General features: G+C 46.9%; 4 protein-coding genes across 6 annotated transcripts in view; 2 read left to right on the forward strand and 2 right to left on the reverse strand.

Annotated features, from left to right (window-relative positions):
* Nucleotides 1-427: 427 nt before the first annotated feature.
* On the forward strand, nt 428-22322 carry LOC121543243 (cadherin-17). 2 transcript variants are annotated; one of them, XM_045226017.1, is made up of 19 exons: nt 428-447; nt 10396-10468; nt 11015-11104; nt 11171-11308; nt 13722-13857; nt 13984-14142; nt 14449-14601; nt 15512-15711; nt 16189-16320; nt 16432-16582; nt 17550-17750; nt 17872-17948; nt 18528-18716; nt 19495-19739; nt 19827-19963; nt 20079-20303; nt 20405-20515; nt 20636-20752; nt 21018-22322. In XM_045226017.1, exons 2-19 carry the CDS (start codon nt 10418-10420, stop codon nt 21101-21103), a joined length of 2598 nt encoding a protein of 865 aa, XP_045081952.1. In that variant the 5' UTR covers nt 428-447; nt 10396-10417; the 3' UTR covers nt 21104-22322. The 2 variants fall into 2 exon arrangements, with proteins under 2 accessions (XP_045081952.1, XP_045081951.1); XM_045226016.1 differs by lacking the exon at nt 428-447 and adding an exon at nt 7629-7701.
* Nucleotides 3045-5708, forward strand: LOC121543245 (GTP-binding protein GEM-like). The gene is made up of 4 exons (XM_041853001.1): nt 3045-4116; nt 4376-4452; nt 4607-4811; nt 4966-5708. The coding sequence occupies exons 1-4, from the start codon at nt 3762-3764 to the stop codon at nt 5247-5249; spliced, it is 921 nt and encodes a 306-aa protein (XP_041708935.1). The 5' UTR covers nt 3045-3761; the 3' UTR covers nt 5250-5708.
* Nucleotides 22323-53010: 30688 nt separating the features above from the next.
* LOC121565440 (pyruvate dehydrogenase [acetyl-transferring]-phosphatase 1, mitochondrial-like) lies at nt 53011-68615 on the reverse strand. Its single transcript, XM_041854026.2, has 9 exons — nt 68529-68615; nt 57686-57972; nt 57436-57603; nt 57141-57352; nt 56934-57015; nt 56718-56812; nt 56436-56604; nt 56144-56362; nt 53011-54297 (listed from the first exon to the last, which is right to left on the reverse strand). The coding sequence occupies exons 2-9, from the start codon at nt 57917-57919 to the stop codon at nt 53917-53919; spliced, it is 1560 nt and encodes a 519-aa protein (XP_041709960.2). The 5' UTR covers nt 57920-57972; nt 68529-68615; the 3' UTR covers nt 53011-53916.
* A 502-nt stretch (nt 68616-69117) lies between these two features.
* LOC121543892 (meckelin) overlaps nt 69118-71230 on the reverse strand; it is a 10072-nt gene continuing 7959 nt past the window's right edge. For both annotated transcript variants that reach the window (XM_045226613.1, XM_045226612.1), the window contains 8 exons: nt 71103-71230; nt 70926-71006; nt 70660-70776; nt 70440-70556; nt 70165-70272; nt 69943-70045; nt 69560-69702; nt 69118-69471 (listed from right to left, as the gene is read on the reverse strand). The exon at nt 71103-71230 is cut by the window's right edge and continues 13 nt beyond it. In XM_045226613.1, coding sequence (XP_045082548.1) covers nt 69391-69471; nt 69560-69702; nt 69943-70045; nt 70165-70272; nt 70440-70556; nt 70660-70776; nt 70926-71006; nt 71103-71230 — 878 coding nt within the window. In that variant the 3' untranslated portion in view covers nt 69118-69390. The remainder of the gene's footprint in view (nt 69472-69559; nt 69703-69942; nt 70046-70164; nt 70273-70439; nt 70557-70659; nt 70777-70925; nt 71007-71102) is intronic.

The following is a 71230-nucleotide window of genomic DNA, read 5'->3' on the forward strand; positions in this document are numbered from 1 at the left end:
ATATATATATATAAAGTAGGGGTGTAACGATCCATCTACTACATCGATGTATCGATTTATATTCCTATGATCCAACTACATCGATCTGTGCTCGGCGAGTTGGCCTTTTGGACAACATATATCAATCTAACATCGTTTTAAAATGTAATAAATCGATTGTATCGATACTAGGAAATAACCCATTGGATTTAAGCACGTCAGACTTTATATGGATGTTTTTTCTTAGCACTTTTAATGATAAAGGCTTTAAACATTACTCGATTCAGTCTGCCTATCCGTGACGTCATCGCCCCGCGCCAGCAGCAGCGCAAAGGCGCAAAGACAACAAAACATAGCATGGCGGACGACAGAGGAGAAGCCGACGAGCGAGAAATTATCAAGCCACCATTGCGGTCCTTACAAGAAACAGGAATCTAGGAAACTTCACCTGCACTGTCCAGTATCCAGGTATTTATTTCAGTCACACTGGTTGAATTTTTGGCTAAAAGGTTACTGAATCGATTTCAAGTCACTGAATCGTTTCGGATCGTATCGTTCTAAATGAACCAATATCGTCCTTGAATCGTATCGACAACCACGAATCGTGATACAAATCGAATCGTTGTTAAAACGAATCGTTACACCCCTAATATAAAGTATTCAGACCCTTTGCTATGAGAATCGAAATTGAGCTCATGTGCATCCTTTTTCCATTGATCATCCTTGAGATATTTCTACAACTTGACTGGAGTCCACCTGTGGTAAATTCAATTGATTGGACATGATTTGGAAAGGCACCCACCTGTCTATATAAGGTCCCACAGTTGACAGTGCATGTCAGAGCAAAAACCAAGCCATGAGGTCGAAGGAATTCTCCGTAGAGCTCAGAGACAGCATTGAAGGTCCCCAAGAACACAGTGGCCATCATTCTTAAATGGAAGAAGTTTGGAACCACCAAGACTCATCCTAGAGCTGGCTGCTTGGCCAAACTAAGCAATCGGGGGAGAAGGGCCTTGGTCAGGGAGGTGACCAAGAACCCGATGGTCACTCTGACAGAGCTCCAGAGTTCCTCTGTGGAGATGGGAGAACCTTCCAGAAGGACAACCATCTCTGCAGCACTCCACCAATCAGGCCTTTATGGTAGAATGGCCAGACAGAAGCCACTCCTCAGTAAAAGACACAAGACAGCCCGCTTGAAGTTTGCCAAAAGGCACCTAAAGGACTCTCAGACCATGAGAAACAAGATTCTCTGGTCTGATGAAACCAAGATTGAACTCTTTGGCCTGAATGCCAAGGGTCACGTCTGGAGGAAACCTGGCACCATCCCTACGGTGAAGGATGGTAGTGGCAGCATCATGCTGGGGGGATGTTTTTCAGGGGCAGGGACTGGGAGACTAGTCAGGTTTGAGGGAAGATGAACGGTGCAAAGTACCGAGAGATCCTTGATGAAAACTTGCTCCAGGGCGCTCAGGACCTCAGACTGGGGTGAAGGTTCACCTTCCAACAAGACAACGACCCTAAGCACACAGCCAAGACAACGCAGGAGTGGCTTCGGGACAAGTCTCTGAATGTCCTTGAGTGGCCCAGCCAGAGCCCGGACTTGAACCCGATCGAACATCTCTGGAGAGACCTGAAAATAGCTGTGCAGCGACACTCCCCATCCAACCCGACAGAGCTTGAGATGATCTGCAGAGAAGAATGAGAGAAACTCCCCAAATACAGGTGTGCCAAGCTTGTAGCGTCATACCCAATAAGACTCAAGGCTGTAATCACTGCCAAAAGTAAATAAACATGTTTGCTTTGTTATTATGGGGTATCGTGTGTAGATTGGTGAGAGAAAAAAACAATTTCATCCATTTTAGAATAAGGCTGTAACGTAACAAAATGTGGAAAAGTCAAGGGGTCTGAATACTTTCCAAATGCACTACTCTTACTTGACAGCCTGAAATGGCTATTGGTAGCTAGCTATGAGGCTAGCTAAAGCCAACTTCATAAAATTGCTATGTGGCTAGTAGTATTACAGAGAAACAACAACATATCCTTTTATTTTAATTTAAATTTTTTTAAACAGGACAAATCTGAGGGGGCACGTGCCCTTGTGGTCCTTATGGGCATGACGCCTCTGCCCAGAGGAATAAGGACTGGGGCCTTCTGTCACTCAAATGCATCGCTTTTTATTACCTTTTCCATGCAGCACCAGAGTGTAACCAGTGATTATGTTAATGTAAGCTCTACTGTTCTTTTTTGGGAAGTGTGTTTCCATCACCCAGGGTGACACTAGAGACTTGTGAAGCGGAGAATCAACAACTTCTGCATAGTCAAAACAGTTGCATTGTGAGAAAGTGTTAACCCTGGATGTTAATGCATGTTCACAGTTAGCCATTGTTATGTAAAAGAAACCCCGAAAAGACCCCAGCGGCCTCGCCTTGGCCCCAAGTCAGAGCAGGTCCGCTGAGGCCATAGCCCAGTGAGTTACTGGAGGCGGCCGTGGAGGTGGAAACACAAATGTCTGTCCGGAAAAATCCTTCATAAATCTACAGGTAACTAACAAAATAATGGAAACACTTGAGTAAATGAGGGATACAAAGTATATTGAAAACAGGTGCTTCCACACAGGTGTGGTTTCTGAGTTAATTAAGCAATTAACACCCCATCATGCTTAGGGACATGTAGAAAAATGCCCAGTTGCCCATTATTTTGGCTACCATAGCTACCCATCCACAGGGCATGAGTGGTCACTGAATGGTTTGATGAGCATGAAAACGATGTAAACCATATTCCATGGCCGTCTCAGTCACCAGGTCTCTTTTACTTTCGGTTTTGTACACCAGCTTCAAACACCTGAAAATGAAATATTTTTGGTTGCGGAAAATATATTTCACAGCGGTTTAGATTGTACAATGATTCTTTACACTATATGTGCTTGTTTTGTCACATAAACTGAAATTATGCGAACTGTTAGAATTTTTGCAACCAGGTAATGGCGGACCGATTTCTGCATAGTGCATCTTTATAACCTTCTGTCTTATGTAACCATACCAAACATAACATATCATACTACTACTATACTAATTTGGTTGTCCCGGATTTACGTTTACTATGTTATGTCTAGTCTATGAGACCAGGCTGTTATGATATGTCCCTGCTCAGCCTCTATAGTATCAGGAACATATAGGCAGGCATACAGTACACATGTGGAGACACACATCTCCACTTATCCACTGCTGCCTCTGGGTGGGAGGGCCAGACCCCCTCAACACCACTGGCCCGAGCCGTGAGAATGCACACGGGTAAGGGAGGGGACACAGACTTGACGTCAAGGAAACCCTCTCTCGCGCTGAGCCCTCCTTTATATAAATCTCGCCGCGGATGAAATCCCATAATAACATTAGAGAGAGACCGATTTACGGGATTACTCGCGCTCACAGTGGTCAGAGACCTCAACAACCAAACAGCCTCTTCTTCTCTCTCCCCTCTCGAGGATTTAACTGTCTACCGGCACTAATGCGTGACTTCCACCGATGTGGGACAACTTCTGACATTTGCTCGTAGCATTTGATGAACTCTTATTCATGAGTTTGGACATTTGGTTGTATCCAGTCTTCATCCATTTCATTTAATTATGGACTTGTAGGATTTATTTAACTTTCTGAGAATACTGTGGAGATTCACATCTATTCCATTATTTGTCGTATAGTCCAGTCCAAGGGTGTTTTTTCAGCGCACCTTTATTTTTAAAGGCCGAGTTTTATTAGTTAGATTTATTTTATTATCTTATCATCATGCTGTTGAGCATGCGACGACACAGTCTGCGGCTGCAGCACCAACTCCACCGGTGGAGCATCAGTGATACCGGGAGCCACCTCTCAGACAGCCTCGCGCCTCCAGCCTGCTTGTCCCGCTCCAAATCCTGTACGAACTCCGCCGGGGAATCGGATGGGAGCCGCTACAGCTGGGCCTCTTCAGACTCCACAGACTCCTTCATCTCCACTGAATCTACCGGGAATACCGGGGGTAGCTCGAGACCGTTTCGCGTGGTGCTGCTGGGCGCCAGAGGGGTCGGTAAATCCGCGATTGCCAGCATCTTCGCTGGAGCGATGGACAGCATGGACAGTGACGAGGTCGAGCTCTATGGAGGTGAATGAATTACAATGTGCTTGATAGTAAGGAAAATATGTTTTATAGGGTAGGCCAATATTATAAATTAGGGATGGATGTATTTAATGTTTTTGTGTGTAATGAGCACATAGGGAAACATCCACTTGGGCTCCTTTTTACGCATCCATCTTACATCAATATAAAAGTACGGTGCTTTAACAATTATATTTGTATGAATCTAAATGTCGATGTTGGTTGTGAAAGTGCTTCTTAACACAGTGATTGGTTTGTGCTTTAGATGAGGTGTGTGAGCAGACAATCACAGTGGATGGAGAGAAAGCCACAGTCACTCTAGTGGACAACTGGGACTCAGAGGTAAAGAGAGAAGCTTCTTATGGTTACTTGATTAAACTCTAGTCTGTAGGCCTAGTCTCAACTCTGTCTTGCTGTGTGTGTGTTTTTGCCATACTCTAACAGTGTGTTTACATATCACAGCTCTAACCTAGTCTCTATTTTGTGTTCCCTTCAGGATGAGGGAGGGTCGTCTCAGGACCAGTGTATCCAGACAGGTGATGCGTACCTGCTGGTCTACTCTATAACTGACCGGTCCTCCTTCCTGCAAGCCTCAGAGCTGCGTATATCCCTCCGCCAACACCGCCCCGCCCACCACACGCCAATCATCCTGGTGGGAAACAAGTGTGACCTGGTCCGCCGCAGAGAGGTGTCAATTACCGGTGAGATTAGAGGCACAGGCTTGGTGTGTGTGTGCATGCATGCACATGTGTATGTGTTACAGAGGGCTGTGGGTGAGCTATGGTGTTTGATAGTGAGTGTGTTTCTGAGTTTCTCGGCAGCTGTCTGACTGTGTGGGACTGTTTTTGTCTCCAGAGGGTCGTGCGTGTGCCGCAGTGTTTGACTGTAAGTTCATCGAGACGTCAGCAGCGATGCAACACAACGTCTGGCCAGCCTTCCATGGCATCGTACAGCAGCTACGACTACGCAGAGACACCAAGGAGAACAACGACCGCCGCAGACACACATACTCACACACACGCTGCGACAGCATACCCAAGAAGGCCAAACGCCTCCTGGACAAGATGGTGGCCAAGAACAATGCCAACGCCGCGTTCCGTCTGAAGTCCAAATCCTGCCATGACCTTTCAGTGCTCTGAGACCCAGGACACACGCACACACATACAGCCCCGCCCCTACTGCAGTCTACATTAGACTGACCCCTCAAAACTTTCACCCCATTCGCCAGCCTCTGTGACGGTCTGGAGAATCAACCAATGGACATGCAGTGTTCTGACACTGAAAAAGGAAAAGAGAGAGAGGTGCCAGATCATTAGTGAGCTCTAATCCTTTTAGGGTCATGAGATATGTTAATTCCTGTCCTTTATTCATCTCTCACTCTCTCCTCTCTCTCTCTCTGCTTTAACTAGGTTACCAGGGCAGTTTTCAGTCTGACAACAAGGTGTTTGTATGTCTGTGGTTTTGTACATAGTCATATCTTTCCAATTGAGAACTGACAATCTGCACTGCTTATATTGTGTATGTTTTGCTACGTGTGGATATTTTCCATTGGTTTTGTTTAGCTGTGGAATAAAATCCATATTTTCTTTAAAATGTCATTTTGTTCACTTGTTGTCTTTGTCCTGCTAGACTCCAATAACATCACACACACAAACATGCTATTGGAACATGACTCAGCAGGTGACACAGAGCAGTTATCCTCCCCTCAGAGATAACTCCACAGTGTGTGTGTTTCCACCAGGATGATTGGCACTGACCCCCTAGAGACCTGGGATTGGTGCCAGGGCAGTAGCGTGTGTGAGAGAGGGATAATTAGGCTACCTTCAGCCAGTGTGTGTTTGGGGTCCAGCTAAATCTGTCACGAGATTGAAGCCAGCAGGGAAAGAGAGAGCCATGTCTGTATGAATGACTGCCTGGAGAGGGCTGCCTTTAGAAACAGTCCTTCAATTGATGAAGAGAAACTGGACACAGACACGTCTTGTACAGTGGCATCTCAGATTGTGAGAAGTAAGTGAGTTGCCAAGGTAACATCCTGGAGGAGGAGTCAAGAACTAGGAAGTGGTTAAATAGCAGCCTGACAAAATTTTCATTTGTCTGTCTATGTTTGTGTCAGGGGCGTAGGCATGGGTGGGCCGGGGTGGACACAGGCCCACCCACTGGGGAGCCAGGCCCTGCCAGGACCACCCACTGGGGAAGCAAGGAACTGCCAGGCCCACCCACTGGGGAACCAGGCCCTGCCAGGCCCACCCACTGGGGAACCAGGCCCTGCCAGGCCCACCCACTGGGGAACCAGGCCCTGCCAGGCCCACCCACTGGGGATCCAGGTCCTGCCAGGCCCACCCACTGGGTAGCCAGGCCTACTAGGCCCACCCACTGGGTAGCCAGGCCCTGCCAGGCCCACCTACTGGGGAACCAGGCCCTGCCAGGCCCACCCACTGGGGAGCCAGGCCCTGCCAGGCCCACCCACTGGGGAGCCAGGCCCTGCCAGGCCCACCCAATGGGGAGCCAGGCCCTGCCAGGCCCACCCAATCAGATTGAGCAAAAACAATAAAATGCAGGCCTACCCACCAACTAATTTCTGGCTACGCCCCTAGTGTATGTGTGTGTGCATGCGTGTGTATTTGTGTTCCTTATCTCAGAGGCAAGGTAAATTAGGTTGATATCCGAAGCTTGTTTCAGTACTTTACCACTCTGATTGATCAAAGTAGACAATTATCGATTATCGATCACCTACTGAACGAGTCATCAGGGAGATGAATACCTTCATCCTCATCATCCTCATCATCATTGGCAGCACTATTACTGATGCCAAGTACACAACACCAAGTCAGCAACTGTAAATACAACCTAGTCTTTAGAGGTGACTCAAGATGAACTGGCCTGTCTGACTATTTAGGAAACAGTTCCTCATTCCACCAATCAGCACACTGTATCAGTTCATTATTACAGGGGACCTGTCAGAGGTGTGTCACTCTGTGTGAGAAGCAGTCATATCTGTGTCTGAGCTAAGCTCCTCTAAACAGCTTACTACTAGACATTCTCAGACAGGAAGCAGTTCATAAAGTCAAAGGTTAAAGTCCGTTGTGAGTGAGAAACTTTTCCAGTCCTTTGTAATCCCCACCTCCACCTCCACCCTTACAGATTGTTCAGTCTGCCTGCTGGTTCTGTGTGGTGATGAGTCCAGTAGCCAGTTGTATGGTTCTACAGAGATGAGCCTAAGGCCTGTAGTAACAGGAGGAACTCTAATAGGGGCTTAGCACTGAATATTCATACATTAATTTCAAAGTACAGTCCAGTACAGTACAGTACTTTTGTTCCTGTGTCCTGTTCATGGTTGACATTCTGTGATGTTCATGTTATACTATATTATATTAATGTTATATTAATTTATTACATCCCTTAGTTACACTCACTTCTCCTGTCCCCCTGCTTCTCTATTGGCTGGGCCTGCTGTCGGGGCGGGGAGATTAGACAATGATTAGGTTCAATAAAGTGTTGCATGTTAATGTTGAGTTAACGTTTGACCAGGCTGGATGGGGCTGTAGCGATCACACTACAGTCCAAGGAGTGACCCTGGAACTCTTAAGCAAGGTATGTCTCTCCCTCTTCTTCGCTCCCTCTTTCATTCCCTCTCTCTCTCTGTCTTTTTCTGTGTCATCAATGTTGAGTTGAAGCCTGTATCTGTTGGTTACTTCTGTTTTGTATATGTGTGTTTAATATTGAGCATTTTCCGTTAGGGGATTTCTGTTGGGTGTGTGTAGTGATCTTGACTTGACTTTTCCAGGGCCTGTGTGTGTGTGGGGTGTTGGCCAGTGTGTGTGTTTGTGTGTGAGTTTGTGTGTATATATGGCAGCTTGAAGTCTGTGTTATTGAACACCACTGTCCTGGGGCCTCTGGAGCCTCTGGGGTCTGGTTTCTGGGTCAGACACAGGGGCCTGGCTTTGATCAGTCTGGTCTGGTCTTGTCTTGAGGGCAGAAAGACACCAAAGGTCACTCAGTGTTGGCCTTCTAGAGAGGCCTAGAGCAGGCCTCACACAAAGTTTGAAAAATGCATTCTAAGGGTTGAGATGAATCTGTTTTACAACGGAGACATGTCGCAACATCTCAGAGTAGTGTGTTTCCTTTAGTCCTCCATCTTGTGCTTGTCTGGGAGTGCTGGTTTGCTGTGTTCTGATCCCCATGTGTTGTGCATGATTAGTAATGGCAATGCTGGCCTGTGTCAGTCAGTCAGTCAGTCAGCAGGGACAGAACTCCTGGAGACATAGAGAGTGCAGAGAGCCAGCGGGAGAGAGATGTAACAGGTGACTAACAGAAGAGAGTTTGTGTTTTAGGAGAAGGTAGTAGATAAGATTCGAGCAGTAGCTAGATAGTGAGACAGGTAATGGGAGTTCTATGTAGGGACCACAGGCGACCGATGGCACCTTAATTGGGGAGGACATGGAATAAATGGAATGTTATCGAACACATCAAACACATGGTTTCTATGTGTTTGATACCATTCACTCCATTCCAGCCATTATTATGAGCAATCCTCCCCTCAGCAGCCCCCTGTGGTAGGGAAAATTAAATGCATTGTCAGGTAGAGCGTATCGTGCTGCGAGCGAAGCAAAGGTCATCTGCAGCGGCAAGCCTCAAAGTCACCTTCACACTCTTAATATACACCTATCACCTCTCTCTGCCCTCTACAAGACTGGGTCATACACATAGACTCACATGTACTGGACACGCTATAGACTCACACGTACTGGACACACTGACACAGTTAGAAAAACAGGTAAAACACAAACACACACTGTACAGATGCACTTCCTGTTGAGGTGTGTTATATCCACTCTGTTCTCGTTGTACATAACAGAATGTCCTTTCCTTGTTAGTGTCCTTTAGCCTGTCATGGAGACGTGTACATCAGAAGGCTGAGGTTATGGTTGTGTCTGTTCTGGCTCATAATAATGACCGGAACGGAGCAAATGGAATGGCATCAAACACCTGGAAACAATGAGTTTAACGTATTTCATACCATTCCACTGACTCCGCTCCAGTCATTACCATGAGCCCGTCCTCCCCAATTAAGGTGCCACCAACCTCCTGTGATATATATATTTCTAAAGTTGACAGGTGTGTGGTTGTGTGTGTGTTGTGAATCCTCATGAAAGTGTTTATAGTGAAGGAGTGTCAGTAGAGATAAGCATTGGCTCTCAGTAGATTTATTCTGTTCCTCATATCTGTCTCTGTCTCTGTATGACTGCTGCTGTTGGAGCAAGGAGGGGCTCACTGACTGACACTATTTCAATCTACAGTAATACACACACACCTTTAGGGTATTTTTACTCTCTCTGTTCCCCCGCCCTAAGCTGTTATTTCAGGCTCTGAGGTCACTGTTAGGTCATGGGGGGTCGCACACCCGAGTGACCTTTCACTAACGAATGAGTCACGTCTGGAGGGGGAGGGGGGTGGTGGTCGTCCAGTCATCTTCAAAAGGGAATACTTACACTAGATAACCTGGCTACCTGTCCCCTCTCTGCCCCTAGAGCTTTAAACGTCCATGTATGGTCAGTCATGGCTGCCGCTGGCTCAAACCAACTTTCAGTTTCTATCCAGGGGGCGGGGCTATCTGGTTGAGTTGGAGGAGTCCTACACATGAAGGCCATTGACTTCCCCATCAGCTCAAAGTCTGTCTGATAGAGAGAGAGATAGTGTGGCCCTGGCAGGGGATAGTTGGACTACAGTACACTCCCTTAGTGGATCCATGTTAGTGATAGTAAGAGAGAGCCCTTGTCTCTAGTCCTTCAGGGGAATCAGTAACAGACTCTACTACCAGGGAAGGGAAGGTGCTGAAAAACGAACCACTTCTCACCACTGGTGGACCCATACACACACACACGCACGCACGCACGCACGCACACACACACACACACACACACACACACACACACACACACACACACACACACACACACACACACACACACACACACACACACACACACCTAGACCAGGGTTGCCCAAACTTGGACCTGGGGCCCCCCTGGGTGCACGTTTTGGTTGTTGCTCTAACTCTACACAGCTGATTCAAATAACGACTCATCATCAAGCTTTGATTATTTGAATCAGCTGTGTAGTGCTAGGGAAAAAAACGTGCACCCAGGGGGGCCCCAGGGACGAGTTTGGGAAACCCTGACCTACACAACCTCTCATTGACAAAGGCTTTATTACAGTCTACCTCTGTGTATTCTACTCCTCCTCCATATCCACCCCCTCCTCTCTCTCCCATCTTCCTCCTCTCAGAGTCTCGTCACTGAAGCTCATCATGGCACATCCCACAATGCACCTGCTGCTGCTCAGCCTCCTCATCGCCACCGTGAGTTCATTACAACCTCAAATATTTAACGTTATACTGTATTACTCTGCATGCATTAACTCTTACATTCATATTTGACTGTAACTGTCTGAGGAGTGAGACTTCTCTGGGTTCTGTTCCGGTTTGTTACTGCTGTGTGAGCTTTGGCTCTGGTTGGCATGGAAACATGCCACAGGGCGTTGTGCCGCCCTCTGTGACTTATTAGCGTATTGAAAGATTGAATGAGGGACAGACGCACAGGCTCACGCAGGCCAGACAGTCTCCTTCAGTGTAAATCTGTAGAGTCAATGAGTAACTGTCCTTCTGCAAGGAGAGAGAGAACATCTACTGCATGCTATAGTGTTTGTCCTTGAGAATCCCAAGGGTTTTACATTTTCATTACAGCCGAATACTGGCACACCTGTTTCAACTAATCAAGGTGTTCATTTATAGTTGAGTGACTGAATCAGGAGTGCAAGTACTGGGCTGGTGCAAAAATGTGCAACTCTGGGGCTGTTCAATGAGGAACACTGGTCTACTGTATATTTATCACGTGTGTTGTGATAGGCTGCTGGGAAAGGCCTGGAGAAGGGACCACTGGAGAACAAGGTTCTAGACGTACCAGAGGGAACACCTGTACCCTACGCCCTCTACCAGGTAAAACACACACCTGTCCCCTTCATTTCTTGTCTTTGTATTAATCCATTCTCTCTCCGTCCGCAGTTCCAAGCGTCCCACCTCGAGGTTGATGGGTTCAGATTGACAGGAGAGACTGAAGGAAAGATCAGCATCTCAGAGGACGGCTGGCTCTACCTGGAACAGGCCCTGGACTGGGCCCACACACAGACACACACTCTAGAGGTAACACACACAGACACACACTCTAGAGGTAACACACACAGACACACACTCTAGAGGTAACACACACAGACACACACTCTAGAGGTAACACACACAGACACACACTCTAGAGGTAACACACACAGACACACACTCTAGAGGTAACACACACAGACACACACTCTAGAGGTAACACACACAGACACACACTCTAGAGGTAACACACACAGACACACACTCTAGAGGTAACACACACAGACACACACTCTAGAGGTAACACATACAGACACACACTCTAGAGGTAACACACACAGACACACACTCTAGAGGTAACACACACAGACACACACTCTAGAGGTAACACACACAGACACACACTCTAGAGGTAACACACACAGACACACACTCTAGAGGTAACACACACAGACACACACTCTAGAGGTAACACACACAGACACACACTCTAGAGGTAACACATACAGACACACACTAGAGGTAACACACACAGACACACACTGTAGAAGTTAACACACACACACACACTGTAGAAGTTAACACACACAGACACACACTGTAGAAGTTAACACACACAAACAGACCACACACTATAGTAGTTAACATACACAGACCCACACTATAGTAGTTAACATATACAGACCCACACTATAGTAGTTAACATACACAGACCCACACTATAGTAGTTAACATACACAGACCCACACTATAGTAGTTAACATACACAGACCCACACTATAGTAGTTAACATACGCAGACCCACACTATAGTAGTTAACATACACAGACCCACACTATAGTAGTTAACATACACAGACCCACACTATAGTAGTTAACATACACAGACCCACACTATAGTAGTTAACATACACAGACCCACACTATAGTAGTTAACATACACAGACCCACACTATAGTAGTTAACATACACAGACCCACACTATAGTAGTTAACATACACAGACCCACACTATAGTAGTTAACATACACAGACCCACACTATAGTAGTTAACATACACAGACCCACACTATAGTAGTTAACATACACAGACCCACACTATAGTAGTTAACATACACAGACCCACACTATAGTAGTTAACATACACAGACCCACACTATAGTAGTTAACATACACAGACCCACACTATAGTAGTTAACATACACAGACCCACACTATAGTAGTTAACATACACAGACCCACACTATAGTAGTTAACATACACAGACCACACGCTGTAGTAGTTAACACACCCGTGATACAAGTCAGTATTTGACGTCCATCCATGTCTGAGGACGTCAGGAGATGATGTGGAAACTTCCCACCAGAGGCAACAGTGAGCGCTGTTACCTTCAAGTAGGTTTTGGTGTTGTGGACAGGGATGGCGGATGGGCCTAAGCATCTGCCTCTGATTCAAAAGGTTGCATGTTCAAATCCAGCGATAGAAAGTTGTTTTTGATATTTTCATTTTATGCCTATCCCAAACCTTAACCCTTACCTTAACCATTCAGAGTTAATGTCTAACCTTAAGAATTTGGAGTTAATACCTAAGCTTAACCCTAACCTTAAAAGTTCGGACTTAATGCCTAAACTTAACCTTAAACACTTCCAAATTTGACATTTGGAACAACTTCAAAATGTGATGTTTGAGAAACATGGATGAATGTCTAATTCTGACGTGAGACTGTGAGAGCTTGTAGGGCACACACACAGACATACACACACTGTAGAGGTAACACACAGACATACACACACTGTAGAGGTAACACACAGACATACACACACTGTAGAGGTAACACACAGACATACACACACTGTAGAGGTAACACACAGACACACACACTGTAGAGGTAACACACAGACATACACACACTGTAGAGGTAACACACAGACATACACACACTGTAGAGGTAACACACAGACACACACACTGTAGAGGTAACACACAGACACACACACTGTAGAGGTAACACACAGACATACACACACTGTAGAGGTAACACACAGACATACACACACTGTAGAGGTAACACACAGACATACACACACTGTAGAGGTAACACACAGACATACACACACTGTAGAGGTAACACACAGACATACACACACTGTAGAGGTAACACACAGACATACACACACTGTAGAGGTAACACACAGACATACACACACTGTAGAGGTAACACACAGACACACACACTGTAGAGGTAACACACAGACATACACACACTGTAGAGGTAACACACAGACACACACACTGTAGAGGTAACACACAGACATACACACACTGTAGAGGTAACACACAGTCGGATAGCTGGTCGATTCCCAGATCTGACAAGTATCTGCATGCACACACATACACAATTATATTTTGTACAGACCCACACACACATCCCAGCTTCATGTTGTTGTTGTTGTTGTGTTGTAGCTGGAGGCCTTAGTGGGTTCAGAACCAGTAGAAGGTCCAGTCAGCATCACCATCAACGTATTGGACGTCAACAACCACGCGCCCTCCTTCAACCAGACTGACTACATCGGCATCGTCAAGGAACGTACCCCCGCAGGTCTGTCTGTCACTCTGTCCGTCCGTCTGTCTGTCCGTCACGCTCTCTGTCTATCTGTCTAACTGTCTGTCCGTCTGTCTGTTTCTCTGTCTGTCTGCGTGTTCATTATGTGTGTGTGTGTTGCAGGTGTTCCATTTGTGCGTGTGTTTGCTACTGACCTGGACGACCCAGAGTCTCCCAACGCCCATCTGAGTTACACCCTGGTCTCCCAGATCCCCAACAGAGACAACACACTGTTCTTCCAGATCAACAGCAACACAGGAGATATTTCTACTACTACCGAGGGTAACACACAGACACACACACACACACACACACACAAACACCCACACACACACACACACTCACGGAGAGCCCCAAAGTGCACACACATAGATCATCCCAGATGTTGTGGTCTCTAATCTCATCCTGTATGAGTGGTAATCTGTGAGTTCTGCATCTGTAGTCTCACACCAGTCCAGATTACTACAACTAAACTCTCATGCTCCAGATTAACACATCAGATTAACACATGCTTGGTGTCAGATTGACCACATGTACCATGTGATTATATTACTGATTCCAGCTGTGTGTGTATGTGTGTTCCTGCAGGAGAGCGTCTGCTGAAGGCCAGGGAAGGTGTTGTTCATTCCAGAGGAGGGGACTTTAGTGATTCTCTGAAGAAGAAGTTTGATGATTACTGCACCCCCACAGATGACATCCCTTATGAACTCAACCCCTTCTACAGCTGTGTACAGAGAGCAGGTCTGTGTGTGCTTCACTGTACTTACTAGTAGTTTTAGATGAAACTCTAAAATCCCTATTGTCAGGTAAGCCTGACCAAGATGGTCCGAGAGAGAGAGAGAGAGAGAGAGAGAGAGAGAGAGAGAGAGAGAGAGAGAGAGAGAGAGAGAGAGAGAGAGAGAGAGAGAGAGAGAGAGAGAGAGAGAGAGAGAGAGAGAGATAAGAGAGAGAGAGAAGGAAAAGAGGGGAAGAGAGAGAGAAGCAAAGGATAGAGAGCAGAGAGAGAGAGAGAGAGAGAGAGAGAGGATAAAGAGAGAGAGAGAGCAAAGGATAGAGAGAGAGAGAGAGAGAGAGAGAGAGAGAGAGAGAGAGAGAGAGAGAGAGCAAAGGATAGAGAGCAAGAGAGAGAGAGAGAGAGAGAGAGAGAGAGAGAGAGAGAGAGAGAGAGAGAGAGAGAGAGAGAGAGAGAGAGAGAGAGAGAGAGAGAGAGAGAGAGAGAGAGAGAGAGAGAGAGAGAGAGAGAGAGAGAGAGAGAGAGAGAGAGAGAGAGAGAGAGAGAGAGAGAGAGAGAGGGATAGAGAGCGAGGGCTAGATAGATTGAGAAGTGATTAAGGCTGATTAAGAGGTGTTAGTGGTGTGATTGAGAGGCTGCTGAACAGAACCTCCTCTACATACTGCTGGTGAGTTCAGCTGTGGCCACTGCCAGAGCAGCCTGACCTCTCACCTCTGACCCGAGGTCACGCTCAGATATTCCCGTGTAGTGCATTACTTTTGGCCAGTTCATCCATAGACATATAGAGCGATAGTCAAAAACACACACCTGAGACATACATGTGCCATTTGGGAAATGGGACACAATTTGGGCCTGTCTTCTTCGGTTGTGCCTGTGTATTGACTGTGAATGGTCCTGTCTCTTCCTCTGTGGCTGTAGAGTCTCGGAGGCTGAACCCTCTGGAAGACCCAGACTTCACACTGATTGTGCGTGTGGAGGACATGGGCGGGGAGTCAGTGAACGCTCTCAACGGTAACGCGAGGGTTAAAATTGCTGTGCAGGAGAACCTGTGGGTCAATCCTGGACCAATCAACCTCAGAGAACAGTTGAAAGGAATATACCCCATGCCCATCGGCAAGGTACGGCAGGGGTGGAGATCACACTCACACAATCACTATAGGTGTACCAGTACCTAACTAAGGAGTCTGTTTAGAAAACACTAAGGACCTAAGGAGACTGTTTAGAAAACCCTAAGGACCTAAGGAGATTGTTTAGAAAACACTAAGGACCTAAGGAGACTGTTTAGAAAACACTAAGGACCTAAGGAGACTGTTTAGAAAACACTAAGGACCTAAGGAGACTGTTTAGAAAACACTAAGGACCTAATGAGGCTGTTTAGAAAACACTAAGGACCTAAGGAGACTGTTTAGAAAACACATAATCAGCATGCATACCTTAAATGTGATCTCCTATTGACATCACTGTATAATTTAAGCAAAAATGTTACATATACAGCAGTTAAGATACATAACATATCTAAATTTGTCTGTCTGTCTGTCTGTCTGTCTGTCTGTCTGTCTGTCTGACTGTCTGACTGTCTAACTGTCTCCCTGCAGGTCCAGTCTAATGATCCCAGTGCCCTCTACAGGCTGGTACAGAAAGAGCGGGAGCTGATGTTCCCCTTCAATGTCACGGAGGAAGGAGACATTCTGCTGACTGAGGAGCTGGACAGAGAGGACAAGGCCATGGTAACCAGCTAGACATCCTCATCACAATCACTATTCCAAGCAGTATTATTTAATGGAGTACTGTCCACTGGATAGTTCACATCAAAATCACTGTGTGTATGTGTGTTCCAGTACATCCTGGTGGTGTTTGCTGAGGATAGCCATGGTAACGAGGTAGACCCTCCCCTGGAGGTGCAGGTGGTGGTGGAGGATGTGAATGATAACCCTCCAATCTGTGAGGAGGAACTCAGAGTGTTTGAAGTGCAGGAGAACGAACCCATAGGTAACTAACTACTGGATGTGTGTGTGATAGGTTGGGGACGTGTGATACACTATATGGGGGGTGTCCAAAAGTATATGGACACCCCTTAAAATTAGTGGATTTCAGCCACACCAGTTCGTGACAGGTGTAAAAAAAAAACGAGCACACAGCCATGCAATCTCCATAGACAAACACCGTCATAGGATGCCACCTTTCCAACAAGTCTGTTAGTCAAAGTTATGCCCTGCTAGAGCTGCCCCGGTCAACTGTAAGTGCTGTTATTGTGAAGTGGAAACGTCTAGGAGCAACAACTGCTCCTGTCCATGGTTCGGGCTATGCCCGAAATCTTAACGCTACAGCATACAATGACATTCTAGACGATTCTATGCTTCCAACTTTGTGGCAACAGTTTGGGGAAGGCCCTTTCCTGTTTCAGCATGACAATGCCCCCGTGCATAAAGCGAGGTCCATACAGAAATGATTTGACGAGATCGGTGTGGAAGAACTTGACTGGCCTGCACAGAGCCCTGACCTCAACCCCATCAAACACCTTTGGGATTAATTGGAATGCCGACTGCGAGCCAGGCCTAATCGCCCAACATCAGTGCCCAACCTCACTAATGCTCTTGTGGCTGAATGGAAGCAAGTCCCCGCAGCAATGTTCCAACATCTAGTGGAAAGCCTTCCCATTTTGGAATGAGATGTTCGACGAGCAGGTGTCCACATACCTTTCTATAAATGTGTGAAAAGTCTCATATCTTGTGACTTTGATGTTAGGACTATGTTGTGACTGATGTTAGGACTGTGTTGAGACAGATGTTAGGAATGTGTTGTGACTGATGTTAGGACTGTGTTGAGACTGATGTTAGGACTGTGTTGTTGTATCAAAGGTATGTGAACGTGGGAAAACATAGTTTATTGTGCTCAGAGCTGAAGCATTCTAATAGTAACTCATATAACCTGTGTGATTGGTTCCTCTGGGTTCCAGGCAGTCCAATTGGAGATCTGATGGTGCATGACGCTGATGACATCAACACACCCAACGCACTGCTCTCCTATTCACTGGTGTCCCAAACCCCTTCCTCCGTCTTTACCATCGATGGCATCAGCGGTCGCATCCAGGCCAAGCAGATGCTCCAACGCAGAGACGCAACAGAGTACCACCTCACTGTCAGAGTAAACGACCCAGGTACATGCACGCACACACACAGGCACGCACACACACACTTGACCTTGGCCTAAAAGTTTGAACAGCACAGACACGTGTTTGCTTCCATGGTCCCTCACATACTGTTGTGTGTCTTTGTCAGGTTTCAGCACAGAATGTAAGGTCCTCATCAAGGTCATCGACATCAACAATGAGCTCCCCATCTTCGAGATGAATGACGTGAGACATACCTGAGACACACACCTGAGACACACACCTGACACACACACCTGAGACATACCTGAGACACACACCTGAGACATACCTGAGACATACCTGAGACACACACCTGAGACATACCTGAGACACACACCTGAGACATACCTGAGACACACACCTGAGACATACCTGAGACATACCTGAGACACACACCTGAGACATACCTGAGACACACACGAGACATACCTGAGACACATACCTGAGACACACACCTGAGACATACCTGAGACACACACGAGACATACCTGAGACACATACCTGAGACACACACCTGAGACATACCTGAGACACCTGAGTTTCATAGATGCTTTAGTTGGTATGGGTTGTTAACCTGTGACCTTTAATACTCTCTCTCTCTCTCTCTCTCTCTCTCTCTCTCTCTCTCTCTCTCATTCATTCACTCTCTCACTCACTATCTCTGTCTCTCTCTCATTCTCTCTCTCTCTCTCTCTCTCTCTCTCTCTCTCTCTCTCTCTCTCTCTCTCTCTCTCTCTCTCTCTCTCTCTCTCTCTCTCTCTGTCTTTTGCTGTTGCTTTGTAGTATGGTAGTCACAACCTGTCTGAAGACACAGCTGTAGGCCACACCCTCCTGACGGTAAAAGCCACAGACGCTGACGACCCTGGAACAGGAAGCTCCCGCATCGAGTTCCACATAACCGCGGGCAACGAAGATGGAGTTTTCGCCATGGAGACAGACGACAATGGGGAGGGCAGGCTTGTTGTTGCCAAGGTAACTTCATACTGGAAGACACCTATGGAAGGTCAGATTTTGATAGGTGATGATAAAGATGGTAAACTGATCCTAGATCTATGGTTGTATTGATTATTAAGGGAAACTTCCACCAGCAGCCTGAAACAAACCCACACAAACGCTTCCATTTTGTCCATTATGCTCACAGATCTCTCTCTCTCCCTTCCTCCCCCATCTGCCTCCCTCCCTCCCCCTCTCTCTCCCCCTCTCTCTTTCCTTCCTCCCTCTCTCTTTCCTTCCTCCACCCTCCCTTCCTCCCCCCTCTCTCTCCCTTCCTCCCCCATCTGCCTCCCTCCCTCCCCCTCTCCCTCCCCCTCTCTCTTTCCTTCCTCCCCATCTGCCTCCCTCCCTCCCCCTCTCTCTTTCCTTCCTCCCCATCTGCCTCCCTCCCTCCCCCTCTCCCTCCCCCTCTCTCTTTCCTTCCTCCCCTATCTGCCTCCCTCCCTCCCTCCCCCCTCTCCCTACGCCTTCTCTTTCCTTCCTCCACCCTCCCTTCCTCCCCCTCCCTCTTCCTCCCTCCCCCTCCCTCTCCCTCCCTCCCCCCTCTCTCTTTCCTTCCTCCCCCATCTGCCTCCCCTCCCCCTCTCCCTCCCCCTCTCTCTTTCCTTCCTCCCCTATCTGCCTCCCTCCCTCCCCCTCTCCCTCCGCCTTCTCTTTCCTTCCTCCACCCTCCCTTCCTCCCCCTCCCTCTTCCTCCCTCCCCCTCCCTCTCCCTCCCTCACCCCTCCCTCTCCCTCCCTCCCCCCTCTCTCTCCAGCCTCTGAACTATGAGGCTGCTTCTTCCTATACGCTACAGATTGATGCTCGAAACACAGAACCCCTGGTGAATGGTCTGGAGTACGGTGCTGAGTCCTCCGCCGTCGTCTCGTTGGCGATCATTGACGTTGATGAGGCTCCAGTGTTTGCCATGGACATTCTGGATGTCGCGGTGCCAGAGGACACCAAGGAGGGAGCTACGTTGCTCAAAATAAACGCCAAGGACCCAGAGGGCAAAGAGATACTGTAATCACATGATGAGAGGGACTGATGGTGTGTGTGTGTGTGTGTGTGTGTGTTATGGCTCTGACAGTGTGTGTGTGTGCATTGTAGGTTCAAGATGGAGGGAGACACTAAGGGTTGGTTGGAGATTGATCCTGCTACTGGAGAGATAAAGATAAAGAATAAAGCCGTGCTGGACAGAGAGACGGTGGAGGCCTTCCACTTTACTGTTGTCGCCTTCGAGAAAGGTGAAGAACACACATATGTATATTTCAGATACTTTTTTTGACCCACAAACTCAGTTTGAGTCCAAGTTAGAGAATATCCATAATGAATAACATCTCTCCCCCTCTCCACCCCCAGCCAATCCAGAGCTGTCCTCAGAGCGCGAGGTGTCTGTGAGGCTGCTGGATGTGAATGACAATGTCCCCAAGCTGACAGAGAACCAGGCTTTCATCTGTGTGAAGAAGCCCCAGCCTATAGTCCTGACGGCCCTGGACGCAGACGCAGACCCCTTCGGAGCACCTTTCACATTCAGCCTGGCCCAGGGCAAGAAGTCCCCCAACTGGGACCTAAGCACTGTGGACGGTACACATTTGTTAGACAAGACTACATCTCCTAGAGATCCTGTCTAGTAATGTCCTCCCGTGCTGATGTGGGATTGTGTCTCTTCCCTTGGTTTCCTGTAGGTACGTCTGCTAAACTGACCCTGAAGAAATCTCCCAGCGAGGACAAAACATTCCTAATCCCCATCAACATCAAAGACAACGCTGGCATGGGCATCACACAGAAGTTTGAGGGTGAGTGGTTACAGCCAGGTGTGTGTAATAGCACATATCACACACACACCACTGTGTAGCTGTGAGTGGGTGTCTTCTAGCAATGTGTATTTGTCTCTGACGTGTGTGTTCTCCCTACAGTGCGAGTGTGTAACTGTACAGAGCTGGGATACTGTTTCACCGAGCCGGACGTTCATGCAGGGGTGTTAGGAATGCCCACCACCGTTGGAATCCTGGCTGGAACTGTCGGATTCATCGGTGAGTAACAGGCCCTGTTGTTCACTGGTGTTGTTGATGTGTACCGCACTTTAAGAGAAGAGGGAGGAATGGTACAATCGAGGAACTAAGACCTAGCTGTAACATAAAACATTTTGTTGTTGTTGATTGTTTTTGTTGTTATTTTTGACTAATCTCTCGTGGACAGACTAATCGAGTATCTAATGCATTTACGCAGGATTTTAGTTCTGGGTTTCCAATATAAATGTTTGACTGTTGTTGACGGGTGATGTCACTTCCTCCATAGCCCTGGTCCTGGTCATCGCTTTCCATCGCATAAAGAAGGACAACCAGAAGAAAGCCTTGCAGGGAGAAACGGATGCCATTCTCTAGAAACAGTGTTTGTTTAATTGTTATATTTACTTTGATTGGTTGTATGCATATGTTATAAATACTACCTGGTCTCACCATAATCATGCGCTCATTCAGCTCAATAACTTATTTCCCCTGTTAATGAATTGAGTCTGTATTTAGAATTTAGACTGCCCATTCCCAGCTGGTGTGTCTTGACTGGCTGTGCACTGTGTGTGATGGTTCAAACACTCCTTTTCAAGCTGCTTGCTATAATTGTGTAGATTGTTGCTCAGAGACTTTAGTTCACTGTTTCCCTCTGACAGTTTTTTTGTACAGATACTCCATTATGTTTTTGATGTAGCCTGATATCAGTGAAGATGCTAGCTAGCCAAGGGTTAAATGAAAAGGGTTCCATCACTTTAGAATGGGAGAAAGACTGCATGCAGTAAAGAGTAGAAATGACCATGGAAAAACAACCAATGTTGGAGACAGTTCCACCACCTAAACATCGCTCAGTTGAACCCTTGGTGTTAACAGTTTGACAAGCCCAGTGGAAATGAATATCTGAGTGTGTACCAAGGTTATTATAGTTTGGTGATTTTCTATTAGATTTTATTTCTATTACTTTTTTGATTTTTTTTCAAATTCAGTTTAGTTTCCATTAGTTTTCAGACTTGATTTACTCGTTTTTATTCCGTTTCAGTTCGATAAAAAACATTTATATTTCGTTTTTCTATTATTTTCCGTTTCAGTTTTAGTGTCAGGGACAGAAAGTAGCCTTATGTGTGGGAGGCTAGGAGCCATGTATGTGTTGGAAGACTATAGCAGGGGTACTCAAGGACTATTTGAGAAGGTCCGGTCACACAAATTTCCTAGGTGGAAAAGATCCAGATGGATATTGTTATTTATTGGCGTAGTAACAAACCCCCACCTTGCAATCCATGCGACCCAAAACTGTTCAAACTGTTCACACCATTCTTGTTGGCAGAGAGAAACGTTTGCAACTGAACATAATTCATGATGGTTTTAATTATATTTTAGTTTTTTTTGCAGTCAAAGATAATAGTTTCAGTATAGTTTTAGTTTTTCAAACATTTTTCTTCATTACTTTATATCAGTTTGCTCAATTGTTTTTCAATTGTTGTATTTAATTTTTGTTTCAGTTTTTGTTTACTATTATAACCTTGGTGTGTACAACACAGTAATGGAGAGAGGAGTGGGGAAAATGTCTATCTGAATAAAGGCTATCTGGACCTACTGTTTTTGAGTAAAATCATGTGCTTTGGGCTGAGAGAGGACTATCCGTGCGTGCGTGTGTGTGTGTGTGTATGTTTCTGACGGTTCATCCATAGACATATGCATGATTCCACAGGTGAGTGTTGGTGTAACCGTAATAACCATTAAAACCTCTCTACTCTGGTTATCACTGCAGAGAACAGTCTGTCATGTTGACTGTACAGCAGCAGCTTTTTATAGCTCTCTGTGAAAAGGCTTCTGATGAGGAAAACTCATTATAGGTGGTATTTAAGTGGTATGACACTTGAGAACTAATATATTAGTTTCTATAAGTCTTTCTCTCCCTGTTTTTCTATTTACCTGTCATTCTGTCCTCAATGCAACTGAACTTAATGATGATGACTCGTCTCAGAGAGAGAGAGACAAAGAGAGAGAGAGAAAGAGAGAGAGAGACAAAGAAAGAGAGAGAGCGAAAGAGAGAGAAAGAGAGAGAGAAAGAGAAAGAGAAAGAGAGAGAAAGAGAGAGAGCGAGAAAGAGAGAGAGAGAGAAAGAGAGAGGGGGAGAGAGAGAGAGAGAGAAAGAGAGAGAGAGAGAGAGAAAGAGAGAGAGAAAGAGAGAGGGAGAGGGAAGAACTAAAGAGTGCTGGAAAATGAGTGTCTCTCTCTTTCTCTCTGCAAATCATTTCACAGCTATTCTTTCAAAATAATATTTATTGTAAGACACATACTGATGTAATCAGTCAATGGCACCACCTGTCAATGGAATAATTCTGATTTAAATGGTTTCTCTGTCTAGACCATCTACACTTTTAAGATATCCATATACAATGTGTGTCTGACTACCTCCGGAGGTGGGCAGGATGATCTGATCACAATGTGCCTTTTGACTGTCTAAAAATGTGGGCACAATCAGAATGTGGACAAGATCAGGACAAAAGATGCAAGTTAGAACCATGCAGGTTTAAACGGTGCTAGTGTGTGTGGGCGTGGGCGTGTGTGTGTGGGCGTGTGGGCGTGTGTGGAGACAGAGAGGCAGAGTGGAGTTTAGGTTTCAGAGCTCATAAAGTGTATCTAAACATCAGACATCTATTGTTTACGCCTGGGTCCTCTCTGCTCTCGTAACCTGGCAACGCATTCCACAACAACAGGCCCAAACACACCCGCCAGAGAGACAGCGAGACAGAGGAACAGGAGAGTTGAAGTGATGGGATGTCGTTACTGTCACAAAACACAAATGTGTGCATGTCAGTGTGTGTGTGTCATCACAGCTTCTCATGACCATCTGACCATCTGACCATCAACTGACCTCTGATCTTTCCGCCCATGCAACACATATCGCCAGACCGGCCCTTACAAGGGTGTCCTTTAACTGTGTGGTGTGTGTGTGTGTGTGTGTGTGCACGTGTGTATATGTGTGTGTTTGTTTGCATATGTGTCTGTGTGCAGTTGTGGGAAAAGTACCCAAATTGAGTAAAAGTAAAGATACCTTAATAGAAAATGACTCAAGTAAAAGTGAAAGTCACCCAGTAAAATACTACTTGAGTAAAAGTCTAAAAGTATTTGGTTTTAAATATACTTAAGGATCAAAAGTAAATGTAATTGCTCAAATAGACTTCAGTATCAAAAGTAAAAGTATAAATCATTTCAAATTCCTTATATTAATCAAACCAGACGGCACAATTTTCTTCTTTTTTAAATATACAGATAGCCAGGGGCACACTCAGACATAATTTACAAACAAATAAAAAAAAGCAGATCAGAGGCATGACCTTGATACGTGCGTGAATTTGACCATTTTCGTGTCCTTCCTAAACATTCAAAATGTAACGAGTACTTTTGGGTGTCAGGGAAAATGTATGGAGTAAAAAGTACATTATTTTCTTTAGGAATGTAGTGAAGTAAAAGTTGTCAAAAATATATATAGTAAAGTACAGATACCCCAAAAAACTACTTAAGTAGTACTTTAAAGTAATTTTACTTAAGTACTTTACACCACTGTGTGTGTTACAAATTCTTATTCAACTCCTAAAAAATCTAATGTAACACCACCAACACTGACACGCTGTTCAGCAAGACACAAAATAGTCTGTTTTATGAGGAAATTAAGGTCTTTTAACATTGACAATAGTCTACACTTTTGTTTTGTCTTTGTTTCACAAGAGTTTAGTTTAGTTTTTCAGAACAAAAACACAACACGTAGCTACCAGAGCAAAACTGCACCTGCAAGATTTCCTCATGTAACTGTGACATGGCCAGAGGAATTCCTGCAAAGACATTACGAGACACAAGTGACGGGAAGTGTGTGTGTGCAGAGGGGTGAGCCAGGGGACAAGGTTGTGACATAACAGGAAGAGCCTCCTCCACCCCGTCACCATCGCTGTTCCACAGGGAGAGAGCAGGATAACGCTCGTCTCATGAGAGAAAGACCCACGCACACAGAAACAAGATGTTTACTATTAGTTAAGTACGAAGAGGTGTCAGAGCGTGGAGTCTTGTAACGATCCCGGCAGTCTGAGTCGGGTCCTGTCTGTGGACTAGTTTTTCTGCTCGGGATCTCCAGTTTCCCGAGGGTTCTGGAACGCTCCGGGGAGCTCTCTTGATTTCCGCACCTGCATCCCATCAGCAATCTGCACACCTGGTCCTGATCATCACCCTTCTTAGGCTCTGGCCTAACATCCATTCCCTGCCGGATCGTTAGCCATGAACAGTAGGTTTATCAGAGTATCAGTCTTAGAGCGTCTAGCGTTAGTTTTGTTGTTTTGCACCTTGTTGGTTTGTTGTTTACTTACCTCCGTTTTGTTCCATCTGCAGTCACTCGTCCGGAACCTTCATCCAACCTCTGCCTGGTGGTCGGCGGCTGCCGAGCCATGATTGGATCAACCACTTCACCCCCAACAACTAATCAACGCCGCCCGCTCTGTTCCCTGGATTATTCAGCATCACTCTTGAATTTGTAAATAAACACTCACCTTCGTTTCAACTTACCTTGTCCTGGTCTGCTTCTGGGTTCTGGCTTTGTAACTCGTGACAGAACGATCCGGCCAGTAATGAACCCAGCGGACCTGGACTCTGTTCGCCATGCCATTTCCCATCAGGAGAAGATGTTGGGACAACATAGCACGGCACTACAGGAGATAGCGTTGTCAGTTCGGAACCTTTCTACCGGTCTGACGGAGGTCCAGAACCAGCGCAAGTTTCCGGTGGAGGATCCACTACCGGTTTCACCCATCTCGCCTGCCGCGTCTGAAGCTGTGTCCTTCCGTGAGCCCAAGGTTCCGACGCCGGATAAATATGAGGGGAGCTGGGAAGATGCCGTTCTTTCCTTATGCAGTGTGGGTTAGTGTTCGATCTACAGCCCTACTCTTATGCCACAGACAAGGCTAGGATAGCCTTTGTGATTGAGTTGCTGCGTGGTCGAGCGCTGGAGTGGGCTTCAGCCGTTTGGGAACGACAAGACCCCTGCATGGCTTCATACCAGGGGTTCACGGCCGAGATGAGGAAGCTCTTCGACCATTCCGTCCGAGGGAGGGACGCAGCTAGGCGCCTGTTTTCGCTTCACCAAGGAACTCGCAGCGTGGCCGACTTCGTGATCGAGTTCAAGACGTTGGCTGTGGAGAGTGGGTGGAATGAGGAGTCTCTGCAAGCGGCCTTTTACCAGGGTCTGTCGGAGCAGCTCAAGGATGAGTTGATCTCCTATCCGGAGCCTAGTGACCTGGACAGCTTGGTAGCCTTGTCTATTCGGGTGGATAATCGAGTCCAAGAGCGAAGGAGGGAGAAGCAATGGGGTCCGTCCAATCGATCAGCTTCTCAGTTCCCAGTCGGGTCGGGTGGTGGACCAGAACACGTCGATCATTCTCCACCACAAAGGATTAGTGGAGAGGTCCTCTCTCCCGATTCTGAACCCATGCAAGTGGGGGCGGCACGGGTTAACCAAGGAGGAGCGTCAACATAGACGTAAGACCAACTGCTGCCTCTACTGTGGTAGCTCGGGACATTACATCTCCACTTGTTCCCGGCGGTCGTCAAACTGCCCGGCTCGCTAAAGTTGGGAGGACTTTTAGCGAGCCAGTTTCAACCTCTCAGTACCTCTGTCAGACCCCGTTTCCGGCTACCCTTGTGAACAGGAATCAGAGCTTAGCGATTAACGCTTTTATCGATTCAGGTGCCGGTGGAAGCTTTCTTGATGCCGAGTTGGTGGAACAGCTGGGGCTTTCCAAGGAGCAATTGCCGGAAGCCATTGAAGCGACCACTCTGAACGGCAGTAGTCTGGCACGTATCACGATGAGGACTGAACCGGTTAAGATGCTGTTGTCGGGGAATCATTCGGAGATGATTTCATTCTTCATTCTGCCGTCTTCCCATGTTCCTCTGGTCCTTGGATACCCCTGGCTGAAGGAACACAATCCCACGTTCGATTGGGTGACGGGCAAGGTAACGAGTTGGAGCCTTGATTGTCATGCTAACTGTCTCAGGACTGCCTGTCCCCATTCGGTTCCCAGCCAGGTGATTGAGGCTAAACCCCCAGATTTGTCCCTGGTTCCCGAGACATATCACGATTTGGGGGAAGTGTTCAGTAAGCAGAAGGCTCTGTCACTCCCTCCCCACCGACCATATGATTGTGCCATCAACCTGTTCCCTGGAGCTGTCTACCCCAAGGGAAGGTTATACAGTATCTCCCGCCCTGAACGTGAGGCTTTGGAGACCTACATCAAGGAGTCCCTAGCTGCTGGTCTCGTTCGTCCCTCGTCATCACCCCTGGGGGCAGGATTCTTCTTTGTGGGTAAGAAGGATGGCTCTCTTCGACCGTGTATTGATTATCGGGGGGTTGAATGACATCACGGTCAAGAACAAGTATCCCCTGCCCTTGATGAGTTCTGCCTTCGACTCCTTACAGGGTGCTACGGTGTTCACCAAGCTAGACCTACGCAATGCGTATCACATGGTCCGGATCAGAGAGGGAGACGAGTGGTTGACGGGTTTCAATACACCGATGGGTCACTTCGAGTATCAGGTGATGCCGTTTGGACTGACCAATGCTCCAGCGGTATTCCAGAGTATGGTGAACGACGTCCTGAGAGATATGATCGGTCTCTTTGTGTTTGTTTACCTGGATGACATTCTGATCTTCTCGAAGGAACCTTCCGACCACGTCCAGCATGTCCGGCAGGTTCTGCAGCGGTTGTTGGAGAATCGCCTGTTCGTGAAGGCCGAGAAGTGCGAGTTTCACGCCCACACGACATCCTTTCTCGGGTACATCATCTCCAGGGGGAGAGATTAGGATGGACCAGGAGAAGGTTAGAGCGGTTCTGGAATGGGCCCAGCCCGGTACGAGATTGCAGCTCCAGAGATTTTTGGGGTTTGCGAATTTCTACCGCAGATTCATCCGGGATTACAGCCATGTGGCCGCTCCGTTAACGGCCTTGACTTCCAGTATCAGGAGCTTCAAGTGGAATCCGGAGGCGGATCGAGCGTTTCTGGATTTGAAGAGGCGATTCACCAACGCACCGATTCTCTCTCAACCGGACACGGCCCGTCAGTTCGTCGTTGAAGTGGACGCGTCTGATGTGGGAGTTGGCGCCATCCTGTCGCAGCGATGCTCCACGGACAGTAAACTCCATCCCTGCGCCTACTACTCTCGTCGCCTTTCGCCTGCGGAGAGGAATTACGATGTGGGTAACCGGGAGCTTCTCGCGGTGAAACTTGCCTTGGAGGAGTGGCGCCACTGGTTGGAGGGGGCGGAGCAGCCGTTTATTGTCTGGACTGACCACAAGAATCTTGCTTACGTGCAATCGGCTGAGACGTCTCAACTCCCGTCAGGCCAGGTGGTCGTTGTTTTTCGGACGATTCAATTTTTTCCCTGACGTTCCGACCTGGATCTAAGAACGGCAAGGCGGACGCCTTGTCTCGGATGTTCTCCAAGACGGAGGAGAGTGGGTCCAAGACCGAGACAATTCTCCCCCCGGAACTGCGTCGTGGGAGCTGTTAGGTGGAAGATTGAGGAGGAGGTGATGGCGGCTCTTCGGACGCAGCCCGGTCCCGGTAACGGTCCACCCGGTCGGTTGTTTGTGCCTGAGTCGGTTCGTCCTGCGGTCCTCAAATGGTCCCACGCCAGCAAGATGGCTTGTCACCCTGGCGTGGCTCGGACGATGGCGTTTCTTCGCAGAACGTTTTTGGTGGCCTGCCATGGCCGAGGATACTCGGGGTTATGTTGCTGCCTGTCCAGTGTGTGCGCAGAATAAGAGTACCAATCGGCCCAGCTCTGGACTACTTCACCCCCTTCCTATTCCCCGGCGACCATGGTCGCATCTGGCCCTGGACTTTGTCACTGGGTTGCCCGCTTCTGAGGGGAACACGGGCGTTCTGACTATCGTGGACAGATTCAGCAAGTTCGCCCACTTTGTGCCAATTGCCAAGCTTCCCTCTGCCTCGGAGACGTCCGAGATCCTGGTTAGGGGAGGTTTTCAGGGTCCACGGGTTGCCCAGTGATATCGTTTCCGACCGTGGCCCTCAGTTTACCTCTGCTGTCTGGAAGTCCTTCTGTTTGGCCATTGGAGCTACAGTCAGTCTCACATCTGGTTTTCACCCCCAATCTAATGGTCAGGCGGAGAGAGCCAACCAGAAGATGGAATCCACGCTACGCTGCCTGGCCTCTTCCAACCCCACCTCCTGGGTCTCTCAGTTGCCTTGGGTTGAGTATGCCCACAATACTCTCCCCTACATCTGCCACTGGGATGTCTCCCTTCCAGTGCCTGTATGGCTACCAACCTCCCTTGTTCCCTTCTCAGGAGAAGGAGCTCTCAGTGCCTTCTGTTCAGGCCCATATTCGTCGTTGCCACCGGACCTGGCATCGGGCCAGAAAGGCACTCCTTAGAGTTTCGGACCGGTATCAGCTCCAGGCGAATCGTCGCCGGATCCCCGCTCCCACCTACACCATCGGAGATAGGGTCTGGTTGGCCACACGGGATCTTCCTTTACGGACTGAGTCTAGGAAGTTGTTACCGAAGTTCATTGGTCCGTTTGTGGTGGAGAAGGTGATCAATCCGGTGGCAGTTCGACTCAAACTCCCGAGGACGCTCAGAGTCCATCCCACCTTTCATGTCTCCTGCCTCAAGCCTGTTCTCCTCAGTCCTCTGTTGCCTCCTCCGCCTCCTCCTCCTCCTCCTCGGATGATCGGAGGTGGTCCTGCCTACACGGTGCGACGCATCATGGATTCCAGACGGCGGGGCCGGGGTTTCCAGTATCTCGTGGACTGGGAGGGGTATGGTCCTGAAGAGAGGAGTTGGATTCCGCGGCGACAGATCCTAGATGCTGACCTCATCCGTGACTTCTACCGCCTCCATCCTGGCGCTCCGGGGAGTCCGCCCGGTGGCGTTCGTCGGAGGGGGGGTACTGTAACGATCCCGGCAGTCTGAGTCGGGTCCTGTCTGTGGACTAGTTTTTCTGCTCGGGATCTCCAGTTTCCCGAGGGTTCTGGAACGCTCCGGGGAGCTCTCTTGATTTCCGCACCTGCATCCCATCAGCAATCTGCACACCTGGTCCTGATCATCACCCTTCTTAGGCTCTGGCCTAACATCCATTCCCTGCCGGATCGTTAGCCATGAACAGTAGGTTTATCAGAGTATCAGTCTTAGAGCGTCTAGCGTTAGTTTTGTTGTTTTGCACCTTGTTGGTTTGTTGTTTACTTACCTCCGTTTTGTTCCATCTGCAGTCACTCGTCCGGAACCTTCATCCAACCTCTGCCTGGTGGTCGGCGGCTGCCGAGCCATGATTGGATCAACCACTTCACCCCCAACAACTAATCAACGCCGCCCGCTCTGTTCCCTGGATTATTCAGCATCACTCTTGAATTTGTAAATAAACACTCACCTTCGTTTCAACTTACCTTGTCCTGGTCTGCTTCTGGGTTCTGGCTTTGTAACTCGTGACAAGTCTGGGCTGTGTAGACACAAACCTTAAGGTAAACTCTGATCTGTGATCAGTAAATAACCTCCCAGTGGTGCGTTAGTGAGTGATGGTGGAGCGTTCTCCTCCTACAAGTGTTCCCGTAGCAACACCCACTCCTCCACTCCAGACAGGAAGTGGCGATGCGTAAAGTGATGCATGAGCGTTCCAGAGTGGAGCATCTGTTTCTGTGACTATGTCCTTCTCGCACACTCACACTGCAGGGCCACAATCCAGAATCACATTGGATCCCAGCAGGGAAGTTCTGGAGCAGTAACACATAGGTCAACACAGCCTTCTACCACAAGGCCTATTCTCGTCCACCAGCCACCTCTCTCTATGTCTGACCTGCTGTTATTATTTGCCTGGGGACAAGGTTCCTTTATGCCAGACTCGTGATGACTGAAGCTCTGAATGGGTGTTGGTTACTATCAACTCCATAAATAAACATCACAACAACAAATCAAATCAAATTATATTTGTCACATGCGTCGTAAACAACAGGTGTAGACTTACAGTAAAATGCTTACTTATGGTTCCTTTAGTAACAATGCAGTTAAAGATTTTTTTTATTTTTTATAGTAATAGTGACACGAGGGATAAATGAATAACAAGTCAAAATAACATGGCTATATACAGGGATTACCAGTACAGATTCGATGTGCAGGAGTAGATATATACATATAGATAGGGGTAAAGTGACTAGGCAACAGGATAGATAATAGACAGTAGCAACAGCATATGTGGTGAGTTTGAAAGTCTTTGTGTGTGTGAGTGTGTGTGGAGTCAGTATGCATGTGTGCGCGTGTTATGTGTGTGTGTATGGCTGTGTGGTTAGAGTCCAGTGTGTGTGCATAGAGTCAGTGCAAGAGAGTTAGTGCAAAAAAGGGTCAATGCAGGTAGTCCGGTGTCGTAGTAAATATATTATGTTATAGCTTGGTCTGACTAAAATCTTGTGCATAACCCATCTTGTGTTGGGCCTTTGGATTTAATACAATGCACAAAGACTTCTATCTTGTCGGCCTTATCAGCAGGTGGCTATGGACAACACCCACGCCATAGGTCTCTCAGTTCTCCCAACTCACACGAGTTATTGCTCTGAGGACATACACACACACACCCCCACACACACACACACATAACACACACACACACACACACACACATCATCATTGTTAAACATACACACATACACACACACACACATACACACACATACACACACACACACATACACACACACACACACACACACACACATACACACACGCACACACACACACACACACATCATCATTGTTAAGCACACACACACAAAAACCCCCTTCTCTTAGGCTGAACATCTGAAGACAGAGAACCCGACTCAGAGCCAATGCAATGGAAGTGACCTCGACCAACTCATCAGGACCAATCAGAAGATCAGAACTACTAGAATCAACCTACTTTATTTTATTGTATAAAATGTCAGCACACAATGTTTAGGGGCTCGCTCTCTCAGATATCTCCCTACGAGGTTGACGAACGGGTCCGTGCACGCTATTTACAGATATCTTTACCTCTGAATAAACTGCCTCATATTATACAATTATCCACCTTGTCCGAAAGTCTCTACTTGGTCTCCGTTCTCCAGTAAACTTGTGATCATCAACAAACTTGGTAGCAGAGGGTGGTTTTCTAACTCTGAATTCGGTCCATAAAAGTTGATAGAGACAGGAGACAAGTAAGAGACGGATCTGAAAGGACGGGTGACCTGTCCGCAGGAGCAGCCGGGAATCCAGCTCGCCTCAGGAAACTGATCTAGACGGCCGTCAATACAAAGGTAAGCAGAACCTGTTAAAACAAAATCTGCATATTGTATTGTAGGATAAACCCAAATTATGATCAGTAGTACTGGGCGTGAGTATGGATTACTGATAAATTTATAACATATCTATTATGACTCAAAAGGCACATATGTAAAGATATCTGAATTCTTTAGGTTATTACTGTTGAAATGTGACTCTCTAGGGGAGGAGTCTAGTTACAGAGGTTGTGGTTCACGAGAGACGGACCCTTTTATTTTTTGCTGTTGATATCTGAAATCTTAGGTTTTTACTGTTGAAATGTGACTCTAAGAGAAGAAGTCTAGTTACAGTGGTTTTATTTCCTGTTGAATTGCGGCTTTCTAGTGAGAAGCCTATTACAGTTTTTGGTTCACAAGCGATGGACCCTTTTATTTGATCCACAAGAGAAGGATCTGGTGACTTGATAAAAAGATTCAGATAGTCGGGTTGAGTTAATTCCGTGAGAATCCAAGTCCAGAAAAGGTTCTCCCGACTAGACGCCAGTTGAATGGTTTAAACGACTGGGAGTCTCCTTGAGGAGAATCAAAAAAATAATAATAAAAAAAATACGAGTTCAGATAGTCGGGCAATTGGTTGACGTGGCACTCAACTATATGTACTGTGAGGAACTTAAACTGAATTCGTGTGTTGATGCTGATATGTAATGAAAATGTAATTGTTGAAATGATAACCTGAATGTTGTGTAAGATTGGCCGTTTCATGAGACTAACTAGTGGATAACTTTTAAGAGGACCACTGAGTCCTATTTTGCCTGTTATGTAGCCGCTGCGCTAAAAGCTGACTTGAACTTTTTCCCTCTTGTGGTGTTGGTATTTTCATAATTCCTAAAATTAGATTGATAATTATTTTGGGAGCGCTCGGAGTTTGCTAATATATTGTTCCAAAAGGGCGATTCTGATACCTTTTGGGAAAATATATAATAACTCGAATACCTGAAAAACAATAATAACTTTTGCAAAATAATTCCCAAAATTAAATTGGTAATTATTTTAGGAGCGCTCGAGTTTGCTAATATATTGTTCCAAAAGGGCGATTCTGATACCTTTTGGGAAAATATATAATAACTCGAATACCTGAAAAACAATAATAACTTTTGCAAAATAATTCCCAAAATTAAATTGGTAATTATTTTAGGAGCGCTTGAGTTTGCTAATATATTCTTCCAAAAGGGCGATTCTGATACCTTTTGGGAAAATATATAATAACTCGAATACCTGAAAAACAATAATAACTTTTGCAAAATAATTCCCAAAATTAAATTGATAATTATTTTAGGAGCGCTCGAGTTTGCTAATATATTCTTCCAAAAGGGCGATTCTGATACCTTTTGGGAAAATATATAATAACTCGAATACCTGAAAAACAATAATAACTTTTGCAAAATAATTCCCAAAATTAAATTGGTAATTATTTTAGGAGCGCTTGGGTTTGTTAATGTATTCTTCCAAAAAGGGCGATTCTGATACCTTTTGGGAAAGTATATAATAGCTCGAGTGCCTGAAAGACAATAATAACTTTTGCAAAATAATTCCTGGGATTAAATTGATGATTGTTTTGGGAGCGCTCGGGTTTGTTAATGTATTGTTCCAAAAGGGCGGTTCTGATACCTTTTGGGAAAATATATAATAATTCGAATAATTGAAAAACAATAATACCTTTTGCAAAATAATTCCTAATAATAAAGTATTGAACATTTTTTGTGTACGAGGGTGGGACATCAGAGATAAATCTCAGTCAGCGCCAAGAATACATTGCTGGATTCGGCCAGTGACGGGCTAAGAGCACCAAGATAGTCTAATAAACTGTATAACCATGGCAACCACTACCGTCCCAAAACTCAAATTTAATGAATATCTAGATCAAAAAATACAGGATAGAGCGGGAGGGAAAGAACAGTATAAGACAGTGAAGAAAGTGTGGGAGGGAGTGAAACTCAAATGGACACAGGCAGGTTACTTTAGCGGGGGTGCCCCGTCTAAAGGGCAACTCACCTCTATGGAGAAAGAGCTAGGGGAGGCAGTGAGGGAAGGAACAGAAAGTGAAGTGGAAAGGAATAAGTCTCACTTATTCAAGAAGGAAGGGACTAAACACAGAGAGAGAGCAGAGGCTGAGCTAAGGATAGGTACGTGGGCAATTGAGGAAACACGACGAGCACACCCATACAAGAAACCAGACATGATGGGTGTGGTGATTGAACCCACAACTGAGACAACACCAATAGTGGGGACACAGTCCATGAGTGACATACCAGCGCCCTCAGCACCACTGTATCCGACCCTGCCACAGGAAGCCGAAGAGCACACCACCCGCATACACACCCACTCCTCCAACTAACCCTTATAACCCATTCCTAAGTCCTGCAGTGGTACAAGCGCCTGTGTTCGTGGTGCAAGGAGGACACCTAGAGGGGAACATGGCACTAAGCGTAGGGCAAGGAGTACTTCACTGTGTGGAAGTCCGAGCCAACAGCGAGCCACAAGGACGAGAGGAGCCACACCCGGCCGGCGGAACCCAACCCAGACCCAGTCCCACAAGAGGGGGTTCCAACCCAGAGTCCCTGGTAATGATGACTCAAAACCAACCGTCAGATCTATACAGGAAAGGGGGGAGCATCTGGCCTAAGACAAGCAGCTGCACCCAATCAGCCTAAACCCAGACTCTCAGAATGGTTTGTCGAAAGAGAAAGGGGAAGTACCCAATCCATGACAGAAGGGGGGTGCAGGGGACAATGAGCTTTGGGGGTCGTTAGGGTCTGGCTCATTAAGAAGCTCACGGGGGGTCTCAATCGGGGACCAACCAAGTGAGGATGATGAAGGAGAACAAAGGAAGGAAGAAAAAACCTATGAGGATGAGTGGGATGCGTGTCAGGGACAGGCGTCACATAACACAACCATAATAGAAGAAGCAGAGAAGGGGAAGACCTGGGCCTTGAAAGGGGGTGATGGTGGGGGGAAGTTGTTGACTTGCATGAACCCATCAGAAAATCTGCCAGACTTAGGGAAAGGGGATTGAACTCCCAAATGCCACTTAGACCAACAGCAGACCGACAACATGAAGAATACCAACCCTGGAAGATGACTGACCTGACCGCCCTGATGGATCAGATGCCCAGCCTCCATGGTGGAGCGTCTGCTTGGCTGTTGCAACTTCAAACCCTTACATCTGGATTTAGGCTTGCTCTGGCAGACATGAAGGCACTCTTGGCCAGGGCCACAGATCACACCACCATGATGGTACTGACAAGAGAGGCAGGTCTGGAAAAGAGCGGAGGTGTGACGCCACCGGAAGTCTATAGAACTGTGTTGTGGGAAGTTCTGAGGAGGGCATATCCTACCGAACGAAACCATGCAACACTGACCTCTTTTACCATCGGTCCTGGGGAACAGCCAGCTGCCTACCTGGACAGGGCCAAAACCACCTGGAGAACGGTCCATGACGAACCATATGATCACTCCGACACCACGTGCAGCATGTGGAAAGAGATGGTGGTGAGCGGGACCCCAAGTGACGTTCGAACCAAACTAAGGGGAACTGTGGGATTAATGGCACTCCCTAGGGCGCAGTTTAGCTCCCATGTTCATCATCACATCACCCAATACAACAAAGACAAGGGAGGGGCGGAAACACATGTCCAATCCCTGCAGGTGCAGCTGCTCAAACTACAACTGAAAGAGGCACAGAAGGGAGATAAGCCAAAGAAACAGATGGTGGCTGAAGACCAACCTGACATTTCTCAAATAATTGAAAAAACTGTCTCACAAATGATACAAACACAACAGCCGCCTCCAGCAACACTCCCAACGATCGCAATGGTGCCTCAGCCATACTATCAAGCACCAACTCCACCGTATCAGCCACCGGTGGCACCATACCAGACTCAATGGGGACAGCCAAGGCCACAAGGTAATGGGGGGCCTGTTACAATTGTCATCAATATGGACACTCTGTCAGATGGTGTCCATTACCACCTAGTCCGCAACAGCAACACTGGCTGGCAAACAGGGGTAGAGGTTATGCCTTCAGATCAAGAGGAGGCCCAAGACCGATGTACCAGCCACATGCTGCCCTACCAGCATATAACCACCCACAACAAGACCCAAACCAACAGCCTAACCAGCAGCCAGCTCCTACCTTCCAGGGCATGTCAGACGAATATCCTCCCTGGCCCTGAAGCTGCCCACCACCACAGAACGGGAATGGGGGTCAGCATTTTCCACTCCACACTGAACCAACTGTCATGTGTGAAGTGGAGGGGAGTTACCCACCAATTTTTGGTAGATACAGGATGTACGTACTCTGCCATAAGATCTCGTCAACCACTCTCTTCGGAATCAATACAGGTGGTGGGGGTATCAGGAACACCCGAAGCACAAAACAAGACCATACCATTGCTCTTCCAATGGGGCCCTTCCAATTTGAAGCATCAATTCCTATATTGTCCCAACTGTCCAATCAACCTATTAGGAAGGGACCTATTGTGCAAACTGAAATGTTCAATCTACCTTACCGAAAAGGGTGTGGAGGTTTCCATTGATCCCATTACCTCCACACCAGTTCATCCAGTTAGGGTGCTGATGCTACCCATCATCCCAACCCCAGTGCTCTCCCTGACCCAAGAAATATACTGGTTGAAGTGCATCGAATCCGGCCAAGGAACCCCTGAGGTTCAATTCAAGTTCAACCAGCTGAGACAACTCATTTACACATTTCACCCATACAAGACTCCTCAAGCTGAAATCCACTGTACACTTAATGTGACTGATAATGATGTCAACCCATATACCGATGACTGGGATGAAAACATGATGCACCTGACACCAACAATCAGATGTTGTACCATAGTGTGTGGACAGGAAGGAGTGGCTGCTCCGGTTATCCTACCTTCCCATTTGAAATCCTGGTACCTACTGGGCGAAGAATCTGCTCCCCATGTTACACTGGCAGTTGGAAACGGTTTTGAAGCAAGGAGCCTTGGGCCTATGATCAGAAGAGCATCCAAACTCCAGTGGGAACCCACCCAAACTCCAGGAATAACCAAAGCCACCACTGAGAACATGTGGAGGTTTATGACAGTTGACACAGAGGAACATTGCCTTCCTGAACGTTTGACTCTCCCAAGACACCATGGTAAACCTTACACAGACCACCCCTCATCACAAGCACTGCTTTCCACCATTTAAGAAGGCATATGGACACACACCCCATTTGATGTTGGACAACTACAGGTGGCACCAGTCACCATCACCTTACTCAACCCTGATCAAATTCCTATCTACCGAACACAGTACCGTCTGAAACCTGAACAGACCATGGGGATCAAACCAACCATAGATGGGTTGTTGGGAGCTCGTGTCATATATCGCACTGTGTCTCCATGGAACACACCAATCTTACCAGTCTTGAAAACAGGAGGTGAAACATACCGGATGGTACAAGACTTCCGAGCAGTGAACGACGTCACTGCACCCATTGACCTACCTGTCCCTGACCCTCACATTACACTGAGTAATCTCTCACCAAAACACCAATACTTCACCGTTGTGGATCTGGCTAATGCCTTCTTCAGCATTCCACTGGATGAGGCTTCACAGCCTCTCTTTGCCTTCACATATGAACATCAACAGTATACGTATTCGGTTCTTCCACAGGGTTACAGGTGTTCTCCCGGAATCTTCAATCATATCCTAAAGACACACCTGGCTGAATTGAAAATCCCTGAAGGAGTGATACTCATCCAATATGTAGATGACCTTTTGCTGGGGGGCTCCCACATCTGATCTCTGTCTACAAATGACAAAAACCCTACTTGACTTCTTGGCTGTCAAAGGCTACAAGGTCAAAATGAGCAAAGTCCAGTCCTGTCGCAGAACTGTCCTTTTCCTTGGCAGAGAAATCTCAGGAGAAGGTGCTGGTCTCTCGAAATCCCACCGAGATTCCATACTCCATCATCCACGTCCCATCACAGTGTCAGGCATGTTGTCCTTCCTGGGGTTAACAGGGTACAGCCGTACCCACATCCCTGACTACACATCCAGGACTGAACCACTGAGAGAAATAGTGAGAGAAGCAGGACCAAGAAACTTACACTCCTCACTTACCTGGACACCTGAAGCATCAACAGCGTTTGCTCTCCTAAAAACCGATCTCTCGGTGGCAGCAGCTCTGACAGCACCCGACTACAAAAACAAATTTCATCTTGATGTTTCTGAAAAGGAGGGGTTCACTTCTTCCATCCTTTTTCAGAAACAAGAGGGGGAGAGAAGAGTACTGATGTATCATTCCTCTAAGTTGGACCATATTGAAGCAGGTCAGACAACATGTTCCAGGTACGTGGCTGCAGTGGCAAAAGCTATTGAAAAAACCGCCCACCTGGTAATGTGCCACAAATTGGAAATCCATACGCACCATGGGGTTGCAGCATATCTGATGAGCAAGGAATTCACGTTCAGCGCTGAAAGAAAGAACAAAATCCAGAATAAATGCACCCAATCACACATTACTTTTGTCAACACCGACAAAAACATGGCAGACGCACTCAATGCAGAAGAAGGGTTGGCACACTCCTGCGAAGAGAGGGCGGCACAGGAACTGAAACTGCGACCAGACTTGGGAAACGAACCCCTTACCAATCCTGATCTATGGTTGTACACCGATGGATGCTGCTATAGAGGAGAAGAAGGGAACATAGCAGCATATGCAGTGGTACAGCAGCTTCCAGACGGGTCACACGTGACCCTGGAATCAGACATCATCCCACAACCTGCCTCAGCCCAACTAGCCGAGATCATTGGTTTGACTCAAGCCCTGGAAAAGGCTGAAGGAAAGACTGTGAACATCTACACTGACTCAGCATATGCTCATGGAGCAGTCCATACAGATGGACCACAATGGGTCAGACGTAACTTCACCACAACAGGAAACCTTCCGATCAAACACAAGGCACAAATGGAGAGACTGATAAAAGTAGTCTCACTACCTGAGCAGGTGGCCATCATGAAGTGCAGAGGACATCAGCAACTCAAGAACAAAGTCAGCGAGGGAAATGACGCAGCTGACAAAGCAGCCAAGAAAGCTGGGGGCTACACTCCAAGACAGATGGTGCTGCAGACTCAACCAGCTAGAACAGAACTCACAGACCAACACATAAAGGAACTACAATTCACAGCGGGCCCGTATGAGCACTCGGTATGGGGACAGATGGGAGCCACCAAAGGACCTGATGAACTTTGGAGATGCCATGACGGGCAGGTTGGTGGCCCCAGCTAATCTCTGTCCCGAGCTGATACGTGAGGCTCATGGGCCCACCCATGAAGGGAAACTCAAAACTTTACAGAAGGTTTCCCATATTTGGTGGCACCCACACATTAAGGACATGACAGACTTGTTTTGTGATGAGTGCAGCATTTGTGGCAGCCACAACCCAAAGAAACCTTTCCAAACACCCATGGGTTCATACCCAGTACCTAATGCATGTTTTCAGGACATTAGCATAGATTACACTGACATGGGGGCTGATAATGTAACTAATGGGAAAAGGTACTTATTGGTAATGGTAGATCGATTCTCCAAATGGGTTGAGGCAATACCAACAGCACGTGAGGATGCTAGGTCAGTTATTAAGTGGCTGCAGACTGAACTCATACCAAGGTATGGGGTTCCAAGACAAATTCGATCCGACAACGGGTCCCATTTCAGTAACCAACACCTGAGACAGGTGGAGGAGAGGTTCGGCATTGTGCACAAGTTTGGGTCTGTGTACCGGCCGCAATCTCAGGGCCTCGTGGAACGCGCCAATCAAACTTTGAAGGCTAAGATAGCCAAGGTATGTGCAGGTTCAAAGTTGACGTGGGTTGAAGCTCTGCCCCTGGCGTTGATGGCCATGAGAGCCTCTCCAGGAGCAGGCACCCATCTCTCTCCACATGAGATTATGACTGGTAGAGTCATGCCTGGTCCACCAAGGGAGGGAGGTCATATGCCCGCCCTTGATGTACAACAAATTGTAATGTCTGAATATGTGAGAAAACTAACGGAACTCTCTGCAGCTCTCTCCAAACAGATTCACAAGGTCCAAGAGGGGGAGCTGACGGGAGATCCGGCGCTGCTGAAGGTAAAAGTTGGCGACTGGGTAAGGATCAAGGTTCACAAGAGAAAGTGGCAAGATCCCAGGTGGACTGGACCGTACGAAGTGAAGGAGGTTACTTCACACTCAGTCCAGGTCAAAGGTAAATCAGGCGCACCTTGGCACCACTTGACACATTGTACACCAGCACCAACTCCTTCCAGAACCCTGACTGAAGTCAGAAGTGATTTAATCACATTAAATTCGGATCAAATTCTTGACACCAACACTATCTGAATATGTGGAGGAGACTCCCATCTTCAGATACTGGAGGGGGAAAAACAGAGGAGGGACAGACCACCATGGGAGAGACTGGGGTGCTCTGCTCCACTCCTTGTTTTGCTGATTGTAACTATTGGGGTTACTCTAGGAATCATACTCTGGTCAGTACAGCACATGACACAGACACCCATTACACCCACTAGTAAACCTAACGACACATTCAATGCCACAACCATACGTCCGACCAACCTGCACTCCGACACATTGAGCCCAGATCAGAATGTAAGCCACAGCCACCACGTAAATAAACGACAAGTTGTCTCTAACACCCTTTCCTGTGGGCCCAGACAATTGTATAGAAGCACCACATTATGTATACCCTTTAATGTTACCACTACTGCGACAGTGCCGTGGGTAGACTTCAGAGACCTTTCCTACTACCGTGACTGGGACTGGTATATGACAGTGGGGGTCACCCATAGCGATTGGACTTGGACAAACTTGGTATGTGAGACTAATTATGACTGGTCCAGTTGCACCTCTACTACATTAGGAAAACAATGGAGGAAACTCTTGACTTTGACAAAAAACTCTAAAGGACTCCAATTTACTATCTATCCTGGTATTGCATTAGGCTGCCAGGACTTTAGACTTGCTCCTTATGTAAGCTGTACCACTGCACCAGTCCATTGGAATGTTCGAATTTGTCATATTAATAACACAAAAGCACAGGCTATTAATGAAAATGGTAATAAGAATAATTCTATTATTTTACTTACCACTCCACCTACTTTGGATGATGCAATCCTGACCGCTACAGGTGTCTCCGGCCTTTCTAACAACTGGCTCTTGTTGACTGAGGAAGCGGCAAAGGTGACTCATCAGAGTTGTGTGGTTTGTATGGGGGCACGGCCATTGCTTCGCATTATCCCTGCCGCCATTACGCCAGAATGCTCCCTGTCTGTCATGAAACATGACAACCCTTCCGCCAATTGTACACTATGGGACGTAGTTCATCCCTTGGTTACTAAAGCAACTAAGAAACCAATTTTTTCCTATCAGGTGGCTAGAGCTAACTTTACCTGTGTTAATCTCACGAAAGGTCTACCATTGTTGGGTATGGTACCTGTTGGATGGTGTCGGTTTATCTATACGCCTAATGCTGAGTTTAAACCTGTTTCCAGGGCTGATGTCTGGTGGTGGTGTGGAGGCGTTCATCTGTTTGATGGACTGCCTGGAAATGCCACAGGCACCTGTGCACTAGTCTCTCTTTTGCTACCAATTTCTGTGTATCCAACAGGTGTTCAGGAGCTGGTGACCCATGTGTCTGACTTAATTCCTACCAGGACCAGGCGCGCTGTGGGCCCTACTCATGGGGACCCAACCTACATTGATGCAATTGGGGTCCCTAGGGGGTACCAGATGAGTATAAATTGATTGACCAAGTAGCCGCAGGTTTTGAATCTTCATTTTGCTGGTGGTGCACAATTAATAAAAATGTTGACAGAATCAATTATGTCCATTTTAATGTTCAAAAATTAGGCAATTGGACACAACAAGGTTTTGAGGCGGTGCATGGCCAGTTGGCTGCGACCTCTCTCATGGCTTTCCAAAATCGTATTGCTGTCGACATGCTCCTGGCTGAAAAAGGAGGAGTATGTGCTATGTTTGGTGAACAATGTTGTACCTTTATTCCCAACAATACAGCCACAGATGGCAGCTTGACTGTCGCCCTGGAAGGGTTACGAACTCTTAATGGCAAAATGAAGAGCCACTCAGGGGTGGATACTTCAATGTGGGACTCTTGGATGGATGCGTTTGGTAAATATAAAACGCTTGTTTCTTCTATACTTGTATCCATCTCTGTTTTTGCTGCAATTCTAGTGCTTTGTGGATGCTGTTGCATTCCATGCATACGGACGCTGACAACCAGGATTATAACCACCGCTATTGATCCACATCCTGCAGATAACGGTCAGATGTTTCCTTTGCTTGCTATTGACGATGCTGACCAAGGATATCTGGATGATGAATAGCATTTAAGCTTTTGTCACGTCTCTTGTGAGACGTGAAGAGGGGGAATGTAAAACTTTATCCTCTGATAAAGTTTTCCCTATTTTGCCAATTGCAGCATTTAAGCTTTTGTCACGTCTCTTGTGAGACGTGAAGAGGGGGAATGTAAAACTTTATCTTCTGATAAAGTTTTCCCTATTTTGCCAATTGCAGCATTTAAGCTTTATGTCACGTCTCTTGTGAGACGTGAAGAGGGGGAATGTAAAACTTTATCTTCTGATAAAGTTTTCCCTATTTTGCCAAATTGCAGCATTTAAGCTTTATGTCACGTCTCTTGTGAGACGTGAAGAGGGGGAATGTAAAACTTTATCTTCTGATAAAGTTTTCCCTATTTTGCCAATTACACTGTTAGCTTGTGTCACGTCTTAAGTTTTCCTTCTTTACTGTTACTTGGTCACGTCTCTGGGGAGACGTGAAGAGAGGGATTTGTCGTAGTAAATATATTATGTTATAGCTTGGTCTGACTAAAATCTTGTGCATAACCCATCTTGTGTTGGGCCTTTGGATTTAATACAATGCACAAAGACTTCTATCTTGTCGGCCTTATCAGCAGGTGGCTATGGACAACACCCACGCCATAGGTCTCTCAGTTCTCCCAACTCACACGAGTTATTGCTATGAGGACATACACACACACACACACACACACATCATCATTGTTAAACATACACACATACACACACACACACATACACACACATACACACACACACACATACACACACACACACACACACACACACATACACACACGCACACACACACACACACACATCATCATTGTTAAGCACACACACACAAAAACCCCCTTCTCTTAGGCTGAACATCTGAAGACAGAGAACCCGACTCAGAGCCAATGCAATGGAAGTGACCTCGACCAACTCATCAGGACCAATCAGAAGATCAGAACTACTAGAATCAACCTACTTTATTTTATTGTATAAAATGTCAGCACACAATGTTTAGGGGCTCGCTCTCTCAGATATCTCCCTACGAGGTTGACGAACGGGTCCGTGCACGCTATTTACAGATATCTTTACCTCTGAATAAACTGCCTCATATTATACAATTATCCACCTTGTCCGAAAGTCTCTACTTGGTCTCCGTTCTCCAGTAAACTTGTGATCATCAACACCGGGTAGCCATTTGATTAGCTATTTAGCAGTCTTGTTTAGCAGTCTTATGGCTTGGGAGTAGAAGCTGTTCAGGGTCCTGTTGGTTCCAGACTTGGTGCACTGGTACCTCTTGCTGTGGGGTAGCAGAGAGAACAGTCTATGGCTTGGGTGGCTGGAGTCTTTGACAATTTTTGGGCCTTCCTCTGACACTGCCTGGTATAGAGGTCCTGGATGGCAGGGAGCTCGGCCCCAGTGATGTACTGGGCCGTACTCACCACCCTCTGTAGTGCCTTGCGGTCGGGTGCCTTGCAGTTGCCATACCAAGCGGTGATGCAGCCAGTCAAGATGCTTTCAATGGTGCAGCTGTGAGTATCTGAGGGCACATGCCAAATGTTTTCAGCCTCCTGAGGGGGAAGAGGCGCTGTCGTGCCCTCATCACAACTGTGTGGGTGTGTGTGGACCATGTTAATTCCATAGTGATGTGGACACCGAGGAACTTGAAGCTCTGGACCACCTCCACTACAGCCCCATTGATGTGGATGGGGGCGAGCTCGGCCTTCCGTTTCCTGTAGTCCATGATCAGCTCCTTTGTCTTGCTGACATTGAGGGAGAGGTTGTTATCCTGGCACCACACTCTGATCTCCTCCCTATTGGCTGCCTCATCGTCATCTGTAATCAGTGCTACCACCATCAAGTTTGTCAGCAAACTTGATGATGGTGTTGGAGTCGTGCATGGCCACGCAGCCGTGAGTGAACAGGGAGTACAGGAAGGGATTAAGCACACACCACTGAAGGGCCCCCGTGTTGATGGTCAGCGTGGAGGATGTGTTGTTGCCTACTTTCACCGCCTGGGGGCGGCCCGTCAGGAAGTCCAGGATCCAGTTTCAGAGGGAGGTGTTCAGTCCCAGGGTGATGAGCGTGCAGGGGACTATGGTGTTGAATGCTGAGCTGCAGTCAATTAACAGCATTCTTGTTGGTACAGACCGGGTCGAGATAGGTTGAAAATGTCATTGAAAACACTTTCCAGCTGGTCAGTGCATGCTCTGAGTACACATCCTGGTATTCCATCTGGCCTTGTGAATGTTAACCTGTTTAAAGCTCTTACTCACTTCGGCTACAGAGAGCAAAATCACACAGTCGTCCGGAACAACTGGTGCTCTCATGGATGGTTCAGTGTTGCTTGCCTCGAAGCGAGCATAAAAGGCATTTAGCTCATCTGCTACGCTCCTGACGCTGGGCAGCACGCGGCTGGGTTTCCCTTTATAATCTGTGATAGTTTGCAAGCCCTGCCACATCTGTCGAGCGTCGGAGCCGGCGTAGCAGGATTCGATCTTAGTCCTGTATTGATGCTTTGCCTGTTTGATGGCTCGTTGGGGGTCGTAGAGTGATTGCTCAGTGCGGATGTTGCCTGTAAACCATGGCTTCTGGTTGGGGTACATATGATCACTGTGGGGACGACGTTGTCGATGTAACAACACATTCCAATAACACCAGCATAAACATGTAAAGACACATTCCAATAACACCAGCATAAACATGTAACAACACAGTCCAATAACACCAGCATAAACATGTAACAACACAGTCCAATAACACCAGCATAAACATGTAACAACACAGTCCAATAACACCAGCATAAACATGTAACAACACAGTCCAATAACACCAGCATAAACATGTAACAACACAGTCCAATAACACCAGCATAAACAAAATAGCCCATAAAGTACCCTCCTTCCAAACACAACCTTACTTGACTTCAGAAATACACTCATTATGCCAGTAAGACATGCTGAGAATGATAAAACACAATACCCACTGATTCTATCAAACACACACACAAACTAAACACACAAATGTCCACTATCAAACACAGGTCTAGACACCCAAACACATAGATTAGTAACTAAGGACAGTAAAACCTAGAGAATAACAATCCTGCCTAGAGGTCACTGAGTCTCTCCTCTGCCTTACTGGAGACATTAAGTAACGCCACAGTTTACCTCTCAGTGTGGGGGTGGAGTTTACTACAGGCTGTCACGATCGTCGGTAAGAGATGAGGACCAAGGCGCAGCGTTGCAGACGAACATACTCTTTATTAGTGATAACGACAAAAACAACAAAAACGATAACGTGACAGTCAACGGTCTAACACAAACCAACTAGAACAAGATCCCACAAACACGAATGGAAAACAGACTGTTTAAATATGGCTCCCAATCAGAGACAACCAGCAACAACTGACACTCGTTGCCTCTGATTGGGAGCCACTCTGGCCAACATAGAAATAGCACCCATAGAATTTACACCATAGAAACAAAACACATAGATCTACACACCCTGGCTCAACATAACAGTGTCCCCAGAGCCAGGGCGTGACAGTACCCCCCCCCTAAAGGCGCGGACTCCGACCGCGTCAACCAAATACCACAGGGGAGGGACCGGGTGGGCACTCCGCCTAGGCGGCGGATCCGGCTCCGGGCCTGATCCCCGCTCCCTCTCCAACCCCCCAAAGTACCCCTGGTCCGGTCTGACCCCGCTGGCCGGAGCTGGACTGCACACTGGTGGAGCAGATTGCTCTAGCTCCGGCGTAAAGCATCTGACCGGTGCCGAACCAGGCACCAGTGGAACAGACACGGGCCGTGCCGGACTGACGACGCCCACCACTGGCTTGGTGTGGAGAACAGGCACGGGCCGTGCTGGACTGACGACGCACACCACTGGCTTGGTGTGAGGAGCAGGAGCGGGCCGGACCGGGCTGGCGATGCGCACCATAGGCTTGGTGCGGGAAGCAGGAGCGGGCCGGACCGGGCTGACGATGCGCATCCCTGGCTTGGTGCGTGGAGCAGGAACGGACCGGACCGGGCTGACGATGCGCACCCCTGGCTTAGTGCGTGGAGCAGCAACGGGCCGGACCGGGCTGACGATACGCACCCCTGGCTTGGTGCGTGGAGCAGGAACGGGCTGGACCGGGCTGACGACTCGCACCCCTGGCTTGGTGCGAGTGGCAGGAACAGGCCGGACCGGGCTGGCGACGCGCACCATAGGCTTGGTGTGGGGAGCAGGAACAGGCCGGGCCGGGCTGGCGAAGCGCACCATAGGCTTGGTGCGGGGAGCAGGAACAGGCCGGGCCGAGCTGGCGACGCGCACCGTAGGCTTGGTGCGAGGGGCAGGAACAGGCCGGGCTGGGCTGGCGACACGCACCGTAGGCTTGGTGCGAGGGGCAGGAACAGGCCGGGCTGGGCTGGCGACGCGCACCGTACACTTGGTGCAGGGAGCAGGAACAGACCGGACCGTACTGGGGACACACACCACTGGCCCTACACCGGGATCTGGAACGGGCCGGACCGGACTGGTAACACACCCCAGTACCTCTCGCCGTGCCTCTACACCTTCCTTCCCTTCTTTGACCAGTGGCCCCCGTAACCTGGCGGCCTCCTCTGCCAACCCGCTGGACCGCTCTATCGCGGCCTCCTGCTGCCCCGACGTCATGAGCCCCCCCCCTAAAAAATTTCTGGGGGTCTCTCTTCCCCGTGGGCCAGGCCTCTATAGTTCTCGCCCAACTCTCGCTCTTCTGCTTCCAACTCCAGCCATTCTGCTCCTCACTTGGCTTGACCCAGTAGAGACTCTTCCTCCACTGTTCCCAAGTCCACCCTCTCTGCTCCTCACTAGGCTTGACCCAGTCGAGGTTGCCACGGAGATCTGCTAGCGATTCCCCTGGCGATGGCTCCTGGACAGGCGCAGCGTTGCAGACGAACATACTCTTTATTAGTGATAACGACAAAAACGATAACGTGACAGTCAACGGTCTAACACAAACCAACTAGAGCAAGATCCCACAAACACGAATGGAAAACAGACTGTTTAAATATGGCTCCCAATCAGAGACAACCAGCAACAACTGACACTCGTTGCCTCTGATTGGGAGCCACTCTGGCCAACATAGAAATAGCACCCATAGAATTTACACCATAGAAACAAAACACATAGATCTACACACCCTGGCTCAACATAACAGTGTCCCCATAGCCAGGGCGTGACACAGGCCTCAGAGAGAGCATAAATCAAATACATTAAACACAAATGCATGCATACGGATGTCTCAGTCATATTTTACAACAATTATAGTTTCTGAGGTGGAAGTTGGGAGAGTTATATTTGGGTGTTTCAGTGAAACGTAAGTGAGGGAGGCCCCGCTCTCTCGCTTTCCCAGATGTTTAGTTAATTTCATTCCGATCTCCTTTGCATTATTGTAGCCATTTTCTGTAGCCTGTCAACTATGCGTCTGTCTATCCCTGTTCTCTCCTCTCCGCACAGGCTATACAAACACCTCACACCGCGTGGCTGCTGCCACTCTAACCTGGTGGTCCCTGCGCGCACGACCCACGTGGAGTTCCAGGTCTCCGGCAGCCTCTGGAACTGCCGTTCTGCGGCCAACAAGGCAGAGTTCATCTCAGCCTATGCTACCCTCCAGTCCCTCGACTTCTTGGCGCTGACGGAAACATGGATTACCACTGAAAACACTGCTACTCCTACTGCTCTCTCCTCGTCTGACCATGTGTTCTCGCATACCCCGAGAGCATCTGTCAGTGGGGTGGTGGCACAGGAATCCTCATCTCTCCCAAGTGGACATTCTCTCTTTTTCCCCTGACCCATCTGTCTATCTCCTCATTTGAATTCCATGCTGTCACAGTCACTAGGCCATTCAAGCTTAACATCCTTATCATTTATCGCCCTCCAGGTTCCCTTGGAGAGTTCATCAATGAACTTGACGCCTTGATAAGTTCCTTTCCTGAGGATGGCTCACCCCTCACAGTTCTGGGTGACTTTAACCTCCCTACGTCTACCTTTGACTCATTTCTCTCTGCCTCCTTCTTTCCACTCCTCTCCTCTTTTGACTTCACCCTCTCACCGTCCTCCCCTACTCACAAGGCAGGCAATACGCTTGACCTGCTGTTCTTCTACTAATCTCACTGCAACTCCCCTCCATGTCTCCGACCACTACTTTGTATCCTTTTCTCTCTCGCTCACCTCCAACACTACTCACTCTGCCCCTATTCAGATGGTAATGCGCCGTCGCAACCTTCACTCTCTCTCTCCCGCTACTCTCTCCTCTTCCATCCTATCATCTCTTCCCTCTGCTCAATTCTTCTCCCTCCAATCTCCTGATTCTGCCTCCTCAACCCTCCTCTCCTCCCTTTCTGCATCCTTTGACTCTCTATGTCCCCTATCATCCCGGCCGGCTCGGTCCTCCCCTCCTGCTCCGTGGCTTGATGACTCATTGCGAGCTCACAGAACAGGGCTCCGGGCAGCTGAGCGGAAATGGAGGAAAACTAGACTCCCTGTGGACCTGGCATCTTTTCACTCCCTCCTCTCTATATTTTCTTCATCTATTTCTGCTGCTAAAGCTACTTTCTACCACTCTAAATTCCAAGCATCTGCCTCTAACCTCTTTGCCACCTTCTCCTCCCTGCTGAATCCTCCTCCCCCTCACCCCCCTCCTCCCTCTCTGTGGATGACTTTGTCAACCATTTTGAAAAGAAGGTTGACGACATCCGATCCTCGTTTGTTAAGTCAAATGACACTGCTGGTCCTGCTCACACTGCCCTACCCTATGCTTTGACTTCTTTCTCCCCTATCTTTCCAGATGAAATCTTGCGACTTGTGATGGCCGGCCGCCCAACAACCTGCCCGCTTGACCCTATCCCCTCCTCTCTTCTCCAGACCATTTCCGGAGACCTTCTCCCTTTCCTCACCTCGCTCATCAACTCATTCTTGACCGCTGGCTATGTCCCTTCCGTCTTCAAGAGAGCGAGAGTTGCACCCCTTCTCAAAAAACCTACACTCGATCCCTCCGATGTCAACAACTACAGACCAGTATCCCTTCTTTCTTTTCTCTCCAAAATTCTTGAGAGTGCCGTCTTTAGCCAACTCTCTTGCTATCTCTCTCAGAATGACCTTCTTGATCCAAACCAGTCAGGTTTCAAGACTGGTCATTCAACAGAGACTGCTCTTCTCTGTGTCACGGAGGCTCTCCGCACTGCTAAAGCTAACTCTCTCTCCTCTGCTCTTGTTCTTCTAGACCTGTCTGCTACCTTTGATACTGTAAACCATCAGATCCTCCTCTCCACCCTCTCCGAGTTGGGCGAGAATCTGTCTCCGCACCACGTGCTCTCACCACTGGTGTCCCCCAGGGCTCAGTTCTAGGCCCTCTCCTATTCTTGCTATACACCAAGTCACTTGGCTCTGTCATATCCTCACATGGCCTCTCCTATCATTGCTACGCAGATGACACACAACTAATCTTCTCCTTTCCCCCTTCTGATAACCAGGTGGCGAATCGCATCTCTGCATGTCTGGCAGACATATCAGTGTGGATGACGGATCACCACCTCAAGCTGAACCTCGGCAAGACGGAGCTGCTCTTCCTCCCGGGAAGGACTGCCCGTTCCATGATCTCGCCATCACGGTTGACAACTCTGTTGTGTCCTCCTCCCAGAGTGCAAAGAGCCTTGGCGTGACCCTGGACAACACCCTGTCGTTCTCCGCTAACATCAAGGCGGTGACCCGATCCTGCAGGTTCATGCTCTACAACATTCGGAGAGTACGACCCTGCCTTACACAGGAAGCGGCACAGGTCCTAATCCAGGCACTTGTCATCTCCCGTCTGGATTACTGCAACTCGCTGTTGGCTGGGCTCCCTGCCTGTGCCATTAAACCCCTACAACTCATCCAGAATGCCGCAGCCCATCTGGTTTTCAACCTTCCCAAGTTCTCTCACGTCACCCCGCTCCTCCGCACACTCCACTGGCTTCCAGTCTCCTGAGTGGCGCAGTGGTCTAAGGCACTGCATCGCAGTGCTAACTGTGCCACTAGAGATCCTGGTTCGAATCCAGGCTCTGTCGCAGCCGGCCGCGACCGGGAGACCCAGCGTCGTCCAGGGTAGGGGAGGGAATGGCCGGCAGGGATGTAGCTCAGTTGATAGAGCATGGCGTTTGCAACGGCAGGGTTGTGGGTTCGATTCCCACGGGGGGCCAGTATAAAAAAAATATACATGTATTCACTAACTGTAAGTCGCTCTGGATAAGAGCGTCTGCTAAATGACTAAAATGTAAAATGTAAAATGTTGAAGCTCGCATCTGCTACAAGACCATGGTGCTTGCCTACGGAGCTGTGAGGGGAACGGCACCTCCGTATCTTCAGGCTCTGATCAGTCCCTACACCCAAACGAGGGCATTGCGTTCATCCACCTCTGGCCTGCTGGCCCCCCTACCTCTGCGGAAGCACAGTTCCCGCTCAGCCCAGTCAAAACTGTTCGCTGCTCTGGCACCCCAATAGTGGAACAAGCTCCCTCACGACGCCAGGACAGCGGAGTCACTCACCACCTTCCGGAGACACTTGAAACCCCACCTCTTTAAGGAATACCTGGGATAGGATAAAGTAATCCTTCTATCCCCCCTTACCCCCCCCCCCCCCCCAAAAAAAAAACATATTGTAAAGTGGTTATCCCACTGGCTATAAGGTGAATGCACCAATGTGTAAGTCGCTCTGGATAAGAGCGTCTGCTAAATGACGTAAATTTAAATGTAATATTTCTGTTAAAGGGATCTTACAATAAGGTTCTGTTCTCTGACTACTAGGGCCATCTAGTGGCTGACGATGGACATGTCTGAGTTTCTGACTGCCTAGACCACAGATCGAGTGCAGCGTACGCGTGAACATAATATGAACCAGACTGGTTACATTACATGGATTCTAATATGAACCAGACTGGTTACATTACATGGATTCTAATATGAACCAGACTGGTTACATTACATGGATTCTAATATGAACCAGACTGGTTACATTACATGGACTCTAATATGAACCAGACTGGTTACATTACATGGACTCTCCTTGCTCTCTAAGTAGCCAACACGGACTACTGATGTCTGATCCAACTACACAAACTAGAAGATAAGTCTGTTTCAGGCAGACAGGGACACAGATTAAGCCTACTCCAGAGCTAAACAACAATAGGGGGTTGTTGTTGGGGAGTGTTCTCTGCAGAGTACGTCGAGGGAGAGGGTGAGCTGAACTGTGTATTGCCTTGGTCACTGTTGCCGCGTGTGACTAGGAGAATCTGTCAGAGAAATGACCATGACCTAAACACACACAAATACACACCAGTGTAACTTGAAACCTCGCTGGCTGACCTCTGGACTCTGGAATGGACTCAGTCTGCCTTGACCTTCTGAGAGCTCCGCAGGCACACAGTCTGGTCTGACCAAATTCCAGTGGTGTGACAGGAGAGAGTTAAAGACAGAGGCACTGCAGAACAGCACAACCAGGCAGCAATACTTACAGACAGGCTGAACAAAATCGAACATGTGCAGTAGCCATTGTGTGTAGTTAGTGTTTTATTAAAACATTCCAAATACAAAACACTTTACACAGTCTCAAGCCCAAACAGTTAAAGATACTGTACATACATATCAGTCACATCTCATATAATTGTGGATAAATACCTGTGACATATTAAAAGCTGCATAAATAACCTTCAAGTATTCAGCCAGCGTCCAGACAGACAGAGCCACCTTCAGCTTTACATTCTCTCCTCTCCTAAATATACACCACCAGAAGATATACAACCTCATATTATACACAACCTTCATTTGGCCTATAAAAGCCTACAGTCACATCACCATGGTTAGTGTCCTACCAACAATGACTAAGCCAGTCTGTTTTAGTCACTCCTGGAGGTTTGGCATGAACATGACAGAGGAGCTGGTTACAGTTCTAATTCCTAATTATCTGGTTACAGCAGACAGAGATCTGGCACCCCCAGGCTAGCAATGATTCAGTTTTTTTTTTTCCTCCTTTGCTTCAATACACCCCATGGGGCGGCAGGTAGCTTAGTGGTTAAGAGCGTTGCGCCAGTAACCGAAAGGTCGCTGGTTCTAATCCCCGAGCCGACTAGGTGAAAAATCTGTCGATGTGCCCTTGAGCAAGGCACTTAACCCTAATTGCTCCTGTAAGTCGCTCTGGATAAGAGCGTCTGCTAAATGACTAAAATGTAAATGTATACACCAAACCATGATCACATTAGTATACCATATCCCCTGTATGAGCGTATAACAGTCAAAAAACACAAAAGAGAGTGAGAAAGAGTGGTTTAACCACTATATTCCTTTGAAACATGTATACCTCGCAACCCTAAAAAACAAGCATCTGAACACACACCCCTCTCTACAGAATACCACCCCTCCCTCAGTCTGCTGTAGAATCTCTCAGACACACTCAGCGCATAACACACCTGATTCCTTTGGATGAGTAGTTGTGATAGATGTGTTAGTGCTGGAACTAAAGCCTGCACACTACATAGCTGTCCAGGACCTGGGTTGGTGACTGTTCTAGGAAAACGGTTCCTATCTTAGTGACGCCGTCTGTCTCCTTCTCAATAAAGCAGAGCAATAAAATCTGCTTTAGACACAGGCAGCTATTCCTCTCGAAGGTTGACAAAACAGTCAATGTTTGAAATCATTATTCAAAATATAAGACAACAAGAAGTGTGCCTGGGTGCTCTTGGCTGTCCGTCTGTAACAAGTATAAAAGGACACTGATCCATCCAATGACAGAACACAGACAGACAGAGAGCCCTACTATGTAACAGCAGAGCCATGTGGTAGTGCCAGGATGGAGGCCAGTTGCAGCTCTAGAGCAGGACAGATGCTGCAACTGCACAGCACAGAATCTGTGATATGGGAGAGGGAGGGATGTTTGTAGAGGAGTAGACAGGCCAGATTGAACAAACACAAAGGCTGCCACTGCATCATTAGCGCAATGCTCAGACAACATAGTTATAACACAGCAAACTCTTTTGGCACAAATGAAAGTTTCCTATGGGCAGAGACTGTGACATTTTCAGTGCAGAGAAGCAGAATGCTGCAGAGAGGTTGATCAAATATCCTTTAAAGGCTTCATACACACACAAGGCCACAAAACTCAGAAAAGAGCCAACTTGTGATCAGTTTCAGCAAGCATTTCAACAATCCACATGACCAGGACTGTGTGCTCACATGTGCACATACACACACTTCTTCTTCAATAACAATCCTAAAATAAGGAGTCCACAGGTAGGCAGTCCTCCCTCTGCAAGGTTAGTCCATCAACAGTATGTTTTGTGTGTGTTTGGTAAAATAAAGATTAGGTCTTAACCGTGTGTCTGTAGCAAGACCCAGTCCTCACATCAGTGTTTTTCCTCCTAAAAAGTAAACTTCCTGTTCATGTCCGCATTCCCCTCTGATAGGCTGAGCTGGCTCAGGACTCCCCCCCTTGGCGCTGGTGTCCAACCACGTGGGGGTTGAACTGTGTGATGATGATGGTGATGTCGTCGCGGTACATGCGGGCCAGTTCCTCAGGCAGAGACAACATCTTGGACAGAGTTTCGTGGTCCACTGCTCCAAACTCATTGTTGCCCACCGCGTGGCGAATCAGGTGGGTGGCAGCATTCTGGTCCTGGAATGCCAAGGAGGCGCGGGCCTTCCTCTCAGCCAGCAGCCCCTGCATCTGTCCCAGGGTGACATGGTAGCCGCCCACGGTGAGGGGCTGACGCTGGTGGACCCCCGTTAGATACTCCCCTACGATCCGGACCACCTCCTGTCGGTGGAGCGTCTCCCACAGCCCATCTGTACCCAGCACCTGCAGGAGGAGAGACAAAGATCTCTAGTTAATAAAAGGAAACTTCTATATAACGATATAACTTCAGATATAGGTACAGTGCCTTGCAAAAGTATTCATCCCCCTTGGCGTTTTTCCCAAAAAATTTTGCAATACAACCTGTAATTTAAATAGATTTTTATTGGGATTTCATGTACTGGACATACACAAAATAGTGAAATGAAAATAATAACTTGTTTCAAAAAATTCAAAAAAAGTAATAACGGAAAAGTGGTGCGTGCATATGTATTCACCCCCTTTGCTATGAAGCCCCTAAATAAGATCTGGTGCAACCAATCACCTTCAGAAGTCACATAATTAGTTAAATAAAGTCCACCTGTGTGCAACCTAAGTGTCACATGATCCGTCACATGATCTCAGTATATATTCACACACCTGTTCTGAAAGGCCCTAGAGTCTGCAACACCACTAAGCAAGGGGCACCACCAAGCAAGCGGCACCATGAAGACCAAGGAGCTCCTCAAATAGGTCAGGGACAAAGTTGTGGAGAAGTACAGATCAGGGTTGGGTTATAAAATAATATCAGAAACTTTGAACATCCCACGGAGCACCATTAAATCCATTATTAAAAAATGGAAAGAATATGGTACCACAGCAAACCTGCCAAGAGAGCGCTGCCCACCAAAACTCATGGACCAGGCAAGGAGGGCATTAATCAGAGAGGCAACAAAGAGACCAAAGATAACCCTGAAGGAGCTGCAAAGCTCCACAGCGGAGATTGGAGTATCTGTCCATAGGACCACTTTAAGCCGTACACTCCACAGAGCTGGGCTTTACAGAAGAGTGGCCAGAAAAAAGCCATTGCTTAAAGAAAAAAATAAGCAAACACGTTTGGTGTTCGCCAAAAGGCATGTGGGAGACTCCCCAAACATATGGAAGAATGTACTCTGGTCAGATGAGACTAAAATTGAGCTTTTTGGCCATCAAGGAAAACGCTATGTCTGGCGCAAACCCAACACTTCTCATCACCCCAAGAACACCATCCCCACAGTGAAGCATGGTGGTGGCAGCATCATGCTGTGGGGATGTTTTTCATTGGTAGGGACTGGGAAACTGGTCAGAATTGAAGGAATGATGGATGGCGCTAAATACAGGGAAATTATTGAGGGAAACCTGTGTTACGCCTTCAGTCTTCTAGAGATTTGAGACTGGCACGGAGGTTCACCTTCCAGCAGGACAATGACCCTAAGCATACTGCTAAAGCAACACTCGAGTGGTTTAAAGGGAAACATGTAAATGTCTTGGAATGGCCTAGACCTCAAAGCCCAGACCTCAATCCAATTGAGAATCTGTGGTATGACTTAAAGGTTGCTGTACACCAGCAGAACCCATCCAACTTGAAGGAGCTGGAGCAGTTTTGCCTTTGAGAATGGGCAAAAATCCCAGTGGCTAGATGTGCCAAGCGTATAGAGACATACCCCAAGAGACTTGCAACTGTAATTGCTGCAAAAGGTGGCTCTACAAAGTATTGACTAGTGAATAGTTATGCACGCTCAAGTTCTATTTTTTGTCTTATTTCATCTTGGTTTCACCCCAAAAAGTATTTTGCATCTTCAAAGTGGTAGGCATGTTGTGTAAATCAAATGATACAAACCCCCCCCAAAAATCTATTTTAATTCCAGGTTGTAAGGCAACAAAATAGGAAAAATGCCAAGGGGGGTGAATACTTTCGCAAGCCACTGTACGTTTTAAATGGAACACAATGCAAGTTTCTGTTAAAGAAAAGACAACAATGCCTTATCAACCAATGAATGAATGAAATCATGAATTGGTCAATCAATCAATTGACCAATGCTTTGTCTCTCACCAGGAAGTGGTCCTGAGGTCGGAGGCGGTGGTGTGTGATCTCAGGCTCGGCCGTGAGGTAGGGAGGGGTGTGGTAGTTGGGGGGGATGAACTTGGTGTGTTCGTTGTCATGGAGCTGGTCTGGTCCTGACTCCAACACACCTCGCTGCAAGTCAATGCTCCACTTGAACTTCACATCTCCAAACGCACGGAACGGCATCAGCAGGCCTAACAACCGGTCCTGACAGAGGGAGAGAAAGAGATAGGGGATATGTTTTTTGTTTTTTTTTACATGGATGTGCAACGGTACTGACCTGTCGTATGACAGTCTTCTTCTCAGCGGGGGGGTGCTCCCCCTGGATGCGGGCCACCTCGTTCTCATTCTGGGCGTTGTGGTCGTTGGAGAGCGTGTGAGCGCTGAACGAGCCATCCTTCTCCTGGACCCCTAGCACCGCCCGGCCGTCGCCCGTGTTCGCTACATACCTACACAGCCACATTCACACAGTCAGAGCCAGATGGAGCAGACAGATCGAGACCAGGTAGTACATATGAGAGCCAACAGAGAGAGATCCATGGGTGTGGACTAGAGTACGTACAGGTCGGATCCATCAATGTGAGCTACACAGGCAGTCGCTCCAGAGAAGGCCACTCTCAGAACCCAGTAGTGGAGGAAGGAATTGGCGTCTCCCACCTGGACAACACAACACAGGGCTCAGCACTACACATTTATACCCAGGGCTGGATACTATGGTAACACAGAGACGTCGATGGATGGAGGATAGAAGTCAAGGGGATAGAACAGGGTCTCCCACCTGAGCCTCCAGAGACAGGTCACTGTCCAGTCTCTTAAAGGCACTCAGCAATGCCTCTCTGGGCCCTAGGCTCTCCCCTGGACTGGGAACACAATCACATACAATCAACTCCAACACTGAATAATGACCCATGTTTAATAACATTACTGATGCATCCTCATTACCACATGCCTGTTGAGGTCTATGACTTGCTGCGAGTGTGTGTACCTGCTGAGGTCTATGAGTTCCTGCCAGTAGGTTCTGAGGCTGTTGAAGTACATAGTCTGTGCCTCCCTGGTGAAGTAGTCGTTGGGGTGTTTGTGCCACTGCAGGATGGGGCTCAGGGGTCTGCCTGCCTCTACTGCCGACTCCAGCTCACACAGGGTCTCATGGGGCATCAACGACATGGCTATGTAGTAGAACAACCTCTCACTCAACGCCTGAGAAAAAGAGAGAGGTAGATGTTTTAACTGCACATGAAAACTAGCTTGGTGATTATACACAATGACAGCAGAAACTCTACCTGAGCACAGGCGCAGCCTGCATGGCCGTCGAACACTCCCAGCAGCAACCCCCGCGTCTGCAGACAGGTGGCAGCGCTGCGCCGGTCCTCGATGGGTGCGTTGGCAGGCAGCTGGTTACTGTCGAACCCCATTACCGACGACACGTTCTTACCATCAAACTCTGGAACCTAGAACCAAAGCACACACTCATATTCTTATGGTCTCAGCGTAATCGTGAAGCTGTACTCGTTGTGTGTCGTCCGCCCCTACCTTGAAGCTGTACTCGTTGGCCTTGAGGATTGAGTTGACCTGTGGGGGGGTGAGATTGTAGCTGTGGAGATCAGGGGTCCTCCTATAGCCACGCACGGGCATGGTTGACGGCCATGTGGGGTTAGGCTGCGACGAGGAGGGGCAGCAGGGGGGCTGGCGTTGGCATGGGAACAGGGAGGAACCCCAGAGCCTCGCTCGAGGGAAGCCTCGGAAAAGCTGTGATGTCACGGGCATGGTGGCGCGCTCTGGGCGCACACACTCTCAGAGTTCCACCAACACACACACACCTACGGGAAAAAATGTAGCCTGTATCGTCTGTATCATTCAGTCAACACAGCCACGGCTGATTATGTCATTTTGATTGTGTACACTCCTCTAATTCATTCAGTGTACATAAATTACTGCCTCGTAGTAACAGAGCTCTCAACAAAGGTACCATTACAGATCGATACAAACAAAAGTGACATGCATATAACATAACGGATCAAGTCAAGCACTTTTATCTTTCAACCCAATTTTGATTGTGTGGTGAATAAGGGAGCTGGAACCAGTGACTTTGCTACAAGGCAACCTCCTGTGCCATAGAGGTCTGAGCCTCTTGGCTGAGGCTTTAGTATGCTTTGAGGGAGGTTGCACTGGAACAATGGAACACTGCATTCCACTACTGTAGCTGACTAGTGTGACAGACTGGCACTAGGTTGCTCCATAAAAGAGCCTTGCACCTCTACAGCAGTGGTTCTCAAACTTCACTCCAGACATTTCACAATTTAGTTGTAGCTCTAAACTAGCTCACCTGATTCACCTATACAAGGGCTTGATGATTAGTTGACAAGTTGAATCAGGCGTGCTAGCTCTGGAATAGATCAAATACATGGAATGGCTGAAGTTCCCGAGGAGAGGTTTGAGAACCAGTGCTCTACAGGGGTTAGCCACGGCTAGTTGCCTGCCAGGCTTTGTTGCTCCATAAAAGAGCCTTGCACATCTACAGGGGTCAGCAACCCCTAGTTTGCCTGACAAACTATATATAGTCCTGTCAAGCGGATCTGACATTTGCTCACTACTGAAAGCCCGATCTTGTCCTACTGAACTAGATTCTCTGCAACGGCTATCCCTCTCTCTGCCCTTTACGCCTCCTAGATTAGGACCCCTATTGTAACAGCTAATGGGGATCCTAATAAAATACAAAAAAATACAAAAATTACACAACAATTAAAGGGGCAATCAGTAGTTGCTAAATTCATGATATGTACCAATTGATTATTGAAGATGTTGGGTTCTATTTTTCTCATAATTGGATCTGTATGTGATGAATAACTTAGAAGGAATGCATTAATGAGGAGCATAGGTTTGTACTATACTGATATAAATTGTTTCACATAACAGGCTGTGATTCATGTAAGGAACGTTAGGGGTAGGACAGATAAGACTTGTATTTCTTACAGATACGAACACTCTCTCTTTGTTGTCTGTGAAACCGTCCTTGAACGTGGGTACATGGAGTACAGATTGGAGGGGTGTCTTTTGGGTGCTGACTCCGCAGGTTATTATGATAGCAACTTATGCCTGGGAACGGTGGAGCACCAAGGGGTGGGACTAACCCGTGCACCAACGGATTGGCTGAGTAAAGTCTAAACCACACTCAGTCCTTTACTCTGATTGGCCAACAGAAGAGGTGGGAACTCTCTGTCAGAGTATTTGAGAAATAACCTGTAAACAATGGTTTAGTTCTCTGAGTGCCCTGCGTGGTATTTCAGTGGACCCGTATATACGAACCTTCATACTTATCATACATACATTTTGCATATAATAAATTAAGCTTGGATTGAAGATCTCTTGATTCTTATTCCAATACCAGATTTGAATTACGCAATTTCTAACAATTGGTGACCCCGACGTGATCTGGTGGCGGAACTTCGCTGGAATTCACCCAGCCTATTGGACATCACTGTCATCGAACTGTGTGTTTCACAAAGTGCCCGGGCTTCTAAAAACACTGGTAAGCAGACACCCATTGTTAAATAACTAAAGTTCTGCATATTGGCTTTATCCAAATTAATTTTGTGAAACACCTGTTTGATGTAAGTGAACCCTATTGTACTATAAATAACGATTACAGTATACTATTTCGATTTCATAATATACTATGCAAATGTTTGATAATTGTGATGGTTAAACCCATGGGAGTGCGACGCTATGACTGAGGCTCATAGGAGGCACTTTAAAGTAGATTAGATAGTGCGACGCTATGACTGAAGGCTCATAGGAGGTACTTTAAAATAGATTAGATAGTGCGACGCTATGACTGAAGGCTCATAGGAGGTAGTTTAAAATAGATTAGATAGTGCGACGCTATGACTGAAGGCTCATAGGAGGTACTTTAAAAGTTAGACAGTGCGAGTGTTGTCGTATGCATGAGAGTGTGAATGATAAACCTGTATACCTTGATAGAAAACTAATTGGGAATTAAAACATCTGTGGCTGTCCAAACTGTATAATTTGGGAATAACTGTTGGGTTTGTGGTTGCTTAAACCAATCAATTTTTATTTTATATAGCCCTTCTTACATCAGCTAATATCTCGAAGTGCTGTACAGAAACCCAGCCTAAAACCCCAAACAGCTAGTAATGCAGGTGTAGAAGCACGGTGGCTAGGAAAAACTCCCTAGAAAGGCAAAACCTAGGAAGAAACCTAGAGAGGAACCAGGCTATGAGGGGTGGCCAGTCCTCTTCTGGCTGTGCCGGGTGGAGATTATAACAGAACCATGCCAAGATGTTCAAAAATGTTCATAAGTGACAAGCATGGTCAAATAATAATCAGGAATAAATCTCAGTTGGCTTTTCATAGCCGATCATTAGAGTTTAAAACAGCAGGTCTGGGACAGGTAGGGTTCCATAACCGCAGGCAGAACAGTTTAAACTGGAATAGCAGCAAGGCCAGGCGGACTGGGGACAGCAAGGAGTCACCACGGCCGGTAGTCCCGACGTATGGTCCTAGGGCTCAGGTCTCTCAGTTGGCTTTTCATAGCCGATCATTTAGAGTTGAAAACAGCAGGTCTGGGACAGGTAGGGGGTTTCGTAGCCGCAGGCAGAACAGTTGAAACTGGAATAGCAGCAAGGCCAGGCGGACTGGGGACAGCAAGGTGTCATCATGCCCGGTAGTCCTGACGTATGGTCCTAGGGCTCAGGTTCTCAGAGAGAAAGAGAGAACGAGAGAATTAGAGAGAGCATACTTAAATTCACACAGGACACTGGATAAGACAGGAGAAGTACTCCAGGTATAACCAACTAACCCCAGCCCCCCGACACATAAACTACTGCAGCATAAATACTGGAGGCTGAGACAGGAGCGGTCCGGAGACACTGTGGCCCCATCCGAAGAAACCCCGGACAGGGCCAAACAGGAAGGATATAACCCCACCCACTCCGCCAAAGCACAGCCCCCGCACCACTAGAGGGATATCCCCAACCACCAACTTACAATCCTGAGACAAGGCCGAGTATAGCCCACAGAGGTCTCCACCACAGCACAAACCAAGGGGGGCGCCAACCCAGACAGGAAGATCACGTCAGTAACTCAACCCACTCAAGTGACGCACCCTCCCAGGGACGGCATGAAAGAGCACCAGCAAGCCAGTGACTCAGCCCCTGCAACAGGGTTAGAGGCAGAGAACCCCAGTGGAGAGGGGAACCGCCCGGCAGAGACAGCAAGGGCTGTTCGTTGCTCCAGCCTTTCCGTTCACCTTCACACTCCTGGGCCAGACTACACTCAATCATATGACCTACTGAAGAGATAAGTCTTCAGTAAAGACTTAAAGGTTGAGACCGAGTCTGCGTCTCTCACATGGGTAGGCAGACTGTTCCATAAAAATGGAGATCTATAGGAGAAAGCCCTGCCTCCCGCTGTTTGCTTAGAAATTCTAGGGACAATTAGGAGGCCTGCGTCTTGTGACCGTAGCGTACGTGTTGGTATGTACGGCAGGACCAACTCGGAAAGATAGGTAGGAGCAAGCCCATGTAACGCTTTATAGGTTAACAGTAAAACCTTGAAATCAGCCCTTGCCTTAACAGGAAGCCAGTGTAGGGAAGCTAGCACTGGAGTAATATGATCAAATTTCTTGGTTCTAGTCAGGATTCTAGCAGCCGTATTTAGCACTAACTGAAGTTTATTTAGTGCTTTATCCGGTAGCCGGAAAATAGAGCATTGCAGTAGTCTAATCTAGAAGTAACAAATGCATGGATTAATTTTTCTGCATCATTTTTGGACAGAAAATTTCTGATTTTTGCAATGTTACGTAGATGGAAAAAAGCTGTCCTTGAAACAGTCTTGATATGTTCACAAAAGAGAGATCAGGGTCAAGAGTAACGCCTAGGTCCTTCACAGTTTTATTTGAGACGACTTTACAACCATCAAGATGAATTGTCAGATTTAACAGAAGATCTCTTTGTTTCTTGGGACCTAGAACAAGCATCTCTGTTTTGTCCGAGTTTAAAAGTAAAAAGTTTTCAGCCATCCACTTCCTTATGTCTGAAACACAGGCTTCTAGCGAGGGCAATTTTGGGGCTTCACCATGCTTCATTGAAATGTACAGCTGTGTGTCATCCGCATAGCAGTGAAAGTTAACATTATGTTTTCGAATAACATCCCCAAGAGGTAAAATATATAGTGAAAACAATAGTGGTCCTAAAACGGAACCTTGAGGAACACCGAAATGTACAGTTGATTTGTCGGAGGACAGACCATTCACAGAGACAAACTGATATCTTTCCGACAGGTAGGATCTAAACCAGGCCAGAACTTGTCCGTGTAGACCAATTTGGGTTTCCAGTCTCTCCAAAAGAATGTGGTGATCGATGGTGTCAAAGGCAGCACTAAGGTCTAGTAGCACGAGGACAGATGCAGAGCCTCGGTCTGACGCCATTAAAAGGTCATTTACCACCTTCACAAGTGCAGTCTCAGTGCTATGATGGGGTCTAAAACCAGACTGAAGCATTTCGTATACATTGTTTGTCTTCAGAAAGGCAGTGAAGTTGCTGCGCAACAGCTTTTTCTAAAATTTTTGAGAGGAATGGAAGATTCGATATAGGCCGATAGTTTTTTATATTTTCCGGGTCAAGGTTTGGCTTTTTCAAGAGAGGCTTTATCACTGCCACTTTTAGTGAGTTTGGTACACATCCGGTGGATAGAGAGCTGTTTATTATGTTCAACATAGGAGGGCCAAGCACAGGAAGCAGCTCCTTCAGCAGTTTAGTAGGAATAGGATCCAGTATGCAGCTTGAAGGTTTAGAGGCCATGATTATTTTCATCATTGTGTCAAGAGATATAGTACTAAAACACTTAAGTGTCTCTCCCGATCCCAGGCCCTCGCAGAGCTGTGCAGATCCAGGACAGCTAAGCCCTGGAGGAATACGCAGATTCAAAGAGGAGTCCGTAATTTGCTTTCTAATGGTCGTGATCTTTTCCTCAAAGAAGTTCATGAATTTATCACTGCTGAAGTGAAACCATCCTCTCTTGGGAATGCTGCTTTTAGTTAGCTTTGCAACAGTATCAAAAAGAAATTTTGGATTGTTCTTATTTTCCTCGATTAATTTGGAAAAGTAGGATGATCGAGCAGCAGTGAGGGCTCTTCGGTACTGCACGGTACTGTCTTTCCAAGCTAGTCGGAAGACTTCCAGTTTGGTGTGGCGCCATTTCGCTCCAATTTCCTGAAGCTTGCTTCAAAGCTCGGGTATTTTCTGTATACCAGGGAGCTAGTTTCTTATGACAAATGTTTTTCGTTTTTAGGGGTGCAACTGCATCTAGGGTATTGCGCAAGGTTAAATTGAGTTCCTCAGTTAAGTGGTTAACTGATTTTTGTCCTCTGACGTCCTTGGGTAGGCAGAAGGAGTCTGGAAGGGCATCAATGAATTTTTGTGTTGTCTGAGAATTTATAGCACGACTTTTGATGCTCCTTGGTTGGGGTCTGAGCAGATTATTTGTTGCGATTGCAAACGTAATAAAATGGTGGTCCGATAGTCCAGGATTTTGTGGAAAAACATTAAGATCTACAACATTTATTCCATGGGACAAAACTAGGTCCAGAGTATGACTGTGGCAGTGAGTAGGTCCAGAGACATGTTGGACAAAACCCACTGAGTCGATAATGGCTCCGAAAGACTTTTGGAGTGGGTCTGTGGACTTCTCCATGTGAATATTAAAATCACCAAAAATTAGAATATGATCTGCTATGACTACAAGGTCTGATAGGAATTCAGGAAACTCAGAGAGGAACGCTGTATATGGCCCAGGAGGCCTGTAAACAGTAGCTATAAAAAGTGATTGAGTAGGCTGCATAGATTTCATGACTAGAAGCTCGAAAGATGAAAACGTCATTTTTTTTTGTAAATTGAAATTTGCTATCGTAAATGTTAGCAACACCTCCGCCTTTGCGGGATGCACGGGAATATGGTCACTAGTGTAACCAGGAGGTGAGGCCTCATTTAACACAGCAAATTCATCAGGCTTAAGCCATGTTTCAGTCAGGCCAATCACATCAAGATTATGATCAGTGATTAGTTCATTGACTATGACTGCCTTTTGAAGTGAGGGATCTAACATTAAGTAACCCTATTTTGAGATGTGAGGTATCACGATCTCTTTCAATAATGGCAGGAATGGAGGAGGTCTTTATCCTAATAAGATTGCTAGGGTGAACACCACCATGTTTAGTTTTGCCCAACCTAGGTCGAGGCACAGACACAGTCTCAATGGGTATGGCTGAGCTGACTACACTGACTATGCTATTGGCAGACTCCACTAAGCTGGCAGGTTGGCTAACAGCCTGCTGCCTGGCCTGCACCCTATTTCACTGTGGGGCTAGAGGAGTTAGAGCCCTATCTATGTTGGTAGATAAGAGGAGAGCACCCCTCCAGTTAGGATGGAGTCCGTCACTCCTCAGCAGGTCAAGCTTGATCCTGTTTGTGGGTGAGTCCCAGAAAGAGGGCCAATTATCCACAAATGTTATCTTTTGGGAGGGGCAGAAAACAGTTTTCAACCAGCGATTGAGTGCTGAGACTCTGCTGTAGAGCTCGTCACTTCCCCTAACTGGGAGGGGGCCAGAGACAATTACTCGATGCCGACACATCTTTCTAGCTGATTTACACGCTGAAGCTATGTTGCACTTGGTGACCTCTGACTGTTTCATCCTAACATCGTTGGTGCCGACGTGGATAACAATATCTCTATACTCTCTACACTCGCCAGTTTTAGCTTTAGCCAGCACCATCTTTAGATTAGCCTTAACGTCGGTAGCCCTGCCCCCTGGTAAACAGTGTATGATCGCTGGGTGATTCGTTTAAGTCTAATACTGCGGGTAATGGAGTCGCCAATGACTAGGGTTTTCAATTTGTCAGAGCTAATGGTGGGAGCCTTCGGAGTCTCAGACCCCGTAACGGGAGGAGTAGAGACTAGAGAAGACTCAGACTCAGACTCCGACTCGCTACATAATGGGGAAAACCGGTTGAAGGTTTCTGTCGGCTGAATGAGCGACACCGGTTGAGCATTCCAACAGTATTTCCCTCCAGAAGCCATGAGAAAGTTGTCCGGCCGTGGGACTGTGCGGGGGATTTATACTAACATTACTGTCTGTACTTACTGGTGGCACAGACGCTGTTTCTTCCTTTCCTACACTGATATTACCCTTGCCTAACGATTGCGTCTGAAGCTGGGCTTGTAGCACAGCTATTCTCGCCGTAAGGCGAGAATTCTCCTGTATATTATGAGTACAGCGACTGCAATTAGAAGACATCATGTTAATGTTACTACTTAGCTTCGGCTGTTGAAGATGTTGATGAACCATGTCCAGATAAAGCGTCCGGAGTGAAAAAAGTTGAATAAGGGAAAAAAGTTGCGATGGAAAAAAGGAAAATAACGTAAAGTTGGCAGCTAAAACGCACAGGAAAATGACTCTTCTGTCTCGGGATAAACGTCCGGGGTGAAAAAAGTTTAACGAAAAAGATGAGTGAGGACAAAACTAAAAAGTTGGTAAATTTGTTGAACACAGAGATTGATTAAACGTTTATTAAAAGTAAAACGTGAATAGTTTGTTAGGTAGCCAAGTAGCAACAAACAGCAGAGCAGCACGGAGACAATGCGGAAGCGAGACGGAAGTCACGTGAAACAGGTACAAACGTATCCACCGCTTTACAGTAAACCATATAACCCGTTAATAACAATTGGGAACATAAAGCTAAAGTGATGAATGACTAGTGTGACTGAACTGAAACGTTTGAGCTGATATGATTGAACTGTGGCGTTTGATGTTTGACCCTGCAAAAATACTGGTTAAACAATTAGACTGAAATAATTCGGTTTATCGTTGAAATATAAATATGCACCAACTTTAACTAATTAGGTGGGAATGATTTGATTTAAATAAATAGACTAAAGTACTTTAAATAACGGCAGAATATTGGGAACACTCAAACGAAAAACAGCTCTTCAAAAGAGCCTGCTCCCACCGAAAGCTGAAGAGAGAGTTGCGAGGGGAGGGGCTGGAGAGAGCGAAAGTGTGGCTTTTGGAGCCAGGACAGACTGGGAGTTGGCTGGGAACACCACGGGGTGATTATTTGAGAGGTGCATGTGGGTTTCTGACGAGGGATGAGATGGGTGAGAAAGTAGAGAATATTTACATTTGCATTTTTGGTGATTTGGCAGACGCTCTTGTCCAGAGCGACTTGCAGGAGCGATTGGGGTTGAGTGCCTTGCTCGAGGGCACATCGGCAGATTTTTCGCCTGGTCGGCTCGGGGATTGGAACCGGCGACCTCTCGGTTGTTGGCGCGGCGCTATTGATCACTTTTGGTACAATTAAGAACGATAATGTATTTTGGTTACGTGGATGCAAGTGACATTGGCTGTTGTGATGGGGGAATAGCGCCAGCCTGTGGTGGGTTATGGATTTGTTACATAAACTTATATTTTAAACTAAAGTGATGGAGTAGGCTACAATTATAACATTATCAAAAAAAGGCACAATTTAATGTGAAATAGTTATTACAATTATTATCATTGATCCAGTAATGATATAAGGATAGTAGAGGAAGGCAGGGGATTTAATCTCATTTAGAGAAGTTATATTAGGAAGAAAATACCATTAAATTAGGGAACATTTGATGTAACCGTGATTGTATTGGCTAAAAACTCAAATATGACATTTACAGGGGGGACAGGAACAATAGAAGGGGAGACAGATTTTCCTAGGGGGTTGAACAAATAATTGATAATGGATCATTTGAGATGAGATCACATGTAGCAGAGTTAGGGTAATCAATTAAATAATCATTGTATACTCGAGGAATTTTGAGTGGTTTTATAGATTAGTTATGAGGAATTAGATTGATACAAACAATTATTGATGGGTTAAGACTGGGGATATCTGTATCATGTTTTGTGTGTACTACCATCTTTAGATTATAACCAGGAGAAAGAGAATTAGCTTATCTCATTGGAATGTTGCCCAGGGCGAGGGGGAGCAGTAGTGAAGTTAGGCAGTATTTAGGTCATAAAAGTGAGCTACCAAATTAAGGCCTGGCTATTTGTGGTTGTTGTTTTTCAAATTGGGTTTTTCAAACAAAAAACAACACACCTAGTATGATGTTTATAAGCCTTGTTGTTTCAAAAAAAAATTTTTGGGGGGGGGGGGTTCAGCAGGTCAAGGGTGATAGGTCTTAGAGGAGCACACACAGTGAATGTTATGTTCACTATGGGATGGAACAGTTCGTTGAATAATTTCAATTGCCTCTGAACTCTGTTTTAACCTTCTGGTGTTAATTAATCATCCACACTAGTAAATTCTAAAGGCATGAGAGGAGGACTTTAAGATAGTTTATTTTACGAAGTTGAGGGTAATTTATAGTACTGTGAAAATTGTGAAGAAGATTATAATTTGGTAATAATATATTTGATTGGCATATAATAAATTAAGCTTGGATTGAAGATCTCTTGATTCTTATTCCAATACCAGATTTGAATTACGCAATTTCTAACAAAGAATATAACTTATAAATGCCTCAACTGTCATACCCCATCAAAACCCAAAATATAAGCTTGTTTTACTCCAATGTTTGTAAACAAAGTGAATGTAAGCAAACACTATATAGCCCCAAAACATAGTTAAAGATATTATTTTTATATCATGGATGGTTAGTCCTTGCATCCATTGCTCTCTCTATGAATTTGAGAGTGGTTACATTTCTCCAGCCCTAACCCTCAGCTTTTTACCGAAACAGGGGCCGGGATTTCGCTTTTTTATTGTTGCTACTGCTGATTAACGCTTTAATCTAGCTATTTGTAGCGATGGGGCAATGCATGCCACTGCTCTGGCCGGTCGAAAGAGACCCAGGCACGGCTGAACTGCAGAGAACCACCCGGTACTAGTTGAAATACCACTCAGACCTCCAGTCTATGACCAGTGACCACGGCCTATCCCTGGCTAGGCCTTTACAGTACAGTTCAGGGTCAGCCTTCTTTGTACTTAGATTAAATCGACATCAATCTCTACATAATTCCCAATAGCGAATAATCCCAAATGCAAGCCTAATTGAAGCCAGCACATTGTGTTACGCCTTAATTTGATGGGCCGAAAAAGTCTACTCTACTGCTGGGTAGTAACGTTCTGGCTAGCGATGATCTAGCTATGCGTCACCGCAAGCCAGCCAAAAACACCACTCCTCCTTCAGCCCTTGTACATTACTGTCACGGTAACAAAGCTCACGACATAAGAGGTCAGTTATCAATGCAGAGAACACATGCTGTACAAAAGTAACATGCAAAACGGATCAAGCCAAACACATTTATCTAGCCACCGACCTTATTCTCAGAGTTTACAATTTTGTTTTCGTACGCTACCGACCCTCCTGCATCTCTCTCGAGCTCAGGACACACTGAACGCTGATTGGCTCACCTCTCTGACAGAGGAGCGTTGACTAGCTTCTTAACCCTTTGCACGCTGGTGGGGGTTGGTGACATTGACTTTCATGCATCAAAATTATGTATAGATCTCTCATCAAAATGAGTTAATTAACTATTCATCATTACCTATGATTAACTATTTGCAAAAGAACACCCAGTGTAGTAAAGGAACAGGTGAACGGATCCTGCTGGCTGCAGCTCCTACTGGCCCCTGGAGCAGAGCTGAGCTGGGGCTACTCTTATCTAGTTTTATAGCCCATAATAAGGTCATCACACTTCTGCAGAAGTGCTGTTTCCTGGCACATGTTAAGTTAGTAATTGATGATCCCAGTACAGCAGCCAATAGTTCATGTGTGGATGGTTTTAAGTAGCACATAATCCTTCTCTAATCGTCTATCTTCACCTCGCTCCATCCCTCAAGCCTCTCTCTCTCAATCATCTCTCTCTGTATACAGGACCAATAACAGATGAAGCTAATGAGACAATATAATCAGACACATTGTTTTAATTTGTACAAAAATATCACATAGAAAAACTGAATTACAACATTTACATCATCAACCCAGTAAAGAACATGTACAAAATACTGGAAAAATACTGTGTAAACAAGTAGAAAAGCATCTGAAAAAATAAATAAAAATACACATTAGAGGCTGCCGAAGCTGTAAACAAAACAATTAAACCGCGCTAGTCACACAGATACCAAGGCTGTTACATACTAACAAGGCATGGCATACTATCATCATTCTGACAGCAGGAACTATATAAGGAATCTCTGGTCCACCAATGTTTTGTTGGCCAGGTTTCTCCGCCCAATACCGTTACGGATTAATCGAAAGATCTAGAACAGAAAATAAATAGAATGTAATTTTTTTACTGTTGTACAACTAACACAGACAAGTACAAGTACACACACAAACAATACTGACCATTTGCTGTGCGTATGTGAGTACGGCTGCCAGTATGAAGCTCTGTGCTCCCAGGTCAACCACACAGAAGAAGAGCGTGTCAAAGATCAACAGAGTGGCTTCGTTCCCATAGAACAGCACGTCACTGAACGAATGGGACTCATCTGTCAGAGATGAATAAAGACATATTTCAGAGGTCATACAGGTGCAGAGGCTTGTCCATACAGACCATACCGCTATATGAACCACTACTTTGGTAGGCCAGTTATCTGCAGCCCACACAGTGTGTGTACAAAATGCTTTGTGTCATGTGATATAGAGAGAGTATTACTGGTGTATCTGTCAAGTAGTGATATAGAGAGAGTATTACTGTTGCATCTGTCATGTGATATAGAGAGTATTACCATTGTAGAAGATGCTCTTGTCCATAGGCTCCATGAACTCCATCCCTATGACGCTCTCAAAAAACAGTTTGTCTCTCACAACGTATTCCATGTCCCGATGGGCCTACAGGGACACACAACAAAACATCAGGTGAGGGGGTGTATGTGTGTGCTAAAGTGATTATAACAGATCCCAAGAAGTGGGTCATGGTGTGTGTTTGTTCTGGTGTGTTTATATCTGACATGGTCTATGACAGATCCTAGGAAACGGTTCATGGTGTGGTAGGCTTTGGTGCTCTGGTCAAAGGGGTGTCCTGAGGCTGCGTCCACCAACCGCGATGGCCCAGTTCTCTGTTAGAGACAGACCGATGCAGAGGCTCGTTCAAGGCGATAAAACATAAGATAATATTCCGATAAACACATTGTATAGAACGGACAAAAAATATCTGTCATGTTGATTATAATGATATTAAACAACACACACACACACACACACACACACACACACACAGCCCCACCCTGCTGAGGGGCTCCAGGATGCGGTCGTACTGCTGGCGTAGTCGGCTGGTGATGGAGATCTGGAAGGTCTGAGTGTCTGTGTTGGGAAGGAGACCTCTCTGACCACACAGAGACTCCTACAGGGAGCGAGAGGGAGAAAGGGTTGAATAGCCTTTTATATCATAACAAAATACACACATCCCAATCCCATACCCACTCGCTCTCTCTGTGTGTACGTACGGCCTCTCTCTTGAGGTTGATGTTCATCTCCTCCATGTTGGTGTCAGCGTGGCCGTGGACGGAGCGCCCGTGGATGTAGTAACCAAAACACCTGTGGGACAGCAGCAACACCGAGATCTAAGACAGAAGAAAAACTTTGTTTAAACGACTGACAGCATTACAACAGCAGCAGGAGCAGTTCATCATCAGCCCATTTCACTTTTACAAAATGTGCACGGCAGTTGAGACACACACAAAATGTACATGCTGCTGAGAGTGATACTCACGTTGCTGATGGAGCAAAGGTCCACAAACTGGCGGATCTTATCCTCAACAAAACGCTCATGGAACGCAGCGAAGAAAATTATCTGCAGAGAGAAAGTGAAACACACAGAGTGAGAAAGCCTGTCCAGAGACACACTGGTGACAGGTCCGACGTCTGCAGTTCATAGGGGTGTACCTACCTGCAGCAGTCCCATGCAGAGCCAGAGTGTGGCAGCCAGGCCGTAGCGCAGCGTCAGGCTGTAGGGTGGGAAGTAGGACTGAGGGGGGCGCTGGAGATCTGACCATGGGTCCCTCAGGGCCAGACTGG

This window comes from Coregonus clupeaformis, chromosome 17, assembly GCF_020615455.1.
Source record: "Coregonus clupeaformis isolate EN_2021a chromosome 17, ASM2061545v1, whole genome shotgun sequence".
In the NCBI taxonomy this organism is placed as follows: domain Eukaryota; kingdom Metazoa; phylum Chordata; class Actinopteri; order Salmoniformes; family Salmonidae; genus Coregonus; species Coregonus clupeaformis.

Coding starts and splice junctions, on each gene's coding strand:
- LOC121565440 (XM_041854026.2), bottom strand. CDS start 57,919: ATGCCCGTGACATCACAGCTTTTCCGAGGCTTCCCTCGAGCGAGGCTC. Junction 56,813..56,933: donor ACCTGTCTCTGGAGGCTCAG/GTGGGAGACCCT, acceptor TGTGTTGTCCAG/GTGGGAGACGCCAATTCCTT. Junction 54,298..56,143: donor GACCTCAGGACCACTTCCTG/GTGAGAGACAAA, acceptor CTCCTCCTGCAG/GTGCTGGGTACAGATGGGCT.
- LOC121543245 (XM_041853001.1), top strand. CDS start 3,762: ATGCTGTTGAGCATGCGACGACACAGTCTGCGGCTGCAGCACCAACTC. Junction 4,117..4,375: donor CGAGGTCGAGCTCTATGGAG/GTGAATGAATTA, acceptor TTTGTGCTTTAG/ATGAGGTGTGTGAGCAGACA. Junction 4,453..4,606: donor TGGACAACTGGGACTCAGAG/GTAAAGAGAGAA, acceptor TGTTCCCTTCAG/GATGAGGGAGGGTCGTCTCA.
- LOC121543243 (XM_045226017.1), top strand. CDS start 10,418: ATGGCACATCCCACAATGCACCTGCTGCTGCTCAGCCTCCTCATCGCC. Junction 11,309..13,721: donor CACAGACACACACTCTAGAG/GTAACACACACA, acceptor GTTGTGTTGTAG/CTGGAGGCCTTAGTGGGTTC. Junction 20,753..21,017: donor TGGAACTGTCGGATTCATCG/GTGAGTAACAGG, acceptor CTTCCTCCATAG/CCCTGGTCCTGGTCATCGCT.